The 72,089-nt window shown below is 38.8% G+C and overlaps 1 protein-coding gene across 3 annotated transcripts; it reads right to left on the bottom strand.

The window, feature by feature from the left end:
- Nucleotides 1–17,905: 17,905 nt before the first annotated feature.
- Nucleotides 17,906–70,095, bottom strand: LOC134360264 (casein kinase I). 3 transcript variants are annotated; one of them, XM_063074412.1, is made up of 10 exons: nucleotides 69,711–70,095; nucleotides 48,840–48,950; nucleotides 43,498–43,646; nucleotides 42,092–42,320; nucleotides 41,451–41,621; nucleotides 39,491–39,639; nucleotides 34,912–35,080; nucleotides 32,130–32,269; nucleotides 28,725–28,770; nucleotides 17,906–19,738 (listed from the first exon to the last, which is right to left on the bottom strand). In XM_063074412.1, the coding sequence occupies exons 1-9, from the start codon at nucleotides 69,784–69,786 to the stop codon at nucleotides 28,738–28,740; spliced, it is 1,227 nt and encodes a 408-aa protein (XP_062930482.1). In that variant the 5' UTR covers nucleotides 69,787–70,095; the 3' UTR covers nucleotides 17,906–19,738; nucleotides 28,725–28,737. The 3 variants fall into 3 exon arrangements, with proteins under 3 accessions (XP_062930482.1, XP_062930481.1, XP_062930480.1); XM_063074411.1 differs by lacking the exon at nucleotides 28,725–28,770 and adding an exon at nucleotides 23,200–23,262; XM_063074410.1 differs by lacking the exon at nucleotides 28,725–28,770 and having other exon boundaries at nucleotides 17,907–19,738.
- Nucleotides 70,096–72,089: the final 1,994 nt, after the last annotated feature.

Genomic DNA, 72,089 nt, shown 5'->3' with positions numbered 1-72,089 from the left:
AGGAAGAGGTATCTCACTATGCCCCTTGCCCATCCTCTGGGCTTCCCCCCTCCCACTTTCTTTCTCCATGTCCCATGATCTTCTCATATCCCTTTTGCCAATCAGCTGTCCAGCTCTTGGCTCCATCCCTCCCCCTCCTGTCTTCTCCTATCATTTCAGATCTCCCACTCCCCCTCCCACTTTCAAATCTCTTACTAGCTCTTCTTTCAGTTAATCCTGATGAAGGGTCTCGGCCGGAAACGTCAACTGTACCTCTTCCTATAGATGCTGCCTGGCCTGCTGGGTTCACCAGCAACTTTGATGTGTGTTGCTTGAAATTCCAGCATCTGCAGATTCCCTCATGTTTGCGTTTTTAAATCTACTACCACTGTCTAGCTTCTCCTGTGAAGCCAATGTTGAACCCAATTTGCTACCTCATCTTGAATGCCAAGTGGCTGAACCTTCTTGACCAGCCTCCCATGTGATACCTTGTCAAAAGTCTTGCAAAAGTCTACGTAGACTTTATTTTTTTAGGTCAAATGTTAATGTTTTAGGTCAAAGACTGTTTCCCTTTCAACTGTTTGTGTGAGACTTGCCAAGTGCTTCCATTTGAGTCTCAAGTTTGCTCTTTATTGGTCCAAACAGACCCAGTACGCTTACAACTTTACCCCAGAAAAAGAAAGTAAAAAGGAAATTAGACATTTTATTATTTCAAACAGTTGTTCGTCCATCGTTGACGTCGATGAAGACCTCGACACCATAATGATGGTGTCAAGACTAGCGCGTGATTTGGATTTAAGTGAGGGAGAGTTGCGTGGCGTCAGCCTCACTCTCTTCCCAATTCCCATCTGGATCCAGTGGCAAGACAGTCTAGACGGCTGGAGATGGGACTAGGCGCAGTGGATGACCAGGACGTCTTCTGTGTCTTGTCCTGCTCTACACGTTCCACGATGCTTGCAGAGACCGCCTTCTCGACTGTTGGACCTTCCATTGGTCTCATCTGCTCAATCCGCCGGAGTCTGTCTTCACATGCTGGGATAGACAACTCCCCTATCTCACCGAGAGTTTGAGACCCGTTGGCTACCCTCACCTGGTTTAGCCGGCTTATCGAAGCCGTTGCCCGGGGTGTGGCCGCTGTCGCATGCAAACAGCTACGGGGAGCCACAGGTGAGAGCTGAGTGCCAGGTAGGGACCAAAGGTGGACTAACCACCTTGAAAAGGACACGACATGCTCCCCCACCAGAGGTGCTACCCCTCCCTGACACCCCATATACCCCATTTCAAACAGTATGAAATAATGCATTATTAACAAATTAAAACTCATTCGTAAGGCCAGTGATGTTGTGGGGATGGAACTGGACTCTCTGACGGTGGTGTCTGAAAAGAGGATGCTGTCCAAGTTGCATGCCATCTTGGACAATGTCTCCCATCCACTACATAATGTACTGGTTGGGCACAGGAGTACATTCAGCCAGAGACTCATTCCACCGAGATGCAACACAGAGCGTCATAGGAAGTCATTCCTGCCTGTGGCCATCAAACTTTACAACTCCTCCCTTGGAGGGTCAGACACCCTGAGCCAATATGCTGGTCCTGGACTTATTTCCTGGCATAATTTATATATTACTATTTAATTATTTATGGTTTTATTAGTATTTAATTATTTATGGTGCAACTGTAACAAAAACTAATTTCCTCCGAGATCAATAAAGTATGACTATGACTATGAGTGGAGATAATGGTGTAGTTCTATGAAGCAATGACTGGTTTAGATATGGGAAATAAAGAGCAGCATTGTCATTCTGTCTGTGTCCTTGAACCACCTATGAATGTTTCAGAGAAAAGATCTTAAATTTTTTTTTACTCTGAAAGTAGTTATGATCAGGATCTCAGTGCTCAAAATGAGGAAGGAACAGTTAAATCAGGGCTTTCAAAAGGTAAGTGAATAGGTATTTAAGAGAAGATAATTTGCAGAGTTGAACGGACCAACCCAGATTCAATGGAGTTGAATCCGTAACAGTTCTGTTCCCTTTCAAATATCAGATAAATTCTTACATGAGCCTAGAGTTTTGGCCTGCGGTGTGAATGGGTACTAATTTTGATCTCAGTCATCCAGTTTGTTTCAACCCTGATTGTCGAATGGTGCTTGTGATGAGCTAAACAACTAAAGATTAAATACTGTTTTCAGAAATAGAGGATCAATAATTTAAAAGTTCATGAACACTGAGAACTGAAAAGACTGCTGTTGACTTCTTGCACATTTTTAATCCTAAATTGCTTTGAAAATTTGAAAGAAACATGATTGAACTAGGTGTACGAGATCCATGTAACAATGTCATCTCTTATTTTACAGAAAATACAGGTGGACTGCAAAATTTCCAGCACTGCTAATTGCTGCTATTTGTTAGTTCCTTCTTCCTAAGTAAAAAGCATTTACTCTTTATTTTCACAACACAAGAATTGTGAACTGGGCACTTTTAAATTTTGAAACCCTGGTGAAACTCCATCAATCTCTAGGGGCAGTGACAGCTGCTGAAAGTGGTTTGTATTAAATTCAGTTTTCTCTGGGACCACAGCTTTAATTGTCCCTAACTTGTTGCTCTGATGAGCCTGATGTGTGGTGATGGATATTCACTCCTGGCTAGTAAGCCTCTTGGTTGTTTGCTCATCTTGCCTTTCTGAACATTCTGTAAGATCACAAACAGATGTAAGTAAACTTCCAAGTAACAGTTTCTGATTGTAAATGGAAATCAGTCTTCAATTCTTAAAATGTGGAAAGCGGTAATCAGTTTGACGTTAAAAACACAGCTATGTAAACAAGCTGTGTTTATGGCACAGACATGCTGTCTGTGAGAAGTAATTACTGCTAAGAGTAAAGTATAAACAATAGGTTGTTTATTTTGGGTTGTTTCAAACAGACAAGCTGACTCTTAAGTTGCTTAGTTCAAGAAAGCTAACAGATAGATGGATAATATAATTTAGCATATCAGTAACTGGTGTGTTTATAGTTGGAAAGCTCAAGTGGGAAGCTAGCTTTACAGTATTAATTATGAACTGTGAATTTTAAGCTAAGATCTAGGTCTCCAGAAGATGCTTTAAGACAATATGTGTTCAAAGGATATCTAAAGAAATATGATATGCTTGTGAAGTCACCCATGGAAGAGAAAGGGTATACATGTAGTAGTAGTAGTAAATTATGAAGACATGCAGTCCTCTTATATTGTCATAGTCATACTTTATTGATCCCGGGGGAAATGGTTTTTGTTACAGTTGCACCATAAATAATAAATAGTAATAAAACCATAAATAGTTAAATAGTAATATGTAAATTATGCCAGTAAATTATGAAATAAGTCCAGGACCAGCCTATTGCCTCAGGGTGTCTGATCCTCCAAGGGAGGAGTTGTAAAGTTTGATGGCCACAGGCAGGAATGACTTCCTATGACGCTCTGTGTTGCATCTCGGTGGAATGAGTCTCTGGCTGAATGTATTCCTGTGCCCACCCAGTACATTATGCAGTGGACGGGAGACATTGTCCAAGATGGCATGCAATGCCATGCATTTTAGTAATGCATGCATTAAGAAATGATACAATATTAAAATGTATGAGAGCATGTCAGGTCTATCAGTGTTGGTGTAAGGAACATCAAGAAGAAACATGGGATGAACTGGAATTCATTCCACCGGCTTCAGTTTCTGCAATGGATGACTTCTTTGTTTGCATTATGTCCTTTGAGTTTATAGGAATTGTACTTGTGTTTTGGAAATCCCTTGTGCTTTATGCTTTAGTTAGGAAACACGTGTTTTAGAAATGGTTTGAAATCTGTAAATGTTTGAGGTAGAAATCCTCTGAGAATTTTAAAGGTATTTAAAAAATGTTGTTTGGATTTAAAATAAATGAGCTGTGTTTTAAACTACATTGTTACCTGGAATTATCTTCTCCTTGATGCTTACTGCTCAGAGAGTGGCTATAGGACACTAAACTGACTATGCAGAATAAACAAGGACATAAACTAGTCTTTGAAGATTGGGTAGTTACAGATAATCTACATTTAGTGAGAATACTCTTGACTGTTTATATCCGATAGGCTTACGGTCTTTATTTGGTTCTGAACGCAGTCATCAAACTCAATGCCATCACAATGGATCATGAGAGATAGTAACTACATTAATGCTGTAGGCTATGTAGAACGGAGGTTCATAGTGTTTAAAGAGACATCAATCCTGCCTTCACCTTAACTTGACATTAATCCTCAAGGTAGAAAATGGCCCCTGAATAACATTGCACTTCCCCCTTTGATGACCACTTTGAATTTTCCTTCATCCTTAAGGTCACAACTAAATCTTGAATCCTAATCCTCATTCAGGGTGAAAATGGCTAATAAGGTGATTGGAGAAAGGGTATGGGGGCAGTGGGGTAAGTCAGAGGTAATTTTTTTTTTACTGAGTGGTGAGTGGCGATGGTAGCAGGAGACATATTAGGATCATTTAAAAGACTTTTAGACACATGGATGATAGAGAAATGGAGGGCTGAGTGGGAGGGAAAGGTTAGATTGATCTTAGAGTTGGGTTAAAAGGTCGACACGTCATGGGGTTAAAGGCCCTGTACTGTCATATTTATGTTCTATGAATGCCCAAGATTCAATCCTCAGTGAATGAAATCTCTCTTTTTTAAAAAATAAAAGCAAGTGATTATTTATTAGATTGCAGGCTTCTTTGCACTGGGTCTTGCTAATAGGAGGACTCCAGGCTTTGATCAGGTCTGTGATGAACATGTTCAAAGGCACCATTGCCTTTTTCTGGTACATTCTCCAGAATGTTGTGCACAGCTTCTGCGAGGTGGAAGTCATATTGCAAATGCATTTGGCCAGGCAATTCCAGTCAGAGGTACCAAACCAATACGATCTGGTAGCACTTCTGAGTATGAAGTTGCTGTTGATTCATTGGGCGAGGCTGAACATTGCTGATAAGTTGCCCAGCCAGAGGAAACCGCAGCTAACACTCAGTTCTTAAAATCTTACACTAGAAGTTAAATCGTCAAAACAAAAAACATCTGCTAATAAAACACAGTATATTTTACATTGAACCTATTATATTAATGGATTCATAAATTTAATCATCCTATATTGAGGAACCATGTATAGAATCACACAGAGAATACAAACATTAATCTGTATTAGCACAATGAATAAATTAACATGAAATTCAGTTGCTTAGAACTAAACTAGAAGATACCTTTGCAGGGAAATTTCATCATCAGTACTGTCTTCTTTGATTTAACACAGAGTATATATACAATGCAAAAACATTGTTTCCTGTTTCATTTTATTTTACTTCTGTGCTTGATACAAAGACCTTTCTTCTAATCTACAGTATGTCTAGTTGGAATTCAAGTTTTAAAAAGCCAAAGTTAAAGCAAATTTAATCCACTGTTTGTGCCGACATCCAGAATGTTGTTTCAATAATTGATTGCTGATCCAGCCAACCAATCTACAGTTTGAACTCCTGTTCCCTATTAAAGTTGACAACATCTTAGCTTTTTTCTTCGTTATCAGTTTCACACAGCCATTCCCATATGTTGATAGTATTTTCTGAATGTCATTCAGTGTGGCGAAATAATGCAGAATATAAATTTCTTTGTATGTAATAACAAACCTCTGCCATTGTTAATAAGGGATTATTCATATCCTCAAATTTCAAAAGCAAAATGTTAGCCTAGAAGCAAAATGCCAATGTGAATAAATTCAATTGATGTTATAAAGAAAAATCATACACAAATACATGTATATATAATTACATACATACACACATAAAACAAACATCTTGAAATAGATTGAAAAGCTTTGTGTAAATAAAATCTTTTTTTTAAATTGGTTAGCGATTTAACCAGCTGTAATACATGACAAAGTTAGACAGACGTAATAACTATTTCCTCTTTTTTGAAAAAGCAAGTTTAAATGTCAAATGCAAAGTCAATGGCACATGGATAATATGGTACATGCTTAAATGAATTTAGATCAAAAAAGCTTTTACAAATTTTTGGGCCTTATACTCCATTAGATAATTTCAACAATGTTCAACCAGCTGGTACTCCGCAGTTTCCCCAGCAAATTGCAGTCAGCAGAGGTGAACATAACGGCTAAATAAAACCTGACAATGTCACCACTTAAGCTTTACGGAAATGTGCCATCTCACACAAGGATCTGTAGTCTAAAATTTTAAAGAAATCATTTTGCAGAGTCAAACCACAGGGCTCACCATTACTTAGCTATTAGTGCAGCAAATTCCAACTATGGTAATTAAGCCATCGGTTTTCAGAACAGCTGCTCATTTAGGACTCTACGTCACTTAATTGGAGCATGAGACTCGCCAAACAGGTTCCAACTAGCATCAGTCGTGTGCACTTGTGTGGTCATGAGACATGTTTAAAACCACCATTTTTTAAGTAGCATCAGTTGCATGTGTTTGTGTTCAAACAGAAGCAACTTTCGTCTCTGATGGTTGGCAAGAAATAAGCAGCAAGACAATTTGCTCACTGTGTCTCAAGCATTCATGCTTGGCGTTGCCAGAAACAGCAGGAGTGAGAATGAAATGATATCAATACTTTAACAAATTAGGATCTACGAAGAATTTGAAGGTATCTATTCACAATTACGATGAAAATGAAGATTTGGAGGGTGCAATCATCGCTAGCATCGTATGAAGGCATTATCTGCACTAGGTGTCTGTGGTGATTTTATTCATTGCATATATCAGATAAATTCTTCCATTGGTAACTATTAGGAACTAAAACTCAATATTATAGTACTGCAGTACTATTGATAGTGTTCTAATTTGTTCTGCATTTCATTTAAATAATTAATTTGTTACTCTGTCTTTTTTTAAAAAAAACACCTTTTTGACTATTTCCATGAAACTCCAGCTAATTGGGTAGCCACTTAATCAGAAAGGTGGTATTCCAGGCTTTTTGGGGTGTCTGGAACACACCTCAATGATTAGCCATTTGATCCATGAGGCCAAGCAGAAAAAAGGCGACCTAACAGTTGTCTGGTTAGACCTCGCGAACGCCTACGGGTCTATTCCACATGACCTCATCCTAGAAGGACTCGACCACTACTACATCCCAGTGGCTATTTGAGACATGATCACCAGCTACCTAGGAAAACTCAAACTCAGATTTACAAACGTACATCAGCCCATTTCACAACTGGTTGGCAGGACCTCCAGAAGGGGATTCCAACAGGGTGCACCATCTCCCCCATCCTATTTATTATGGGAATGAGCCTCCTATTATCAACAGCAGAAGATGTAACCCGCAGCCCAACACTGGAGTCGGGCATTGTTCAGCTGGCCCTACGAGGGTTCATGAACGACATCACTATAACAACTGTGTCACATGTCCAAGCAAGATGGGTATTGGAAACCCTGGACAATGTAGCCACTTGGGTGAGGATGTCCTTCAACGCCAGGAAGTCCAGGTGCATGGTGATCAGAAAGGGCAAATTTAGCCTCCAGGTTCAGAGTGAGGTCATCCCTTCCATCGAAGATAACCCGATAAAATGCTTGGGGAAGCGGTTTAATGTGTCACTGACAGATGGGGCCAATGTCACCAATGCTGTGAAGCAGACAGACGAATGGCTGAAGAAGATCGACAAATCCCGACTTCCGGGTAAATTCAAGACCTGGCTGTACCAATACGGCATTCTGCCCAGGCTTCTCTGGCTCTTCACACTTTATGAGTTCCCCATGACTGCCATAGAGGGCGTCGAGAGGAAAACCAACAAGCACCTGCGGAGATGGTTGGGAGTTCCCCCAAGCTTCTCTTCAGTGGGCCTCTACATTCGTTCTGAGCAACTGCAGCTTCCCCTGTCATCTGTTGTGGAGGAATTCAAGGTGGCAAAATGCAGAGCCTTGTTAAGCTTGAGAGATTCCAATGATGTCTTGGTAAAGCAAGCAGGTGTTACAACCAGATCTGGGCGCAAGTGGGCAGCCAACGCAGCTGTGGAGGAGGCAGTGTGTTCTCTGAAGCTGCGAGATATCATCAGCAACCCCTGCGTTGGGCGGCAAGGCCTCGGCTCAGTTCACTTCCAGAAGTGGGGAGATGAAAGCATAAGGAACAGGCGAGACATGATACAGGCAGAAGTATGGATCTGTGAGGAAAAGAAGCAGATTTCAAAGGCAGTGGAACAAGCGTCCCAGGGTGCCTGGACAAAATGGGATCTGCCTAAGCGCAAGATCTCATGGGCAGAGTTATGGAGACTGGAGTCCTTCCGTATTTCCTTCCTCTTGCGATCCGTGTATGACACCCTTCCTTCACCATTACATCTGTACGCATGGGGGATGAGAGAGGACCTGAACTGTAAGCTCTGTGGTCAAAAGGGGTCACTGGCTTATATACTGTCTGGGTGTAAAACAGCTCTAACTCAAGGATGGTATAGTTGGCACCATGATAAGGTGCTTCTGGCTCTTGCTGACACACGAGAGCGGGAGAGATGCAAGAAGAGGACGGCTGGCAGAGATATGAGGAAGGCCGTCACCTTCATCAAAGAGGGAGCTAGACCTTTTGTAACCAAACAACCAAAGCCCAATCTGCTGCTAACGGCCAGGTCCTGGGAGATGAGGGTCGATGTGGGAAGGAGGTTGCAGTTCCCGGATGTGGTGCACACAACCCTACGCCCAGACATTGTACTGTGGTCAACCGAAGATAAGAAAATAATTCTGGTTGAGCTGACTGTGCCGTGGGAGGAGGGATGGGAAGAGGCCCATGAGAGAAAGGCCTTGAAGTACCAGTCCTTACTGCAGGAGTGTAAAGACAAGGGATGGCAGGCATGGTTGTTCCCTGTGGAGATCGGCTGCAGAGGTACCCAGCCAAATCAGCATGGCGGTAGTTGTCAGATCTGGGCCTGGACAAAAGGTGCAAAAAACAAGCAGCTCGTAGGATGGGGGAAGAGGCAGAATGAGCCTCTTGTTGGATTTGGAGTAGGCGAGAGGAGGGGAGCTGGAAGCCAGGAGCAGATGGGCAGTGATTTGGCCACCACTGCCAGCCCACCAACTGGAGAGTGTCATGGTTCAGGGTTGAAACACTCGGTGAAGGTTGGGAACCACCTGATGACATCTGCTCCTGGCTGAAGGCTATGGTTACCTTATAAGGTAACTGAAGAATGCACCCTAACAGGTGTATGTAACAAGTAATCTCTGGTTTGTACCAGTGACTTACAGGAAAGACTGGATGGCAACCGAGGAAGGTCGGTGACGCTGGAGAGACAGCTGACCTCCAGGAAAAACTGGCACGGGCTCACAAGGCTAGCAACCTTGTGGGCAGCACTCGCAAGAGGGCACCACTCAAGCTACAACTGAACATGAAGAGCAATACCCCCAGAGTCTCCCGAGAGCAGGGGAGGATGAGAGACTCAACAGGACGGTCATACCAGCAACGGCCAGGACAGGAAACACGACTATGAGGAAGCTAAAGCAAACAGCACTGACCGGAGAGGAATTCACAGTAAGGTGTCATTGCGGGAAAGTCTGCAAAAACATCAGAGGGCTCAAGATACACCAGAGCAAGTCTAGATGTGGATCAATGGTGACCCAAGTGCAGTGCACAGACTTAGTGTCCGGTGAGATGAAGGAGAATTCCAGCGAGGAAGCACCCCACAGAGCTGAAGATCTCTCCGCACTTGAGTCGCCTTAGTACCGAACAACAGACCAAGTGATTTCCTCTTCAGCTACCCCAATCCATTCATCAAGGAAAGACAGGATCAAATGGCCTAGATCATCAGACAGCGTCGCCTGGATCAGTTCGATGATGATCTAAATGGCATTCTGGAAGTTGCCTTAGCAGGTCCAGTACACAAAAAGATCGACTGACTCACAGCCATAGCGTACAATCTAGCTAAGGAACGATTTGGCCCAATGGAGTGGAAAGGCCAGCTGGAGTTACCGCGGCAACCAAATAGGAGGGAAACGGAGATTCGTTGCATGAGAGGCGAATTAAAGGCGCTCAACAACAGGTTTAAAACCAGCTCACCGGCTGAAAAAGAAGGTATCAAGGACTTAACCAGTATGCTGTGGGAAAAGCTGTGCAAACTCAGGAGGGTGGAAAATCTACGACAGCAAAGAAGGAAGAAAGAGAGAAGGAAGAAAGAGAAAAGGCGAGCACAGTTTGTGAGAGATCCATTCAGCTTCACCAGGACTCTTCTCGGCCAACAAAAATCTGGTATACTATCCAGCTGGAAGCCAGAGGTAGAGGAGTTCCTGCGGGAGGCACACAGCGACCCATGGAGGGGTCAGGGACTAGGAACCATTCGGGCTGTGCGTAGACCGGAAAATCCATCAATTGAACTGAATTTGAAGGAGCCTACATGGCAGGAAATCCAGGACATCATCCGGAAAGCTAAACCATCAGCTGCCCCAGGCCCAAGCAGCATACCTTATAAGGTGTATAAGAAATGCCTAAAGCTTCTTTGGAGGTTGTGGAAGGTCATGAGAAAGATCTGGGCCAAAGGTACTATTCCATCGAGTTGGAAATTGGCAGTGGGATGCTTTATTCTAAAGGAAGAGGTTTCTTCCACAATTGCCCAGTTTAGGACAATTTCTCTCCTGGATGTGGAATGTAAGATTTTCTTTTCTGTGCTCGCAAGAAGGCTGACTTCTTACATGACGCAGACCACTATATCAACACATCCATTCAGAAAGGCGGTATTCCAGGCTTTTCGGGGTGTCTGGAACACACCTCAATGATTAGCCATTTGATCCGTGAGGCCAAGCAGAAAAAAGGCACTTAATCAGGCCAAAATGTACTTGTCCCAATTGACCGGAATCCACTGTAGATCTAAAGTTGAAGAACTGAAGGAGCTCACTTGACATCCTTGGGCAAGGAGAGAGGAAACTGCTACTTAAGCTTTTACTCCATTGTTACACAGCGACCCCTACAGGAAAATAAAATACAATGCAATTCATGAGAAAAGGGAAGCATCTTCATGAACAGATAAAATGTCACAGCTTATCATCAAAGCAAACAAATCTGCACAGGAATTCTCTTAATTAAAATTTATTTAATGTAGGTACCAATGATTATTCTAAGAGTAAACTTTCTATATTTGTTCATAATGATGATTGCTGCTTCAATAAGTGATGCCATATTGGGCATATCAAGATGAAAATATTGACCCATTGCTAATAACTATCTCTCAGTAAGCTTTGTACATCTGATTTCCACAATCAAATTAATGCATCTATTCTTCATTGACTGAACTAGTGTTCAATATATTGTGCCAAACAACTTGGAAGATATTTTCCTTCGATAATTCAATAAAACATTCACTGAATTGGATATGAAGAGCTCTGATACCATTAGTGCCAGATCTCCCAATTATGTCCTTCAATTTTGATATATTTTTTCAGCATTTTCCACAGCTTTTAAAGAATAATTAAATTTGCAAAGCCTTATTTCAGATAATTGTAGCATGTACAAATGTTCATGTTAATTAACAGTAACAGCTGCAAATAATGTACAGACACCTACTGCCATGAATAGATTTAATCAATGGAAAACACCACCTTGAACGGTAAATCTTGACTTGGTGATCATTGTTCAATAAGATATAATTCTAAAATCAACCATGTTTTAAAATTGTTATTCTTACAATTTTATACAAACTAAAATAGGATTATGTACCCAACTTATATGGATAAATATTTAAAAACCACCAAATTTTCATAAATTTTGTAAGAAATGGAATATACTTTGCAAAAAGGGAGTAGGAGGCAATTAAGAAGGATGTTGGACTGCTTCATAGCAATAAAAAGCAGCAAAAGCTGTTAACAATTTAGCTGCTGCTAAAGGCCCTGCTTTTCATGTGTACAAGGACCCACCAACTTGCATCAAGTGAAAAGAAATTCCGTGGTTTATGTCTCAACCCAGAATAACCAATCAATCCTCCCCCCACCCCCACTCGGTCATAAAACAAAAATGCTTGGAATACTAGTCAGTTCAAACATAACTGCAGAGAAACAGATATTCTGAGGCAATAGTTGTCCATCATCTTATCTAATAATTTATTTCATTCCTGTTATGGGACCTTGAAATATGCAAATTAACTTGCACATTCCATTACAACTAGAGGCCAGAACAATTTAACCTACTAAATGGTCTATCTTTGGACTGCAGGAGGAAACCAGAGGATGGAGAGGATGGCCACGTAGTTCACAGGAAGAACGCAGAAACTCCTTACAGACAGCGCTGAATTGAACTCCAAATCCCAGAATGCCCCGAGCTCTAAACCAGCAGTCACTAATGGCGTCCCACTAACCACTCCAAAGAAGCACATTCACAATCTCTCCATCCATCCCAATGAAACATCACTTAAAGGAAGAAAGGAGATTGTTGAGAGGAAGCGCTAGCCATGTAGAAGATGGGCAACTGTATGAACATCAATTTGTGGACATTTTGAGGTTATTTCCTTCTTCCAAGCAGTGCATTAAACCAGTCACCATGTCAGGATTGTAATCTAGTTTTACAAATAGAAAGACTAAAACAAGGCTTGCTTCAACAATGTATTAGACTCTACATAACCCAGTCTCACTTCCATATGGGTAGCACGGTGGTGCAGTGGTTAGCACAATGCTTTACAGCGCCAACGACAAGGGTTCGATTCCCGCCACTGCCTGTGAGGACGTTGGACATTCTGCCTGCGTTTCCTCCCACGATCCAGAAGACGTATTAGTTGGTAAGTTAATTGCTCATTGTAAATTGTCTCATGATTAGGCAGGGATTAAATTGGGGGATTGCTGAGTGGCCTTGAAGGTGTCCATGTTGTATCTCAAAAAATAAATAAGTTCATTGGATTTTATATAAAATTTTCAAAGGAAAATGCTCCCATTTCCCAGTCTGGATGAACTTTGAGATTCAGGTGGACCCCTGATTTTAAAAAAAAGGCACTTTTGACATTTTTGCCGGAAATGAAAAGCAAGGCCTAACTGTCAACAAACACAGAAAAACTGAATAACTTCCACAACATGCCTGGCCTTCCTTACAAAATTATCAATAAAAAAAAACACAATATTAGTGTAGGGAGCATCTTCTGGTGCTCTCAGGCCACCCAGGCAATGAAATTTCAATGCATTTAAAAATTTAGACATTTAAATATCTCTGCTAAATGTGGATTAGCAATCAGGTGTATGATTATACTGATCAAATTAAAGGTGTTAAATTTTAATATATCAAGAGCAGTGTGCCCTCGGAGATGCATACAGTGGCATGCAGAAGTTTGGGAACCCCTGGTCAAAATTTCTGTTACTGTGAATAGTTGAGTAGAAGATGAACTGATCTCCAAAAGTCAAAAAGTTAAAGATGAAACATTCTTTTCAACATTTTAAGCAAGATAAGTGTATTATTTTAGTTTTGTACAATTCTACAGTGGAAAAAAAAGGGAAGGAGCACCAGGCAAAAGTTTGGGCACCCCAAGAGATTTGAGCTCTCAGATAACTTTTACCAAGGTCTCAGATCTCAATTAGCTTGTTAGGGCTATGGCTTGTTCCCAATCATCGTTAGGAAAGGCCAGGTGATGCAAATTTCAAAGCTTTATAAATACCCTGACCCCTCAAACCTTGTCCCAACAATCAGCAGCCATGGGCTCCTCTAAGCTGCTGCCTAGCACTCTGAAAATTAAAATAAATGATGCCCACAAAGCAGGAGAAGGCTATAAGAAGATAGCAAAGCATTTTCAGGTAGCCGTTTCCTCAGTTCCTAATGTAATTAAGAAATGGCAGTTAACAGGAACGGTGGAGGTCAAGTTGAGGTCAGAAATACCAAGAAAACTTTCCAAGAGAACTGCTCGTGGGATTGCTACAAAGGCAAATCAAAACCCCCGTTTGACTGCAAAACACCTTCAGGAAGATTTAGCAGACTCTGAAGTGGTGGTGCACTGTTCTACTGTGCAGCGACACCTGCACAAATATGACCTTCATGAAAGAGTCATCAGAAGAAAACCTTTCCTCCGTCCTCACCACAAAATTCAGTGTCAGAAGTTTGCAAAGGAACATCTAAACAAGCCTAATGCATGTTGGAAACAAGTCCTGTGGAGTGATGAAGTTAAAATAAAACTTTTTGGCTGCAATGAGCAAAGGTATGTTTGGAGCAAAAAGGGTGCAGAATTTCATGAAAAGAACACCTCTCCAACTGTTAAGCACACGGGTGGATTGATCATGCTTTGGGCTTGGGTTGCAGCCAGTGGCACAGGGAACATTTCACTGGTAGATGGAAGAATGAATTCAATTAAATACCAACAAATTCTGGAAGCAAACATCACACCATCTGTGAAAAAGCTGAAGATGAAAAAGAGCATGGCTTTTACAACAGGATAATGATCCTAAACACACCTCAAAATCCATAATGGACTACCTCAAGAGGCGCAAGTTGAAGGTTTTGCCATGGCCCTCACAGTCCCCTGACATAAACATCATCGAAAATCTGTGTGATAGACCTCAAAAGAGAAGTGCATGCAAGATAGCCCAAGAATCTCACAGAACTAGAAGCCATTTGCAAGGAAGAATGGACGAAAATCCACCAAACAAGAATTGAAAGACTCTTAGCTGGCTACAGAAAAGCTGTGATATTTGCCAAAGGGGGTGTTACTAAGTACTGACCATGCAAGGTGCCCAAACTTTTGCTTGTGGCCCTTTTCCTTTTTTGTTATTTTGAAACTGTAAAAGATAGAAATAAAAAAGTAATCTTGCTTAAAATATTAAAGAAATGTGTCATCTTTAACTTTATGCCTTTTGGAAATCAGGTCATCTTTTACTCGCTTAGCTATTCACTGTAACAGAAATTTTGACCAGGGGTGCCCAAACTTTTGCATGCCACTGTATCTCAGGTATACAGCAGATGCTGTTCATTGGGACCAGCACTTTTAGGTCCAATTAGCCAGTTTTACGGAAATAGTTTAAAAAGGTATAAAAAAAAGACAAACTACTGTTTAACTGAGTAACAAATTAGGTATTTGAATAAAATACAGAACAAATTTGAACACTACTTGTAGTTGTCTGTCATATCTGGCGATGACAAGAAACCTGTTTTTAAAAACAGGAAAAGTCATTGCACTGGGGCAGCTCCACTCTCTTGGCCTTGGAAGTCCAGGTCCAGTGGGATGGGTAGACGTCACAACTGGGGTCTTCCATGGTTGCAGTGGATGACCATGACTATTTCTGTGCCTTGTAATGCCTTTCACTCTCCTGCAATGTTGCAGAACTGCCTTCCAGGGCCATTGGATCTTCCTGAAGAGGTTATTCCTCCAGTCCACCAGAGCTGACTTTACATGCTAGGGCAGGCACGTGAAGGATCTTGGCCCGAAACATCCACTGTTTACTCTTTTCCAATAGATGCTACCTGGCAGGCTGAGTTCCTCCAGCATTTTATGTGTGTTGCTTGGATTTCCAGCATTTGCAGATTTTCTCATGTTTATATCCCTATCTCACTGGGATATGAGATCCACTGCCTTCCCTCACCTGATTTAGCCGGCCTGTCAAAGCACTGTACTGGGGTGTGGCCGCTGTTACATGCAGTTACTTGGAACCACAGGTAAGGGCTGAGTGTCCAAAGGGGGACCAAAGGTAACATTCTAGATGATTATTGATACCTTCAAAGTTTCTAACTTGTTAAAGTAGTGAAACTGTTTCATTTTCACTCCTGGCTGTTTCAGGCATTTCCAAACCACATTGAGCAAAACAGTTCTGCTTATTTCTCACCAGTTATCAGTGACCAAAATCACTGCTTTTTGAGCTCATGCAACTGGCATCATTTAAAAGCTGTTTGGTCTTAGCATGGTGTAATGTCTAACGGCCAGACAATCACATGCAACTGAGACACAAGATAGAAACTGCTCAGCGAGTCTTCTGTCCCAAATCAGCAGCATAGGGTCCCCAAATAAAGTAAGGGAATCCCAGCTATATTCTCGATTTGTTTTGTTAAGTGTTGTCACAAATAAGCAGCTGCCCTTATTAAACGATGGCCCGATTAACCAGACTCCACTGTACTTAGCTTTAAGCAGTGTATATTTGCGCCTATAGTTAATTATTAGATGTGAAGGTATCCAAATTTCACCACGCCAAAATTCACCATGAATTTTTAAAGTCATAGGAACAAATTAACAAAAAGTGATTCAAAACATTTTTTTGTGGTCAGCCTATATCTACAATTCACCGTTTTTTTAAAGAAAAATCAATGAAACTAACCAGTACTCTAAATGCATGGTAGAAACAGTTGGTAGAAACTTAGGACAGGTTTTTAGACTTTTCAAAAATCTGTCTATGTCAATGCAATAATTAAAATATTTAATTACTGGGCATTGCTTCAATACTTACTATAAGAGCTGCTCTAAATGTAGATTAATAATATATGATTATCAGATGTCCATATTATTAAACAAGAAGTTTTAAATCAATACAAATGGCTGTCATTACACAAAGTGTATTGCTGTGTATGAGTAATTAAAGTGCACTAAAATTGCTTTTCAAAGAAAAAGTCCATTTATCAGTAATACTTAAATTTTATAAAATAGAAACATTTATCATCATTCTTGTAGCAATGTTGCAGGATAATATAACCCAGTAGCATCATGATATATACTGGCCAAGGGAAATGCACCAATAACCAGATGGCTATTAACCATAAAAAGCTATTCCACCCCAAACACCCCATACCTAAGGAAAGTGGAAATTTGTTAAAAATTGTGGCTCAGTAACAATCATTTGGTAACCCAAGAGAAATTCTTCATCAATCTGTATTCTCCTGAAGATGAAGTGTTAATTTGTTAAAGCACTCAAGTCTTGATGTTGAATGTAACTGAACAACCCTCTTTCTTTGACGTGATGGAACAAAGCTTCTATTTCAAATATAAATGTATCCATGGTTCCAATAAAAAAATATTTACCACATAACTGAGGCTACGTCCACACTAGACCAGATAATTTTGAAAACGCCGGTTTCGAGTAAAAATGAACGGCCTCCACACTACGTGTTTTTCACAATATCTCTGTCCACACTAAAACAGATACTTAGGCAAATCTACTACTGGGCATATGCAGACACATCTACAGAAAATAAGCGAAGAGGAAACAGTATAATATTTACGTTTCCGCGGCGCCGTTGTGCTATTTCCATTGGTTAAAAACTAGAGTACCAACAACAGCGAAAGAAAATTTTCAACAATGTCTTCGAGGAATATAAAGAAAACCTCCGCTGGAAAAATCAGACTGGACTTCTTCATTCAGACAGACAATGGAGTCGAGCTGTTTCTGCGAGTTACAAACGACTACAAAGTCAGCAAAGCAATGGAGAACGTGGAGATATTTAATTCCAAACAAACTATTAACGTAGACATAAAGTAAACAACACATGCACGAAGCTGTCCTCTACCCAAGATCAACAAGAGATTGGAATCTTCTGCCACCAGACCTGCGCAGTATTTCTGACATTAATATTTTTAAAGATAGACTCAATCAAATGAATTTAGGGGATCTAGTCAAAAAAGCTCACTTTACAATTTAACTCTCACGCCATTCACACCGACTGCGCATTATAATCGGCAGAAGCAGAAAAAGCATTGTTGTTGTGGTGTTGTCATGACAACATTTTCAGATATCTCCATTTACCCCGTCCACACTGCAACGCGGAAGAATAGTTTTCAAATCTACACACTCTGGAGAGTGTTTTAGAAAAGCTCCGTTTTCGGGGGAAGAAAACGCTGTTTCAATGTGGACGGAGGGCCAAAACGAAGAGAAAAGGCTTTGTTTTCAAAATTATCCGGCGTTGTGTGGATGTACTCTTAGAGAAGGGAAGATTGGTGTTTAGCTCATTGTTGAAGAAAATATGAAAATACTCAAATCTGTAGGTTAAGAAGATTTCCAAACCCCAAATTTTAGAACAAATCAGAGAACCCATTACAAGTTATTATGAATTTATTTACATTTTTAAAGTACACAAATACAGCTGCAATACAAATAGGTTACCAGTATTTTGTTACCATTACACATTATACACAGACATTCTACAGAGGGGAAGCCAGCCACCTGAGATAACGATGGTCCATCCACACAAAAGAAAAATTGGAAGAGCCCGTTGTCTTGGAGGCACCACCAGTTAGGAAGAAAACATTGATTCTCATGGGAAACATTAATTTAACCACACACATTTACAAAATTAAATGATGGGACTGCTGAAATGAAGGGAAGAATCTTAATGCAGCAATGCCAGCTTAGCTGTGCTCCTGTTTTAACACGTCAGTGCGCATGCATAAATGGTAAGGCATTTCTTACTGTTCACCAGATACCCTTTCATGCCGCCTCCCAAGAGGCTGGTGAAATACAAACGTGACTGTTATAAACAAAAAAAAAGAACCGAACAAAGAAACCAAGCTGTGCATTTGATGAAGCACACACCCATTCATGAGTTAGGCTCTACTTCCTCCATTCCTTCAATGTGCCATCTGGAAGCTACACCAATGGCAAGAATGTTATAAAATTTCATTTTAGGCTGAAACCCAGTTAGCTTAATAAAAAAAAACTGAGCTGGATTCACTTTTGTCACGTATAAACATTAAAACAAAATCAAGATACAAGTTTTGAAGCATGCGCACTGGAATGTAAAATTTCATCAGCCCCCTTTTAAGCTAATGGCAGAATTCACATTTTTAACTGTACAAATCCTTCACAGCTTTTTAAAATACTTCTCTATGCCTAAATGATTAATGGAGATGCTATTAAGTCCTTAGGACAAGTATTCCCGAGAACAAACTATGTACCAACACTAATCAGAAATTTAAAAAATAATTCACCAAAACACAGCTTTACCTTTACTTTTTTAAAAAAAAAATCTTTATTCTTCCACATTTTCATTTTTAAGGTCACATTTTTTGATAAGCCTTGGCACTGCCTTTTTATTCCACACTGCTTTTGCCAGTTAAGTTGTCAGCCTCTTCCACAAGACACTAAATGGCCACTGGCACCAATGATCATTCAGCTTTTTATGACAAAAATAAAATGTGGAAGTTAAAAGTGTGCAAACAAATCTAGATACTAAACCAAAAAACATTAATTGTTACAGTGTACTACCAAAAACATTTTAAACTCAAGTTTAATACAAAAGACTGGAAAAAGCTTTAAATAAAATCAGCTGCTTTTTAAATTCACAAACACTCACTGCCAACCCTATGTATTACAGGATTTTTCAAGTCAGTCAATTCCATTTCAGATTCTCAAACCTATAGAGCACCACAGACATAAAAGCAGGACAACATTCTACTTATCTACATAGATGCTGCTTTCAATTTTAGCAGGGTGATACAAAATATTTAAACCAGGTATAGGTCTACAGTTGTACAGTAGAGTAATAAAAGGCTACATAACGCCAATCATGGAAGGAGAAGGGATGGCGATATCTATTCTATTTGCGGTAAATTCTGTAAACCGTCTTTAGAGCCCCTGCTGTTGACAGTGAGAACAATCTTTTAATTTGTATTTTATACTGCAGTCAGGCAAAAGGTCTCCTTGCGAAGATGTTCCTAAAAAAAACTTTTTAAAGTTTCCTTCCTGCACTTTAGTTAAAGGTATCAAGAGCTTTTCTTTGTCGGTTGGCTTTGTAGGGGGTCATGAATTTCAAGATTATAATGGGACATCAGCCATGCATTGTCCACCCTCCATGGTTGAGTCACTTTCATCGAGGAACAGCGGAATGGATGCCGCTGGAAGTCACCCGGGCTGGGATCTATCCAAAGAAACAAACAGAAACTAAATTAATTTTTTATAAGCATTAAGGTCCAATAGGTTTCCCCACAGTGGTACTGAGTAACTATCAATATATATTGATTGGGAAATATAGAAAACAATATGTGAAACAAAATGCATAAAAAGCAGGATTTGAACCAAATATCTACTTTCCTTAACACTTTCTCCATGAAGCGATTAGAGCCCAGCAGACATCCAAATTTTAAAAACACATTAAACAAATCATCAACTTCAAAAATATTTGGTACATATTAAAGAGCTGGCAACTTCTGCGGGAGAATACAGGCTAGTTGATATACTAGATGGTTTATGAAACAAAAGGGTCAAGCCATCGTAACCCGATTTTTTTGTGGACATAGCAAGAAAAAATTCTAATAATTCTGCAAATATTTGTACAAAAATTGTGAACAAATTCAGAGACCATAAAAATACAATTAAGGAATAAATTCACAGAAATGCCAGACAGTTGAATGGAAGACAAATCTCTGGACCTGTAAACTCCTATCTGTATTTCACTGTATAATCAGAAGCAGCAAAGAGTGAAAGTCAAAAATGCCAAGTCCATTAGGGTTAATCTTAAAATGCAACAGTTGAACTCCCAAGTAATGATTCTGCAGAATTTCCGTAAGATCCCCATGAATAGACATGAACAATAAATGTTGGCCTCGCCAGTGACATCTTGAACTCAAAAAAAAGTATTGATATTGTAAGTTTACGGGAAGCATGCATTTGCTGATCCTGGACCAGCACACATGGGCCTTGCCTATTAGGGCAGCTCAAAACAATACCAGACAGCTGCTCAAAAGCCTGGGTAATTGACAAAGCAGCTCTACTTTATTTAAAACAACACAAATTTAAATAAAAAATACTCATCCTAACTCCCTATTGATAAAGAAATCTTCCTAACCTACTTCAAAAACTTGACTGACAGATGAAATGCCATTTTTGGGTATTTTGTATGGCAATATGCATCTCCCTGTGTGGGTCTATAGTACACATAGGAGGTCTGTTTGTCGCAAGTACGGATTAAGTACCATTCAGATACAGAATATGGAATTCAGCTGAAATACCATCAATATTTTGACATTGAAAGTACAAAATAAAATCTTGCTTCTTAAACTTCCATTGGAATTTGTCAAAATATACTTTAAATATAAAGTTGACAATGGTAACACAGAGAAAGGTGTTTCAATACAGTACTAATCATTTCTTAGTTGTAAAAGCATGGGATTTCCAAATGAATTAAAAATATATACAATTAAAATAAATTTGTTTACAACTTTGTAATAATCACTTTGAAATTAACTTTCGGGATTTGCAGGCTTCACACACATGCAGCTAAAATATTCTCTAGCAAAATCATTAACAGACTTAAAATATTCTTCAGCCTTGAAGCATGATGAACATGTAAATGCAGATTTGCAGGAAAATGAATTGACATTTACCCCTTTACCTTGGATGAGAAGGTATTTCAGCCTTTAATGAATATTAACCATCTTCTGTAAGGTAATTTGTGAGAACCATAACAATATAATGATCAGAAAATTTGAATCATTTTAATGAAAACTATACAAAACTGTGTAAAAATGATAGTTTACTGCAGGGGACAAACAATTGACTAATTTGCATCACTCCAAAGGGTTAAAGATTCAAGACTATTCATTAATGTTCATTTTATAATGATTAAGTGATAAAGTCATGGTTTAAATTTTCTCCAGTATTTAAACTTCAGATGTACATTAACATTTAAATATATTTTAGCAATGATTACACAAAATTCCAAATAGTCAAAATTTCACCATCCTAAATGGGGATGTCAAATTAGAGTAATTTACAGATTTATGCAAATCACTTGGTAGCTTGCAACTCAGTGTGTAACTGAACAGCTAATATTCATCTCAATACACTTCCAATACTGCAATGTTAGTTATAAGCATTTATAAAAGTGAAAAAGAGCAATGTTTGTTTCGTGACAGCTGCTTCTGTAGTATTGGTGAAGAGTTTACAAGGAAGAACTAAAGACAAGTTAAAATTAAAAATTAATACATTCAAGAAACAGCTTTAGCTATTTCTTCTGAAAGTCTGTATCAATACTCATAGCTACCACTTTTTTCTTTAATAAAAAAGTAGTTGCTTTAAACTTTATGCAATCATTGATAATTAAAGAATGCTACCTTTAAAGATCCATTCACTTATGAGCCAATGTAAATTAACACACAACCAGTGTAAATGTACAAAGAAATTTTAGAATAACATTTCTCTCCCATCAAATTTGTTTTGAACACAAAAGTATAGTAACACTTGCAACATTCTCTCATGCAGAAAGTTCAGTGTTGAACTACGCAATGGATCAGAGCAGGACATTGTGCAACAAGACTTCACAAGCAGATCAAACCGGTCAAGCCAAAACTTTCAAAAGATCAAGTATCACTGCAGAAGTGGTCTACATCAACGCAAACTGGATAATGCAAACGCCAAAATATTTGAGAAGCCACAGTGCAATTTGAGGGAAGGTTGCAAGATTACAAGCAGGTTAAAGATCTGCAGTGGTTAGGGTAAAGCACCAAGCAATATAGTCAAAAAAATCCACCTGATCTTCCATTTTTAGCATGGAGATGTTGAAATACTTTCAATGTCCATGCTTGAAGCTTTTTCATAAACAGACCTGCAATGTAAAAATGAAGCAAAAAATGCCCTACACCCTAACCCTCAAAATATTATCACTACTAATGTTGCTTCAAAAGTGCATGCATATTATAAACCCAGATGTCCATCAAATATAAATTTAGTTCTCAGCTTTGTTCATACTGGCAAACATTTAGAAAGATTGAAGCCACTGTCTGACATCCTTCGCAAAAATCTGAATTCAGCTCAACTCCACCTCCTCCAACTGAACCAGACATAAAGACATGCTAAACAACTTGCTGGATAGTCTATGCTCATCGATATCCCGTCAATTGTTTAAAAAGGCCAAGTTTGACCAGCCTTGCCATCTCACTGTATTATCACATGGAAGCAGCATAGAATGGATAGTTACACATCTATCAACATCCAGTTGCCCAGAGCTAGTTTTGAAATCTTCTGAAATTGTTGGAAATTCTGAAACCATATTTAATATATAGCTTTACTGTAATAAGAGCTGAAGACTCCCAAGATAGTCAGTGTCTTCTTCCTTCATGGATCAAATACAAATTTGTATTGATCCACTGTTTAGTTGAGTGTGAACAAAGCACATACTCTACATATTTTTCCTGCAAACCTTTACATAAAGAGGAACTCATCAATAATTACCTGAAATAACTGAGGAAGCATCTTGGATGCAGAATGTAATTAGTGGAAAGCTCATGGCACTTTGAAGTATTTATATTTGATCCTTAGGAAAATTTGCCTTCCATCCTCAATCTCTTCTACTTTAAAGAGATGGGATTGAGATAAACTCACCCAGTGCTGCCTTCAATGCGTGTGGACCAGTTACATGCCATGATGCTCGAAGGTTAGGCTATTCTGATGTGGGGGAAAAGACAACCAATTGTAATCTTTGCCATACCCAGACAAAACCAACGTAAACAATGAGCTGTAATACTCCAGTAATCATGTATTCATTTAAATTAGCATGTTGGACATATTGCAGAGCTTGGAAATGGGGACCATGCTGAATTTATTGTAAGAACATAGGTCCCATTCTACACCAATAAACTAATTGTTTCATAACAGCCAGGACAGTATCACCAATGGACAAATTAGGGTACACGCAATGGCAGCATTTTAACTAATACAGACAGAAAACTGATAATTGTTCTCTTTAAATTAATTAAGGTTATCCAACTTTGGACATCTCTTGGTAAAGTAGCATGATAAACTAATGTTGGGTAATTTCTAGTTATATATTGTGACGAGAATACACATAAATTAAGATGTTAGCTGGCCTGGGCTGGCACCAGTGGGATCAGCAGTTGGTCTGCCACCTGTCTTCAGGAGAAAGAGAGATAAGGAAAACAATGGAGCAGCATTTGGAGATGTTAATGAAGGGACGGGAGAGGGTAACAGAAGGGGAGCTGTCAAGATCGGCTCCCCCTTTGAACCCTGAACTGTTTGAAGTGATGGACAGGCGATACCCCAGCAGGTGGATAAAAAGGGACAGGTTCGCTAAGGCAATACACACGACACCTGAGGTAACGAGACCCTGGAAGCGGTGCGTCTCCCACAAGTCGGTGGGAAGTTTTGGAAGGCCGGTTGCGGGACCAGGCCATAGACGCACAGGGTGGAAAGGCACGATCGGCGGGAACCTGGTGTGTGTCCACCTTTGCCTGGGTGCCGGGTTCACCGCAGAGAAACGATCGTATCTGGAAACGGAGGGGGTTACGGTCGGTGACCTCAGATGACATCACAAAAGGGCTCGCCCGAAAGCTGACTGCGAAGGTCTGTGTGGAAGCCGTTTGAATATTCATTCGTTTTGCTCTCTCTCTCCTTCCCCCACACTGTCCATCTCCCACGGCAGCGATTACTGCGAACTGAACTGAACTTTGCGTCACTTTGAAACTGGTCATTTACCCCTAGACAACGATAGAGCTTGATTGATCCTGTTATCTTAATTCTCTGTACATGTGTGTTTATCATTGCTGAACTGTTGCATTTATTATCCTTTTGATTAGAGTACTGTGTTGCTTGTTTCTTTAATAAAACTTTCTTAGTTCTAGTAATCCAGACTCCAACTGAGTGATCCATTTCTGCTGGTTTGGCAACCCAGTTACGGGGTACGTAACAATATGCTAGGCACTAAAAATCAACACTAAAGCACAAACCCAAGCAACATCTTACAAATGGTTTTCCAAAGCAGTTTATAAACTTCTGTACACTTATAAACCAACTGAACAAGACAATAACCTGGTGTGAATCCTTTAATTTCCACAAGTTGAAAACAATACACTCCTCATACTGCAGTGTAACAAAGTTATAACAAAGTTCAGATGAAGACATATTGATTGTCAAACCAGAGAGATGAGAGTTTTGAAAGTTTATTCACCCTTATTCCATTTCTCAGCTGCACATTGACAACATCATGTGGAACACTGCAGGCTCCACTCTCACATCATCACTTATCTCCCACTACTCCCAAAATATCCTTAGAGCTGAAATTTCCCCCAGTTAATATAGGGAAAGAGTAAAGCTGTTGCCCAAATTCTTTAATATTAGCCAAACCCAATCACATCTGATTGAATCAGTTAATACACAAGATTGGCATCTCTGTCTAAGATTAACATTAACAAAATATCCACACTATCATCCACTGCATATTACTATTGGTCATCCACTTCTACGTCTATGATCTTCTTGTCACCTAAACCATCATGCACAGGAGTACCAAAAAAAAAGACAACAATTGCTTCCGCTATTGTTTGCTTTCATAAGCCACCAATAATTTATGATACAAAAATGTGAATAACCAAATTTTTGCAGCTTGTAATCAGTTTCACCATATTTGTCAAATCAATGACATTAGCTAAAATTTAAGTTACTTGATTTATTTATTTTATTTTAGTGATACAGCAAGGAGTAGGCCCTTCGAGCTACACTGCCCAACATCCCTGATTAACCCTAACCTAATTACAGGACAATTTACAATGACTAATTAATCTATCTTTGGACCGTGGGAGGAAACTGTAGTACCTGGGGAAAACCCACACATTCCACAGGGAGGATGTACTCTTGAAATAAAGCTTCTCCACGGCCTCTATCTCCCTAATTGCCCTCATAACCACCTTCAACTACAGTTGTAAGTAAAATCTTGTGAACCCTTTGCAATTACCTGGCTTTCTGCATTAAATACTCATAAAATGTAGTCTGATCTTCATTTAAGTCACAAAAAGACAAACACAATTTGCCTAAACTAATAACACACTAACAATTGTACTCCTCGTTAGTACTGAATACACCATTTAAACAATCACAGACTTTAAGTTCAAAAAGGTTCACTGGGGTAATGCCTTCTACAAAAGCTATCTGGAGTCAGGTGTTCCAATCAATGAGATGAGATTGCAGGTGTGGGTTGTAGAGGTGCCCTGCTCTACAGAAAAGACACACAAAGTCAGGTTACTGACAGAGCCTGCTCTTCAAGAAAGATCTGTTTACGTGCGCCATGCCTTGATCAAAACAACTTTCAGAGGGCATTAGAAGAATTGTAGAGACGTATGAAGCTGTAAAAGGCTACAAAAGCATTTCTAAAGGCTTGAGTGTTCATCAGTCCACAGTAAGAAATTGTTTACAAATGGAGGAAATTCAGTACTGTTGCTACTTTCCCTAGCAATGGGCATCCTGCAAAGATCACACCAAGAGCACAACGTGCAGCACTGAAGGAGGTAAAAGAAAATGAATCCAACGGTAACAGCTAAAGATCTTAAGAAATTTCTAGAACTTGCTAAAGACTCTGTTCATACGTCCACTGTAAGAAAAACACTGAACAAGAACGGTGTTCATGGAAGGACACCACGGAGGAAACCACTGCGCTCCAAAACAAACATTGCTGCAAGCCTCAAGCTTGCAAAAGACCACCTGGATGTTCCACAACGCTTCTGGGACAATGTCCTGTGAACAGATGAGACAACAGTTGAACTTTTTGGAAGAGATGCACACTACTATGCAACACCAAAACCTCATCACAATTGTGAAGCATGGCAGAAGGAGCATCACGGTTTGGGGCTGCTTTCCTTCCTCAGGGCCTGGACAACTTGCAATTATTAAGGGAACAATGAATTCAAAATTATCAAGACATTTTAAAGGAGAATGTCAGGGTAGCAGTCTGTCACCTGAAGCTTAATAGGAGTTGGATGATGCAACAAGACAATGATCTAAAACATGAGTAAATCAACAATAGAATGGTTTAAAAAAGAAGAAAATTCTAGTTTTAGAATAGCCAAGTCAGAATCCAGACCTTAACCCAATTGAGATCCTGTGGCATGACCTGAAAAGTGCTGTTTATGCAAGGTATTGCAGAAATGTTGACAAATTGCAGCAGTTTTGTTTGGAGGAATGGTCTAAAGTAAACAGCATCTACAGGAAATGTTTGGTGGAAGTTATTGCTGCTAAAGGCGGTTCTATCTGTTATTAAGTATAAGAGTTCACATACTTTTTCCAGCCTGGATGGTGAAAGATGAAATAATGTGTTCACTGAAGACATGAAAAGTACAACTATTTGAGTGTTATTAGTTTAGGCAGATTGTGTTTGTCTATTATTGTGACTTAAATGGAGATCAGACCACATTTTATGAGTAATTAATGCAGAAAATCATGTAATTGCAAAATGTTAACTTTTTCTTGCAACTGTACTTTAATATGTATCTACAGAATAACTTCCTTGATTGTGTTTTTTTTTGATCACTCATAATGTGTTCTGGTCTTAATTCTATTTATTTGATAACATTGCCATGAAGGTTTTTAAGATATTTTACATTCTGAATGTTACAACAACGACCTAAGCAATCCCAAGACGATTTGAATAGGTGCTCCATTTTATTTTAAAACGTTGAAAGCTTGTTGTTAAATGGAAAATTAAAGGAAGTTAAAAGGCATTACTTATAATTTGGTAACACCAAATAGAAAAATTTGGAGACATAGCAAGATTACAATTTGCTGTAATAAACATCGTTAATTATCCCCAGCTTCAATGGGGGCTCTACAGGATAGATACTGCAATGGGGGAAAAAAACTATTGCGATCACAACTACAAGATATGCCTTTATCATAGAATCATCTATTTATTGTTATTCTATGACCACATTGCATTTAGAAGTCTGTGAATATATTCTAAAAAAAGTTCATCCTTAGATCCGTACAGCAAAGTTGATATTCTTCACGGGAAATGCGATTTTTTTTTCACGGCACTGTGGAGAACATATTCCCAGGTACTATAACAGCAATATCTAACCCAGTTAATACTTCTGTTATGATGCTCTCATGACCGTCTTAAAAATACCGTAGCACTCAAGGCAATTTGACCTACTCTCCACTATAACCTGTCTCATTTAAAACTACCTTCCAATCCTTGGTCCTTTATGTTACAACATTTGAAACATCATATAGGATGTGAATATTTTAACTTTTGAGCTCTGATGTGCTCAAATTCAAAAAGTTGGGAATAAGAGAAAATAGAATACTTTAAATTAGTGAAATTATGACAATTAGTAACTAATATCCAAACTGTTAAGTATTTTTAATACAAAAATCCCTGGAAAACAAAAAATATCCCTATACATGCAAGCAAATGATTTAGGACAACAAATGAATCCCACTTTATCCTAAACTGTTACTATTGCCCAAATCCTGAGTTTGCACACCTGTGATATAGATAATGCACATTCTTCTTGTGCTTTGAGTTATGTACAAAAACACTCAGAAATCATTCCAGTATTGCATAATATGCAAGCAGACTTCACTCTGATTGAAGCACAAATCACCAGCAGAGAAGCACAGATCACCAGCCTACACACAGATAGAGCACACTAGTTCACCACAAGCCAAACCAGCATGGCTGCTGCAAACCCAAAAATTGTTGCAATGCACTTTTCCATTTTTATGAAAATAATCCAGACACTGATAGCTAAGAGATGATTATCACCTCCATATTAGTGGTCTGTACACAAGTGAAAAGGGAAATGAGGAAGATGTACAATTTTCAAGGAAGCTTTAAAAGTGTAAAATTACTTCATAAATATCTCATTAAAAAGTTGGTGACTTTCAAGTTTTTAATGTTTTTTTTACAGAACTTTTTTGGGCCTGTTTGATAAATAAGCACTCATGAAAAAGATGCTATCTACATAAAAATCAAGTAATAATTTGAAAATTTAAATTATTTGGAAGTGTAACATATCACACTGGACATAAAACTTTCATTGAATGAATGGATTATTTTTTTTAAAATAAGGATTCCTGTTTTTGGCACCAATGGGCTGCGAGTTCTCTTTTACAATTACCAGAAATGCATCCTCACAACCTCCAACGTAACTCATCCAGAAACATCTGTAAAGGAAAAATCAGATAATACAATGTCTATTTATTTCACTACGTGTAACGATAAGTAATATTTGAGATGTTTTGAGGTGGGTGGGAAACGGAGAGAACACAGATGATGTAAATAATTTTTGGCTCTCAATCAGGACACTGTGCAACTTCCTCTAATGTGTGTAACTAAATATGCAATTTCATCAATATCCGCTGACAACTACTCACTTGCTGTGTATAAATGTCAAAACTGACGACTTTTAAGTTTCATCCACGCACATAGTAACTAACAAAGAAAAGGCTGCACGGTTCAGTTCAACAATACTCAAAGTCACTCATTCCTTTTTTGAAAAGTGTTGCTACAGAGTGCAGAAACAGGGTTAATCTATTTCTGATGCACCACAGTGAATTCATTTGAGGCAGCAATTCCCCTCTCAAGCAAATGTTACACAAAATGAACTTTCAACATGTTCATTTTTATCATTAACAGAGCTCCCAAATTACACCCATGATTGAAACATGAGATGAGGGCTTTTGCAGAAATGCAAATTTTACTCTAGAGGTCCATCTGATAAGAGTACAGATTTTTCTTGTGACCCACTTCCTACTTTGTTTTAAAAACTTGAATAAGGTTGGCTGCAAATGGAATATAGAAAAGGGAACTGAACAAATATGCCTTAAACTTAGAACAAGAATAGTCCAACTCATCTGGAGCCATTATTCTATATTAAAAATCAGCCTATTTTCCTATTAAGGCCTGAAACTGCTTTTTGTCTCATAATTGCATTTAAAAATATTATCAATTTAATACAAAGGCTTAGTAAAAAAATATAAATTAAGGTCATAAACTGCACCACACCAGATATGCTCTTGAATTCATAGGAATTCTTCAAAATATTGTTTTTGAATGTACATCAATAGATGTTGAACGCAAATATTGGACTCCCAAAGTCTCATTCTTTCAGCCACAAAATGCAATAGACTACTTTGGCCAACGATTACAGGTATTTGTCACTACCCTCCACTTTGTACGAGTTTGTAAAATCATGCTCAGAGGTACAGTTGTCTTCTTGTGTGCACACTCATACTTCTATGCAAGTGTGACTGTGCACATGCGGAGGTAAATTATGATTATTCGTTGAGGGCCATGAGCACAACAGAATTGTAAAAAATCTGTGTACTTATGAGAGTCTATAGGGAAACCAAATAATACTGAATGCAGAAAGCATGTAAATGGAACTTTCTCATAAAATATATGTAAACTGCCCGAGTGAGTAACATATACCTGATGCGCAAGCAAAGCAAAGATCTTCCAATCAGTCACTTTTTCCCAAAGTTTTCCCAAAACATTGTGCTATTATGAGATTCTCTTTCACTTTTAGTACAGTTAATTTGGTTAATTTGGCCATTGGTTAATTGGGCCAGCCACTTATTTGGACACCTCTGTCATTGAGAAAATAGCCGGAAATCCCATTATTTGGGACACTGTATCACTTAATTGGGACGGCAGAATGTTGCCAAACAGGTTCTAATTAGTGTCAGTCACGTGCACTTGCATGGCCGTTAAGGACACTACACCGTGTGTATAGCAGTTTTTAAATAGTGTCGCTTGCATGTGTTTGTGTTTAAAAAGCAGTGATTTATTTTGTCACTGATAGTTGGTGAGAAGTATGTAGCAAGACAATTCAGAACTGTATTGCTCGCTGCAGTTTCAAGCATTCAGGCTTGGAAATGCCAGAAATGGCTGGGAGTGAAAATGAAACAATTTCACTACTTCAACAAGTTATTACCTACGAAGCATTTGAAGGTACCCACAATTATCTTGAATATTAGAATGAAAATGAAGATTTGGAAGATGCAATTGCCGAAAGCCTTGCAAGAAGGCAGTCTATTATCTGCACTAGCTGTCTGCACCAATTTTGTTCATTAACAGTCAACCAAAAGACATACATACAATGGAACAATTCCTCTGTCAATAACTATTAGGAACTAATACTGTTTTATAGTACTGTAGATGTATTGGTAGCATTCTGATTTTTTAATATTTCATTGAAATACATAATTTGTTACTCAGTTAAACAGTAATTTATCTTATTTATAACTGTTTCCATGAAACTGGATAATTGGGGCAGCAGCTTAATTGGGCCAAATATACTAGTCCCAATGTGCCCCAATTAACAGGAACCCACTGTATATGATGCAACAATTCATGTTCAATGATCTTCATAAATGTGAATAATGAGAATGATTCATGGTTCAGAAGTCAACCAGATTTTTCTATGCAGGGCAACTAGATTTCATTTTTGTAAATTTATAACGAACTGCAGCCTCCTTAAGATCCAATATTTTATTCATTAACTTAAGTTATTCAGGCACCGTGACAATGCTAATAAATGACAGAGCCTAACAAATGCACCTGGCATGTTAGTAGCTGATTTCACTATCTTTTGTTGCATTGACAATGCACTTCTGCGACATCGAGGTATTCTTGAGAATAATTCAGGGGGCAAAATAAATTGCTGCAATTGATTTAATCATGGGAGATCAATATTTGGAATGAGAGGGCAAGATCACCTTCATATACATATTTCAACAAAATCTACATTTGAGCTAAATGTCTTGCGGAAGAATAATGGCAGAATATAGAAGTGCACGCATTTTATTGATGGTCAGAGAAACCTATGAACAGCAGAGAATATCCTGTTTCAGGACAGATGTGATTCAAGTATCAGTCCCATATTAAGTTGCTGGCAAGAATTGCAAAAGTATGACTTTAGTTCCACAATGTGAGAACATGTAAACAAAAATATGAATCTTAATATTTTATGAATGGGATAGATCAAAACATAGCTATATTTTATTTAGTATTCTTAGCCCAATCTCAGCTAACATTTTTCGAAGTTCTAAATGGATTCCAAAGCTTATCATGCCCTAAACATAACAATAACCTGAAGGAATCGTGCTCTTTAGTTGACATCCAAATTAAGTTTCTGATATTGGAACATTCAATGCCATGCCATCTTAAACACTCTAAATTTGCAGAGAATTTTCTTCAATTTAAAATGTTGCGATTACAACATTTTATTGTCCATCCAGGTTGCCCTGTACAATTAAGTGGCTTATTAAAAGTAACTTTTCTGCTGTGAGAGGCACATGTAGACCAGCATGTTTCTTTCTCCAAAAGACAGAGGTGAAGTAACTGGGTATTTACGAATATCTTTACATATCCTTGATCATCTTTATTGACAACTGCTGGTCTTCTAATTTCTTCTACACTGTTGGCCAAAGCATCATCTAAAGCCAACAGAATTTCAAAAATCCCTTAAAGCAACGAGAAAATGCATCATATTCAAGTTAAAGCTTTGCAAGGAATATACCTGTGATGTTGACATTCGTGATGTGTCCTGACGTCCAGTCAAATCTGTTGAGGAAACATTAACAGCTGCGCCACGATGCAACCTCATGCTCACTTTCCGCTCCCGTTCCATGCCAGAGACAGGGCGTGGAGATGTATTAGCTGAAGGAATAAACAGCAAGACATCAATTACAACCTACTTCAGAGGCAAGAGTTTGTCTGGTGTAAGTGTCCAAGTTTGTTAACTATTTACAGTTGAGACCCAGTAATATTTCTAAGGAACGAGGTATCTTAAAGATCAATTTCAAGCACATTCTCTAGTTGTGCAGAAAATGGTAGATGATACTATTTCAAAAACCCATTTCTAAATGCTTAATTTACAAATTTATGGCTTCACATGAATGATTTTCAAACCTCCAGTTTTCCACAGGAATCAAATTTCAATTAAAACATTCAATTAAAAAATGGTCAAAAGTTCAGTTATAAACCATGTATTTAATTACATATTATTTTAGACACCAGTATTTCAAAATCCAGTGTTGGATTTAACCTGGTTTGGCAAACTAAGCCCATATCAGTAATTAGTCCATATGAGTGAATTAACAATATAGGCACAAAACATTCAAAAGATTAACATTTTAGTCTCTTGTATAGATGGAGCATTTTGAAAATGGAGATCTGCAAATTGACGGATCATAATTTAAATGTGCAACTGAAATATGAGAGATCTTCTTACTTAAAAAGATCACTTAAGTTCACTTTGAACTTAAAATTTTAAAAAAATCAAAAGTTGCCGTATCTTAGGCAGCTGCAGTAAGCTCTCTTCATAGAGCAGTGAATTAACTACACAATGGCAATTCCCTTTCTCAATCATAAATGACTAGCTGCTATCTTGCAAAGCCATAATCATCTATACATTTATATAATCTGGGCAGCTATTAGATACAAATTTCATTAGACTTTTTATCTTCTTGGCAATATACAACCTGTCTTAAAAAGCATCACAATTAGGAGCAAAGATTCCATTGTAATCTTGGGGTTGAAACAAGATGGTGGAGAAGCAGAACTAGTGTTTGAAATCCCATGCCAGGTCCTTGCTGGTTTTTCCCACACAGGTAGAAAGCTTAACTTCAGGATGGCAAACAGTAGACAGCGTATGAATTCTAGAACATGGTGGCTAGCAAGGAATCCAAATGTGTGTGAGTGTAGGAAGGAAAAAACTTAAGTGGAAGGAAGCATTCAGGAGGAGAAGCTACTGAAAGCAATGTAATATAAACAGTATTGTAACGATACAAAATGGAACTGAGCAAGAGCAGTCACAAATGTGGGTTATAAAGGAGATGTCCAAGGAGATTGAGTTGGTAAATGCCGTCAAATGCTCAAGAATTACAGACAATGAGAAACACATTAAGTGCAAAGATAAATCATGTCTATAAGTCGTACAAGGTTTCAACTGTGATTTTTGTTAAACGAAGTGAGGTAAATACTGATTCCAAATCCACAAAGAACAGAAGGCAAGACAAGAGCAAGGCAATGCATCCACTTGAAAAAATGCAAGCTCTTCACAATGATTTTTGAGGTGCAAAAATTGTGAAAAATAACATCCTAATAATCTCTATCAAAAAATAATCTGAGTTTCTCCGAATCTTTCTCAGTTAGAATTCACAATTTCCATCTATGGCACAAAATCTCCTACTTTCATAATAATTATATTTTCCTGCCAATTGTGAATACACAATGCTGGACTTCTTGCTCCAAATGTAAATAATTATTTGGCATCAAGCAGATGAAAGGACTTCAGTGCAGTTCTCCACTTTGGTAATACTGGGGGTGTGTTCTGGAGTCTGATGCAACAAAAGGATACTAAAGAACTACCATAGGTCTAAAGATTGACAATATGACTGCCCTTTTATCATGCATTCCTATAATCAGGAAAAAACTGTGGATTCATAAGACTGTAAAAGGGAGGCGTAAAGCTCGTTTCAAGTTGGGGGGGGTGAGAGGGAGAGCAAGTCAGTGCAAGATGTGATTCACTGGTAGACCTCTGCTATATCTGCAGTGAAGTGCAAGATAGAATTCCCAAAATAGAAGTGTTTTTAAGCAGTGATTCCCAACCTTGTCTTCAAAAAGTCTAACAGGTAATGCAATGTGAAAATTCATTTTACAAAGGGTCAGACTAAGTAAGAGGTTGGAAAGCTAAATTCTAACAATTTCTCCAGCACATTTTACTTAAAACTTGTAGATAATTCCTGAATATTCTTGTCTTACCTTTCTTTTGGCTGCATGTCAATATTCACTAATCAACAAAACACAAGTGCTTATTAGTTTTCAAAACTGAAGTTCTTAGCAATTATTCATATAACCATAAATACAAGCAGAGATAATCTGTTTTAGCTACAGAAATAAGATTATACATTATTAGATGCTATCTGAAAAGCAAATACTTGCATTTATATAGCACTCACAATCTCAGCACATCTCAAAGTGCTTTGTGTCCAATTAAGTATTCGCTTCAATTACAACTTCCTGATTTATTCATTTATATATTGCACACAATTAATCATTTCCAATTCGTGTCAGTCTTCCATTCTGTACCACTCCAGTTTCCCTAAAGCTGAATTTGTTCTTCTGATTTATTTTTTGACAATGGAACCTTTAAGAATGAACATGTACTGAAAGATGCAAGGCTTCCTTGCTTTTAGAACAATCCACACTAAGATTTCAACATTATGATCGACGTAATAAAGCAGGTGACTCAGACATTCTTGCAGCTGCTTCTGAAGTAAATTCAGTTAATGATTTACCAGTATGAGACGTGGGTGTAAGCGGTGTCTGTGGTGCCACTTCCTGATTTCCTCTCAGTCTTCCAGAGGCAGTTGAGGGTAATCCACGAGCTGCTGGATTTCGACTGTGTCTCATTCTTTCCTCACGCTCCCTGCGTTCCCGATCTTCATCTGCTGCTCTGTTGGCTCCCTGAAATGATCAGGAAAGAAACCTTATGCAACAACGTGTCAATCAATTTCCCATCTTTAAGAACCAGTGGCTAATTAAATTTCCAAAATTACAGGTGTCCCCCGCTTTATGAAAGTTCGCTTTACGCCACTTCACTTTTACAAAAGACCTACATTAGTACCTGTTTTCGCTAACCAAAAGAAACCCAATGTGGATTTTCGCTTTTACGAAAAAAGACGCCTGCTTTAAACTCGTAAACAACAGGAATTCTGCAGATGCTGGAAATTCAAGCAACACACATAAAGGTTGCTGGTGAACGCAGCAGGCCAGGCAGCATCTCTAGGAAGAGGTGCGGTCGACGTTTCACGCCGCTTCGGGTCTCGGCGTGAAACGTCGACCGCACCTCTTCCTAGAGAGGCTGCCTGGCCTGCTGCGTTCACCAGCAACTTTTGTGTGTGTTGCCCACTTTAAACTTGTGTTTATGCCAAGAAAGACTACCATGACCGTGAAGCCTTGCGCGGGCAGGTGTGTGCGCATGTGCCGATTTTTTTCTACAAATTGGTTTTGGCTAAATCTTCCCAATTCTGATAAGTGAAGCTACACTACACATACATTATTTCTACTTTATGTAGGCTGTGTACTTATCACATCATTCCTGCTTTTACTATATGTTAGTGTTATTTTAGGTTTTATGTGTTATTTGGTATGATTTGGTAGGTTCTTTTTTGGGTTTGGGAATGCTCAAAAATTTTTCTCATATAAATTAATGGTTCTTCACTTTATGCCATTTCAGCATATGAAAGGTTTCATAGGAACGCTCTACTTTTGGATAGCAGGGGAAACCTGTATCTATATAACACACTGCTTTTATAGGACTAATAATAGAAGGGACTCCTAAGAAAAGAACACTTGTTAGTTAAACATCAACCATGCTAAAAGTTCCTTAATAGGCAAGTAGATACTCATTAACTGAAGCCCTGTGCCTTCAGTAGGAAAACTGATTGTTATAAATGCTTCAGGGTGGACTTGTAGTTTAAATTACATTCTCAGGAGAGGGGAAATTAAACACAGCTGAAGTTAATGCAGATTTTAATTTCTTAAAATGGAAAAGTGACTCACAAATAATTCAAAATAAATGCAACAAAAATCTGCATAATGGTTTTGAGAAGCTACACGTGGTTTCCAAAGATTGTTGAAGGTGTAACAAGAGAGACATAAATAAAGAATTAAGATGAAAAGTAACAGAAGTTCAAATCCCCTTCTCGACCACCACTTCAGGCTATAACAGGCAGGAACAACTTACCAAAAAAAAAATCGCAGATGTAAGCTAATATTACAAAATTGAACAGAAGGAAAGCTGATTGCAGTAGATAGTTATATAGTTAGCAAAAACAAGAGTGGGCTAATGGCCTTCTACACTATAAGCTTAACAATTTTATGATTTTAGTTAAAAGTCCATTTATCCAAACTAAGAAACCATTTGTATTCCTGTGTTAGCAAAGGATCTTTAATCAAAAGTAAAAAAAATAGCTTGAGGGGTTCAGATGAATATTATTTTTCCCAAGTTTGCATTCCCTTTAGCATTCCAAGTGGCAGTGGAGATCACACTCTTAAACTCTGTAGTGAGAGTCAATCTAGACACTTAATGGGAGATTGAAAAGCGTTGACGCAATAGAGACAACCAGATGGTATGTTGCCTCCTGGTGCCAGGATCAGGGATCTTTCAGATTGGGTCCATAGCATTCTCAAGGGAAAGGATGAGCAGCCATATGTCCTGGTGTATATTGGCACCAATAATAAGGTGAGGAGGTTTTAAGGAGCTAGGTAAAAAGCTGAGAAATGGGACCACCAGGGTAGTAATCTCTGGATTGCTGCCTGTGCCACATGCTAGTTAGGCAAGAATAGAATTATTTTGCAGGTAAATGTTTGGCTGGTGCAGGGGGCAGGGTTCAGATTTATGGTTCATTGGGGTCTCTTCTGGGGAAGATATGACTTGTACAAGAGGGATGGATTCCACATGAACCTGAGAGGGTCCAATATCCTTGCAGGCAAGTTGGCTAGAGTTGTTCAGGTGGGTTTAAACTAATTTGGCAGGGGGATGGGAACTGGAGTGATAGTGCTGAGGATGAGGTGGTTGTAGTTGGTTTACAAACAGAGGCAATGTGTACTGAGACTCCAAGGAAGGAGAGGCTGATGACTGGGCAAAACTGCAGTCAACAGGAAGGTAGAGGGGATGGTGTTGCTCTGTTGGTAAAAATTGAAATTAAATCATTAGAAAGAGGTGACATAGGGTCGGAGGTGTTGAATCATTATGGATACAGGTAAGGAACTGCAAGGGTAAAATGACCTTGATGGGAATTACAAAGAGGCTCCCAAACAGTAGTAACAAAGTGGTCTACAAATTACATCAGGAGATAGAAAATGCATACCAAAAGGGCAATGTTTCAATAGTCATGGGGGATTTTAATATGCAGAAAGATTGGGAAAATCAGATTAGTGCAGGATTTCAAGAGGTGGAATTTCTAGAATGGTATGAGATGGCTTTTTACAGCAGCTTGTGGTTGAGCCCACCAGAGGATCAGCTGTTCTAGATTGGGTGTTGTGAAATGAACCAGAATTGATTAGAGCGCTTATGGTAAAAGAACCCTTAAGATCAAAGTGATCATAATTTGTCCAAAATTCACCCTGAAAAAGAGGAGTTGGCTGGAAGGGGACACTGGCAGAGATGACGGCAGAGCAGTAATGGCTGGAATTTCTGGAAGCAATTTGGAAGGCCCAGGATATATACATCTCAAAGAGGAGGAAGTATTCTAAATGCAAGATGACACAACAAGAGAAGTCAAAGCTAACATAAAAGCCAAAGAGAGGGCATATTGTATAACAGAAAGGAAATTATAGGCCCATTAGTCTGACCTCAATGGTTGGGAAGATATGAGAGTTGATTGTTAAGTATGTGGCTTCAGGGTACTGGGAGGCACATGATAAAATAGGCCGTAGTCAGCAGGGTTTCCTCAAGGGAAAATCTTGCCTGACAAATCTGTTGAAATACTTTGGAGAAATAACAAACAGAATAGACAAAGGAGAATCAGTTGATGTTTTGTATATGGATTTTCAGAAGGCCTTTTGACAAATTGCCACACGAGGCTGCTTAACAAGCTATGAGCCCATGGTATTACAGGAAAGATTCTAGCAAAGATAAAGCGGTGACTGAATGGCAGGAATAAAGCAAGCCTTTTTCTCCTTGGCTGCTGGTGACTAATGTTCCCACAGGAGTCTGTGTTGGGACTGATTCTTTTTATATGTCAATGACTTGGATGATGGAATTAATGGTTTTGTTGCAAGGTTTGCTGACAATATGAAGATAGGGGGAGGGGCAGGTAGTTTTGAGGAAGTAGAGAAGTTACAGAAGGACTAAGACAGATTAGGAGAACAGGCAAAGAAGTGGCAGATGGAATAGTGTCAGGAAGTGTATGGTCATGCACTTTGGCAGAAGAAATGAAAGAGTTGACTATTTTCTAAATGGAAAGAAAATACAAAAACAGGCACAAAGGGACTCGCAGACCTCGTGCAGGATTCCGTAAAAGTTCATTTGCAGGTTTGAGCCTGTGGTGAGGAAGGCAATAGTAATGTCAGCATTCATTTCAAGAGGATTAGAATATAAAAGCAAGGATGTAATGTTCAAAATTCATAAAGCAGTGGTGAGGCCTCACTTAGGAGTATTGTGAACAGATTTGGGCCCCTTAGAAAGAATGTTTTGAAACTGGAGAGGGTTCAAAGCAGGTTCATGAAAATGATTCTAGTTTGAACGGCTTGTCATATGAAGAGCGTTTGATGGCTCTGGGTCTGTATTCACTGGAATTCAGAAGAATGAGGGGTGACTTCATTGAAATCTATTGAATGGTGAAAGACCTTGACAGAATGGATGTGGAAAAATGTTTCATATGGTACGAGAGTCTAAGACCAGAGGACAGTCTCAAAATAGAGGGGCATTCTTTCAGAATGCAGATGAGGAGGAATTTCTTTAGCCCTAGAGTGGTGAATCTGTGGAATTTATTGCCACAAGTAGCTGTGGAAGCCAAGTCTGCGTGTATATTTAAGGCAGAGGCTGATACGACTCTTGATCGGTCAGGGCATGAAGTGATATGGGGAGAAGGCAGGAGATTGGAGCTGAGAGGAAAAATGGATCAGCCATGATGAAATGATGGAGCAGACTCGTGGGCCAAATGGCCTAATTCTGCTCCCATGTATTACCGTCAATTACGAAACCACCTTGATCAAAATAATTAAAGGACTCAAGACCAAGAAGGATTATGTTATTTAATAAACAGGTTATCAACCAATATGAAGTAAATTTCTAATACCAAATCAGAACTAAACTTTGAATTTTTATGTAATATATTGAACAGTTACCCAAAACAGAATTACACATACAAACTTAAGCATATTCCAGTCAAAGACATAGTCATACGAAAAGCCTTGTCGGTGGAAGAGGTTTCGAAATAACTGCCTTAAGTAAGAGTAGTCCGGTTTGTCATCAAAACGCAGGGAGCGGCAGAAGTTCAAGTATGTGGCAAACTCAGCTGTGTGGAAATGAGAAAAAACACACAGTAAATTAATTCGTTACTTTCCTAAATTTCATTCTACATTCATTTACTATCTTGCTGATGGAATAGGTTCATAATTAACTGACTAAATATTATCTGACAAGAGGAAGACAACAAATATGGTCAAATTTACAATGGATGGTTACTGTCATATCTGAAACATGAGCTACACTTCATGTTTAAAATTGATTAGTAGAAATATTTTAATTTTACCTATTTACAAAACCAACAACATTCAAGAATCAGACCCTCTCCCTAAACAAAGGAACGACAATATGATGGGGGGGGGAGGGAATGGGAAAAGGAGAAAAGGGGGTTGGGGTTGGCAAAGAAAGTAATTTCAAATAAAAGACAATAATTTCAAATAAAATACAGGTTCTCTAATTAAAAATCCAGTGAAAATCTGGCTTCAATGTAACACCTATTCTACACATTTTTGCTGTTAACTCCTTCAAAAGGTGTTGAATTAGGTCAATTTTCTAAAACCCTTTGTGTTATATAGAGGATAGCAATAGAGGGGTGTTATTCTGACTGGAGCTCTGTAACCAATGGCGTTCCACAATTTTTATTGATAGGATTTATATTGCTCATGATTCATCAAAAACCCAAAAGTCAATCTGTTCAGGTTTTGCCAGGACCTTAACTCCAGACCTCACCCCAGGATATAACTGAGTGTGATATCAGAGACCTGGTAAAGCTGACACGAAAATAAAGGGGAACACACTTCAAAGGTTAACAATTGTGGTTGCTGGAGATCTATCCACAGGCACTCCTTGCAACCATTTCCCAAATCCAACTTTCTTCAGCTGCTTTAGTAGAAAGGTAAGAAAATGTGGGTGTTCACTGGCTGATGCACAATGTTCAATTTAACTTGCCTTCAACAAAATAAGCATCTACACTTGCTTTTGTCAAGATAGAGACAGTAAGCAATACACGGAAATACTTTAAGTACCACCAAAATTTCAGGCAATGAGCATCTTTGACACAAGATAGCACAATCATCTACCTTTGATAATCAAAAGCAAGTAATTCATCGTCAGTCACCCCATAGCTTTTCCACTAAGAGTGTGATGGAATATTTTCTCTTTGCCTTCAAAACCGAAGTTCCAACAACATGGGCTCAACAGAAAAACTAAACAATTTTGATCAATTCTCCATTTATCCTCTAAACATTTGTGTCATTGATAACTGGTACTTTGTGGCTGTAGTTACACGTAACCTACACCACTTTCAAGTCCCCAGGTTGCACAACAATAGTTGGGAAATAAATTACTGTTCCTTCATCACTAGATCTAAATCCTGGAAATTACCGCACATCTAAGCAGTGGGAGTACCTTTATCAAAAGCATTGTAGAGGATCGAGGGAGTGGTTCGCAACCCCCTTCTTCAAGGGCAATTAGGAATGAGCAATAAATGTTGGTTTTATAGGAGTCTAAATAATGGTTAAATACAGAAAAATTAGCATTACCTCACAGGATTTGGCCGAGCACAGATAGAAATTCAGCTCACAATTAAAATGGGTAATGTTTAATAGGTATTCTGAGGGCTTCTTTCACAACCATTGATTTTGGGAACCATCAAATTTGAACCAGTTACTATGTTGTAATTATGAATTATGGCTTGCTTTCCAGAAACTATTATGACAAATCAGAATCATATGACAAAAAGAAAAAATATTTCAACTGTCCATTTCAACATGGCCTTTACATCATAGATCTCTATGCACATCACTATTACACTATGCTTTTACAGTGACACATTTTTATGACCCCAATATTTATACTTACATGAGTAACCTTTGCACAGAACTTCAATGGGTGTTGACATTTTCTTTTCACTGATGCGTTCATACTTCTGTCTTTTTGTTGCTGCCTTTAGGCCTTGCCAAGGTAACGACCCCAAGTTGAAGTACATCAAAACATAGCCCAAAGACTCCAGATCATCACGTCGGCTTTGCTCTAGAAAAAAAAATGCGAACATCAGTTTGGTACACTATTAAATGACAATTAGAATGTACATCAAACTAATAATTCATGTATTTACAAACTGGATTTTGTTGGAAAAGGTTACAGTGCAAAATTTTAAGTTCAGTACATCTTAAAGTTCAGTAAATACATATTTTGTCAGGCAGAAAACAATGTTAAATATCATGCTGTAACATGTTTCAGGACATTTTCAAAATGATTCGTACAAATTAATTGCTCAGAACCACAACATCTTGGCAACAACAAAAAACAGCATGTCATGCTTCATAATGCCATAACATCTTGCATCGTGGAGCAGTGAGATAAATCAATTCTCTGCTGACTGGAAAAAAAATCTGAGATCTTGTTACCATTCAAACATGCGCATGACATGCAGAGAATAATAACCAAAAATTCAAGCATTTCTAACGCACAAGATAACAGAGGAACACTGGTTTACATACCTATTCCCAGATGTGTATTTATTGAGGCATATCGAGCTGTTCCTGTGAGGTTCTTATTTTCACGATATGGTATATGTTGATGTGTTCGAGCATCTCGGTATTTTTTTGCTAGCCCAAAGTCAATAATGTAGACTAGGTTGCCTTTCTTTCCCAATCCCATTAGAAAGTTGTCTGGTTTCACGTCACGATGGATGAAATTTTTTGAATGAATGTACTCAATTCTGCTGATCTAAATACAAGGAGACAAAGGAGATTTTAACAGAGATGTCAAACAGCACCTTTAAAAAAAATTAAATCAACCCTTGCATCCGAACCCCCCCCTCATAGCTGGCAAAATGGGGAAAGTCATTCTTCAAGCTTCTGCTTTGGCAGTACAGGAAGACTCATTGAATGGCATAGGACTAGTCATCTCTTCCATTCACTTTCCCCCAATCCCTATCAACCTATCCTATAAAAGGCAAGGTAGGGATTTAAAATAAAAATTAACTCTGGATTCTAGCTGGGAGACAAAACTCCAACTATGTAGCTGTTAAAAGGAGCCATTGTTACAAAATTCCTAATCCAACGCTGTTATTAATATGAACAGGAATGGTGTTAAATTGAAGTTATTCACTTGAAAACCCATTTATTAAGACTCATACTTCCTTCACCTCATCCATCACTTACAACAGTAATTTCCCTCTTAATCACATTATACCTTCCCCAAACATGCTTCCTCAGTCATTTGGCTTGTTCATTGGTAAATAATGTTGCAATTATGTTGGCTTACCAGTAGACTACAACAATGAAATGAAATGCAAAAGGAGAAAACGCAAATAGTATGGCCCCTCTGAATTTTGAAAGTAACCAAAGTTCTTGCATTGTTAATTTTCAATGTTTGGGGAGCACAGCTGGAAGTGCCTGCTTTCTCATGATAATGGACCTCAAACTGCACATCTTAAATTTACATGGGAATCAGACTGGTGTTGGACTCCCCAAATATCCTGGCACTTCTGCATCAATGTTTACCCAAAACAATTTGCATTGATGCAAAAAGTGGTAACATAACTACACCTGTGCAGTCAATCAAGAGCCAGATGGGGTTCTTGGAGAGGGGTTCTTCCATCCTTGCTCCTTTTCTGGTCGAGAAGCAACCTAGTTTCCACTTAGCACTTTTCCACAGCTGAAACCAGGAACACAGATGGGAAACAGCAATCACAAACCCATCTTTTACTACTTGAAGCCCTACAACACTACATTGTTTTTCCACAATCTTTTCACTCAATTTATAATGCAGTTGCTGGAAAGAAAAAAAATCATGTATTATATTGAAAATGGGTGCAAATTGGAAAGGAAAAATATTGCTTTTAGTCTTTTGTTGTCAATTCCACAATCACAAAAAAGCTACACGTAGAATTATTTCTTACCATCTGATCAGCAAGAAGGAGGACTGTCTTAAGGCTGAATTTACGAGAACAGAAGTTAAAGAGATCCTCAAGACTTGGTCCAAGCAGTTCCATCACCATCACATTGTAATCTCCCTCAGCACCACACCACTTGATGGTTGGAATCCCAACTGTACAAGAAATAAGTTGAGTATAAAGAAAGCACAAAGTAATTATCATCTTGCATTATTGTTAACTGTGAAACCTTACTTTATTGAGCAAGATTTATAAGTTGGTTGAATTTTCAGGTAGTTGATAGACAAGATTATTCAGATCGGTTCAAAAATATGTTTTCTTAGTTATTTCACTCTATTGGTTTCCTTGATTTCTGTTAACTAAATGATCCAAGTTAGGATGTTTTAAAAAAAAGAGAAATGGCTTAAGATTCAAACTACTCATTCTACTTGATTTGATAATTTAGCAAAGGGAAAAGTTAAGACACCAAACACCAAAAAGAACTAAAGGTTTGCGGCAATTAATTAGTTAACAACTCATTACAATAATTTCTGATGCCAGCCAACGGTCACAGCTTTGCTCAGGAGTTGCGCTTGAGACATGATCCCACTCAGAGGCAAGAGCATTTCCAGTTGAGCCAGTTGATGCTGATGGCATGCAAATTAACATTCTAGAATAGACCATGAGGTTTGTTGACAGTGCTGCCTATTGTCAGATAAAACCAATCAAATGTCAAGGGAAATGGCAACCACACATTCTGCAAGAATTGGCTAGAAAATAAATGTAACTGCAGCATTTCAAAATAACAAAGCAGAGCAATTAATTACATTCATTTTTATGAAAATTTGGCTTGTTTTGTTTTTAAACCATCGATTGATCACTTCAGACAAGATCTGCTCTGCCATTTTCTAGTTACATAATCAACTTACAAGAAAGAAAATAGTCTGTTCAATATAAAATCATGATTTAACAATTAACCTCCTCAAAATGCAACTTAACCTTTAGCATAAGACTCAAATTGATACTATGGTTTTAAAAAAAAGGCAGTATTAACTCAATTTCTAAAATCCACAAACATTTACCATTTTCTCAGCCGAGACTGCATTTTCCCAAGAAACATTATTTTTAAAAATAGTTCTTAACTTTGCTGGACAAAATAGTAAAATATTTTGAGCATATACGCTATTAAGGTCTAACAAAATTTTTTATCAAGGGCAAACACGAGAAAATCTGCAGATGCTGGAAATTCAAGCAACACACACAAAATGCTGGTGGAACGCAACAGGCCAGGCAGCATAGTGCCACTGTTTTGACCCAGTTCAATTTTTAACAATGGGCAGAAGAACAGGAAAGCTTTCAGATAAATTTATCATTGTGTATGAACAAAGTAAACATATAGATGGACTTGTGAAAACATGAACATTTTAAATTTTAACCACATGAAATTTGTATTAATTCAACTTTTGATGAATCCATCTGCACAGCGATCCACAGTACAGTCTGAGTAGTAAAATTAAAAGGCTTCATTCTTAAAAAGTTTTTATATTGTATGAAGACACGTTAGTTGTGTCAACTTCTAGCATTGAGATCTTGTATATTAAGGCTGCATTCAGATAGTCAGCTTGTGGAAAGTGAGAAGAACAGTTGAAAAGAAATGAACCTAGTAAATGATCTTCCACAATATGAAGTTCAAAGTTCAAAGTAAAACTTATTATCAGAGTACATACACATTACCACATATCGTCCTGAGATTCTGAGTGGTTAAAGCATTGAAATAACAAAGGTGTTTTAGTTAAAAATCAATCCATGGTTTGCTTTAATTCACCAGAGAAAACTACTTGCCAACAAAAAGCAAGGTCGCACTCATTTATTTGTATCTTGTCTAATTGCAGTCCTCATCCTAAACTCAGCCCTTATCATAACCCAGTCTTTTAAGTCATGAGTTTCAAGTTTTTGTTAAATTTTGTTAAATTTAACAAAATTTTGTTAAATTTCTGTGTGTATGCATGAATAGGCTGCTGAAATTTTGTCAATTTTCAAGTCATAAGATTCACACTAAATAGACAAGCACATCAGATTTTTCTAACAACCTGTTCTATTTAAAAAGAGCAATGCCTAACAATAACAGTTGGAGCTGATGATGCAAAGTTTATACTCAGAGATGTTAATTGCTCCATATTATACTTGGTTACCTTGTTCACAACCTGTTCAAACACTAGTGTGTTTGGGGAAGGTTCCCTGAAGAAAGAACATAATTCTAACAGAGGAAACATGAATTCTCCACTTCCAATGCAAGTGTTACATCACTTCTTTTTCACAATTGCAGGCTGCAAGGCTGGTTTATTAAATAGCAACAAAAACAATTAAATAGATTAACAGCCCTAATCAGAATTTGGCATGATTCTCAAACTCACTACTGAAATTTATCTGCGACTGATAGCCAATGAACAATACACAAAAAACAGTGGGTTACCAAGCAACAATACCTCAGAAAAGATTTCCCTATGGTAGAAGAATACAAGAGAATTATCAGTGATAAATACTTAGTGTGAACTATTTCTGAAATAACTACAACGCAATAAAAATTAGCTACTCAAGACATATTTGCTCCCTTACAAAAATGTAAGACTTCTTTTTGAATTCAAGATGTCAATATCAAACAATAAACAGATGATGCCCCATTTATTCTTTAACAGAGCAAACAATCTGGGTAAGCTGTTTCCTCCTCTGAAATATAACTCGTTGTTGATTAATGTAGTCAAAAATAAATGATCAATCTTAGATTACAGGCAAAGCATTCAAATGGGACAGGAGGATACGAATATGGAAGAGGATCCTTTGTAAGTACCTCAGTCTTGGAACTTGACCAGCATATTTTTATAACATATGGACCAAAGACATTGCAGTGTGGATATGCATTAAGGCTGGGAATGGAAGGAATGTAATGGCAGCTGTTGTCTACAGCTGTGACCTTAGGTGCACTGAAATACATTTGCAACTCTGTGTGTAGCATCTTTCTAGATTCAAAGTTCAAAGTAAAATTTATTATCAGAGTACATATGTGTCAACAACATACAACACTGAAATTCTTTTTCCTACAGGCATACTTAGCAAATCTATAGAATTATAACTGTGAACAGGATCAGTGAACAATAAGCTCTGCAAATGCGAATATAAGTAAATAGCAATAAATATGAAGCATGAAATTTTAAGACAAAGAGTCCTTAAAATGAGACCATTGATTATGAGAACACCAGAAATTGAATGAGTGTCCCCTTTTGTTCAAGGGTCTGATGGTTGAGGGGTAGTAACTGTTCTTGAACCTGGTGGTGCAAGTCCTGAGGTACCTGTACCTGAGGGCAGCACCAAGCAAAGGGCATGACCTGGGTGGTAAGGATCTTTGATGATGGGTGCTGCTTTTCCATGGCAACGTTTCATGCAGATGTGCTTAATGGTTGGGAAGGATTTACATCTTTTCTGCTCAAAAGGCATTGGTGTTCCCATACCAGGCCGTAATGCAGCCAGTCAGCTCACTTTCCATCACACGTCTATAGAAGGTTGCCAAGTTTTTAGTAACGTGCTGAATCTCCAGACTCCTGAGGAAGTAGAGGCGCTGTCATGCTCTCTTTGCAATTACATTTATATGATTGGTCCAGGACAGATCCTCTGAGATAATGACACCCAGGAATTTAAAGTTACTCCACCTCAGATCCTCCGATGAGCACTGGCTCATGGACCTCTGGTTTCCCTCTACTGAAGTTTACAAATCAGTTCCTTTGTCTTAATGACATTGAGAGGTGGTTGTTGTTATATCACTCAGCCAAATTTTCAATCTCCCTCCTGTATGCTGATTCATCACGACCTTTGATACAGCCCTGAACAGTGGTGTCATCAGTAAACTTGTACATGATGTTGCAACTGTACAGCCACACAGTCATAGGTGTACAGCAAGTAGAACAAGGGGCCAAGCACACATCCCTGTGGTGCTCCTGTGCTGACAGAGATTGTGGAGATGTTTTTGCCAATCCCAACTGACTGGGGTCTGCAAGTGAGGAAACCCAGGATTCAACTGCACAAGGGGTTATTGAGGCCCAGGTCTTGGAGTTTATTGGATTAGTTTTGAAGAGATGATGGTATTAAATGCTGAGCTGTAATCAGTAAAGAGCATCTTGATGTATGCATCTTTGCTGTCCAGATGTTCCAGGGTTGTGTCAGAAGGCAATGAGATGCTATCCACTGTAGACCTGTTGCTTTGGTAGGAAAATTGGAAAGCATCAGAGTTGCCACTCAGACAGGAGCTGATGTGCTTCAACACCAGACTCTCAGGAACACTTCAGCACTGTGGATAAGTGCCACTGGGCAATAGTCATTGAGGCAGGTTATCACACTCTCCTTGGCACTGATATGATCGAAGCCTGCCTGAAGCAGGTGGGCACCACATACTGCTGGAGCGAGAGGCTGAAGATACCTGTGAACACACCAGCCAGTTGGTCAGCACAGGTCTTCAGTGTTCAGCCAGATATTCCATCTGGGCGGATGCTTTCCTTGGATTCACTCACTGGATGGCAGCCCGCATGTCTCCTGAGACCATATGATCAGGACACACGGGGGTGCACGATAGTTCCTCCATATTCTGGTGGTCAAAGCAAGCATAGAAGGCATTGAGCTCATCTGGAAGCAAAGCTCTACCATCCCCTATGTCACAAGATTCAACTTTGTAGGAGGTTATGGCATTCAAACCCTGCCATAGATGTCCAGAATCCTTTGCTGATTCCAGTCTAGTCTGGAATCTCCACTTCACCCTCGAGTTGGCTTTCTGAAGATCATACCGGCACCTCTTGTAGCATTCTTGATCTCCAGACTTGACTTAAGGCAACCCTGTAACCATTTCTCTGCCTCCTGCGACCACCTCTTAGCTGTCTTGATCTTTGGAGCCTTGCTTTTTAGATTCTGTTCGCAGGCAAGTAGTAGGAGTATGCCCAAATGGTCAAATTTGCCAAAATACGGTCTTGGAAAGGAATATTAGAATACATTGTGATAGTAAATCTAACGTTCTTTCTCATTTGTTTGATCAAACTTAGTACCACAAAGTCCTAAACAATCTGGAGGCAAGGATCAAAATCCCATATGCAGTTAACTGAGTCACTGCAACAAAGCAGTTCTACTGTATAGGCAGACAAATGGTAAGGAAGTGAGTTGGAGATGAAAAAAGAAAAATGCAAAATAATCACTTTTCAGCAGGAAAGTTTATCATCAGTTTGGTACTTTACCTTGTACTGCCACCATTAAAACCACATAAGCAAATTTTAATACAACCACTTAACTGAATGTAGTCAAGATAGATGGAAAGGGCAAGAAAAAAAAATTACCTCCTCCTTGCATCATCTTGTAGATCTTGCTCTCAATGTGCAACTGTGGGTGTTTGGTTTTCACACATTCCAGCTTGATGGCTACCTCCTCTCCTGCAGCAATGTCGGTTCCTGTGAGAAACAAACAAAGCCTTAATACATCAGTGAAAGCTCAGCAAGGAACACCACATGAAGTCACAGTTACTGCTTTGAAGACAAAAGCATGTCCTTGATATACCAGTGTGAAGCAACTGGCTAATGCAACACACATGTCTTGAAGGGCTAGCCAACCAAAGAACTGAAACTATCACAGACTTGCAAAAAGTGCTGTGTCCAAATAGAATCAGAGGCATCAAAATTCATAGCTCCGATGTCAGCTGGCTACAGAGACATTGTTTGTCAGTGATCAACTTGGGCAGCCAATATGATCAACTACAGACAGTGGTTTGCTATGGTTTTCTGTTGAGGGACTGTAGTGCTTTCACTATTCAAATTCAGATTCTTTTATCTCATAAACATCGAAACATACAATGAAATGTGTTGTTTGAGTTGACGACGCAACTCAAGGATGTGCTGGGGCAGAAAGACCGCAAGTAACATGTCTACCATATTCACAGAACACAAACAACATCACTAGACAAAGCTTATCTTATCTCAAGTCAAATTAGAAGGCAAGAAGGCATTTTCTAAAAACAAAAACTACTTGTGAAACAATGAACTACAAAGAGGGGAACTACTTCAATTTTCTCAGAATGAGTAATACACCAATATTTCACATTTTAGTTGCTTAGCTATTCCTGAATAAGTTCAGAAAAATTCTACTCTTAGACTATGGGACATAGGCCATTTGGCCCATCGAGCCTGCTCTGCCATTTCATCACGGCTGATCCCAGATGTCATTCAACCCCATACACCTGCCCTCTCACCATATCCTTGACGTCCTGACCAATCAAGAATCTATCAACTTCCACTTTAAATATATCAATGGACCTGGCCTCTACCACAGTGTTTGGCAGAGAATTCCACAGATTCACTATTCTCTAGCTAAAAAAAAATTCCTTCTTACCTGTGTTCTAGAAGGTTGCCCACCATCTTCCCCCCCCCCACCCTGCCAAATTTGAGGCTGTGCCCTCTAGTTCTGGATATCCCCACCAGAGGAAACATCCTCTTCATATCTACCTCATCTAGTCCTTTCAACATTCAGTAGGTTTCAATGAGATCTCCACACATTGTTCTAAAGTTCCAGTGAGTACAGGCCCGAAGCTGCCAAACGCTCCTCATATGTTAACTGCTTCATTCCTGGATTCATCCTCGTGAATCTCCTCTGGACTTTCTCCAATGACATCCTTTCTGAGATAAGGGGATCAAAACTGTTGACAATACTCCAAGTTCAGCCTGACTAGTGTCTTATAAAGCTTCAGCATTATTTCCTTGAAATAAATGCCCACACTGCGTTTGCCTTCTTTACCACAGACTCAACCTGTGAATTAACCTCCTGAGAGTCTTGCACGAGGACTCCTAAGGCCCTTTGCATTTCTGATGTTTGAATTTTCTCCCCATTTAAATAAGAGTCTGCACTATTGATCCTTTTATTAAAATGCATGATCATACATTTCCCAATACTGTATTCTGACACTTTTTTGCCCATTTTTCCAATTTGTCTTGCTGCAATAGCATTGCCTCCTCAGCACTACCTATCCCTCTGCCTATCTTCATATCATCCGCAAACTTTGCCACAAAGCTATCAATTCCACTCTCTAAATCACTGACAAACAATGTAAAAAGTAGTGGTCTCAACACTGATCCGAGGAACACCACTAGTCACTGACAGCCAACCAGAAGAGGCCCCCTTTTATTCCCACTCACTGCCTCCGGCCTGTCAGCCATTCAACCATGCCAGTATATCTCCTATAACACCATAAGATTTTATCTTGTTAAACAGCATCATGTGAGGAACCTTATCAAATGCCTTCTGAAAATCTAAGTAAATGACATCCACTGCCTCTCCTTTCTCCACCCTGCTCATTACTTCCTCGAAGAACTTTAACAGATCGGTCAGGCAAAAGTTCCCTTCACAGAAACCATGCTGACTTTGACTTATTTTACCATTAGTCTCTAAGTATCCCAAAACCTCATTCTTAATAATGAACTCCAACACTTTCCCAACCACTGAGGTTAAGGTTAACTGGCCTATAATTTTCTCTCTCGTCTTCCTCTCCTCTTAAAGAGTGGAGTGACATTTGGAATTTTCCAGTCCTCCAGAACCATGCCAGAATCAAGTGATTCTGTCAAGATCGTGACGCATCTGTTATCTCTTCAGCAACCTCTTTCAGGACTCTGGGATGTAGTCCATCTGGTCCAGTGACTTATCCCCTTAAGACCTTTCAGCTTGCCTAGCACTTTTTCCTTTGTAACAGCAATGGCATTCACTCCTATTCCCTGACACAAACGGACCTCTGGCTAGTGTCTTCCACAGTAAAGACGAAGCAAAATACTTATCAAGTTCATCTGCCATTTCTTTGTTCCCCATTACTAACTCACCAGCATTGTTTTCCAGTAGTCCAATATCAACTCTCACCTCGCTCTGACTCTTTAGTTGCCTTTTGTTGAATTTTAAAAGCTTCCCAATCACTCAACTTCCCACTCACTTTTGCTACCTTATATGCCTTTTCCTAGGCTTTCATGCAGTCTTAACTTCCCTTGTCAGCCACAGTTGCCTATCCCTGCCATTTGAGAAGTGCTTCTTCTGTGGCTTGTGAACTAATCCCAGAAACCTCAGCCACCTCTGTTCTGCCGTCATCCCTACCAGTATCTCCCTCCAATTCAGCTGGGCAAGCTCCTCTCTCATTCCTCTATAATTCCCGTTATTCCAGTGTGATACTGATACATGTGACTAATGCTTCTCCCTCTCAATTTGTAGTATAAATTCAATGTTATGATCACTGCCTCCTAAAAGTTCCTTTACGTTGAGCTAATCAAATCTGGCTTATTACACAACACCCAATCTCAGACAGCTTTTCCCCGAGTAGGTTCAAGCACAAGCTGCTCTAAAAAGCCATCTCATAGTCATTCAACAAATGCTCTCTATTGTGATCCGCCACCAACCTGATATTCCCCAGTCACCTTGCATACTGAAGACCCTGACTACAATTGTAACATTATCCTTTTTACATGTCCTTTCTGGTTCCCTTTGCAATCTCAGCCCCTATCTTAGCTACTATTTGGAGGCTTATATATGATTCTCATAATGGTTTTTTCTTTACTGTTGCCTCTTTTGAATGGTCTTCCATGATGTGAGCTTTGGAAGATCGTTCATCACTGGGTTAGAAATGCCTGAGTTATGGACAAGCCTACATCTGAATGAGCTTCCATAATATTTTGTGCAGACCCCAGTAAATTCAGATTAGCAACATTTCCTCCACAACATCCATCAGCACATGTGCACCATATGTTTGTGTGCTTGGCCCTCTGCTCTACTTGCTTTGTACTTATGACTGTGAGACTAAGCACAGTTCCAGTGCTGTATTCAAGTTTGCTGATAGCGCTATTGTCATAGGCCAAATCAAAGGTGGTGATTAATCAGCATATAGGAGGGAGATTGAAAATTTGGCTGAATGGTGTTATAACAACAATCTCTCACTCAATAAAGGCAAGACTTCAGAAGGAAACCAGAGGTCATGAGCCAGTAATCACTGATGGATCAGGGGTGGAAAGGGTTAGCAACTTTAAATTCCTAAGAGTTATTACTTCAGAGGACCTGCTTTGGGCCCCACACGCAAGTCCACTACAAAGAAAGCACAGAGGTGTCTCTAATTCCTTGGGGTTTTGCGGAGATTTGACAAAGACATCTAAAACTTTGACGAATTTCTACAGATGTTTAGCAAAGAGTATACTAACTGGCTGCATCTGAGCCTGGAATGGAAACACCAAAGCCCTTGAATGGAAAATTGTACAAAGCGTAGTGGATACAGTCCAGCCCATCAAGGGTAAAGAACTCCCAATCACTGAGCACATCTATTTGAAAAGCTGTCACACGAAAGCAGCATCCATCATCAGGGACCCCCACTACCCAGGACATGCTCTCTTCTCGCTGTTGTCATCAAGAAAAAGGTACAGGAGCCTCGGGATTCACACCACCAGGTTGAGGAACAGTTACTACCCCTTGACCATCAGGGATAACTTTACTCAAATTCACTTACTCCAACATTGAAATGATCCCAAGACCAATGGACACAGTTTAAAGGACTGTTTATCTCATGTTCTAGAAATTTATTGCTTATTTATTTATATAGTTATTTCTTTTTGCACTTGCATAGTTTGTTGTCTTCTGCACTGTAGCTGAATGCCTTAGCTGGGTGGTCTTTCATTAATTCTGTTAAGAGTTCGATATTAGTTATTATTCTATAGATTTGATGAGCATGTCAATAAGAAAATTAACCTTAGGGTTGTATGGGTGACATATATGTACTTGGATAATAAAATTTACTTTGAACTTTAAATTCTTGTGTACGGCAGAACAAGTGCTATCCCTCTCCCCACCACACTTTTCAGCAATTATTTTTCTTATCAGTCTCACTTGTTTTTGATATAACTCATTACAATACTGTGGAGGCATGATTACCATATCAAATGACGTTCCTGAGTTTTCCAACACAAGTGAAAATTGACTTATAGATTTCTGTGATGATGGAGGCGGAATGAAGATGGCGTTAAACGGCGACTCCTTTACCTGCATCTTTGGAAACAGCTCTATTTCCATCTTTAATATCTTTATTTTTCCCTTTTCAGGGCTCTTTTGAAGGCCCTGACCTCGAGTTACATGCAGACTTCGGTTCTTTGCCGGAATGGGACCCGTTCCAGTTTCAGGACTGGCCGTTGTTCAGCACACTAAGGGTTTGGCCTGACAGTCTGGCTTGTATTTGGAAGCCAAAGATCTCAGGGCTCTGGAGATGGGTGGATCGAGGGTTGGTGTCACGCCAGAAGACCCGTGTGTCATCGGGGGAGTCGGAAAATCTACTGCTGTGGGCCCGAAGACCCAAGATCTTTGCAATCTTCAGACACAGAGCTTGAAAAAAGCGAAGCAACATACTTTTAACATTGTAAACCAGCGAGTTGTTGTTATGTCTCCCTGCTTGCTGGGAAAATGAAGACATTTCCCTCTCTCTTATTAAGGAGAGAGAGAACCTGTGGTATGTCGAATGCCAGATGAAACGTGAAGTCTTTGGGGCAACTGCAAGTCTGTGTATTTGCTATTGCCTTGCTTACACTTGAGCACTTGGTGGCAGTGCTGATGCTCGCTTTTTTTGCCAGTGGGGGGGGGGGAGAGAGTGGGGGATTGCTGCTTGCTGCCGCTTACATGAGGGAGGGGGGAGTTGGGGGGGGACTGTGGGGTTCTCACGTTTAACTGTCATTCATTCTTCGGGGCACTTCTGTTTTCGTAGAGGTTTGCGAAGAAAAAGCATTTCACGATGTATATTGTATACGTTTCTCTGACATTAAATTGGACCTTTGAATCCTTGAAAATAGACCCTATCCATTACCTGGGGATGGTCTATAAATGTTCAACAAAAGCATAAATTATTCCTGTGGACAATCCCCAGAAGTATCTCCAATCTAATCATCATTTGTTTCTACTAATTAACAGGCTTGACAATTCAAGTGGCAAGAGCTCCATTCCAATTTCTTCAATGATATTGCAAACCTTGTAAGCTACAGTACACAATGTTAATTAGTGACATTTTCACAAACTCTCAAGCACTTTATTTGAGCTTCAAGAGCTTGACTACGAAGTTACTTACCATCAAAATCCCCAAAGGTGCTACTGATCAGAAGTTCTACAAACGGCTCAACTCCCTGCTCCATATTTATAACTCTGAAGTCAATATTGAGATGGGAATAATGACCATGTCTGAGCAGTGCAATTGAAACTATACTCAAAGCTCAACTGCTCACTGTTTCACCCATTAGACAATTTCAATTTTGCTGCAGCCACCATTTCCAAAGTCAACTGCTGGTATTCAACTGTTTCCAGTTATGCAAAGGTGGAAGCAGATGCAAGCTTGGGGGTGCCAAATGACAAGTAGCAGTATCATAGAAGTCCACGTAATCCAAAAGTAAGCTTAATTTCAAACTATACTGGAACACATCTTTCCCCATCCCCCCAAAAGTCTGTAATTTACTAATTATTTAAAGTAAATTATTTAATCCTCCACCCTGTCTCCAATATCAAAGCCGTTTGCAAATCAAGGTGTAAAACACCCAACTTTGTCTGCTGCCAGAGACCACATGGGTGTGTTCCAGTAAAGGCATAGCAGTGGGAGAAAAGGGGAAATGGGTAGGGTCTCAGTAGTACACAGCCTGAGGATATGCTGTTCCCAAAGCTTCATTACGCTTGGCTGGAGGGTCAGGTAGCTACTCCAACTACACATTGCCACATTACATATCTCCTGCAGGTTCACCACACCAACTCACCAAACAAAAATGTGACCATCTCTAATTTTAGGTCTTAGGTCAAAATTCTAATTTTGTGATGGTAATCAGAGGTGAATGGAAAACTGTGCAGATGGGTGCAACTAGGGGCCAATCTTCTGAGACTAGAAGAGCTTAACTTGTTACCTAAATGTCAGGGGTACTTTGGTTTCTTAATAAATAAATTCCTTCTATGGGATTTATGTCATAAATATCTTTATTAAATAAAAAAAATTAGAAAAAATCATATTCATATGCTCCATTGAACATACAATATTTTATGAAAATCTAAAATAAAACTGTAAACAGCTTAAGTGGAGTTAGCAGAAAAGGATATTGTGTTTGTTTAAATAAGCAACACCAAACATGACTGACATTCATGATGTGACCTTTATAAGAATTATTTAAATATAACAGGTTGAATCTTTATATATGTATACACACACACACACTCACTCACACACAGTGCCTATAAAAAGTATTCACCTCCTTGGAAGCTTTTATGTCTTATTGTTTTACAATACTGAATCACAGCGGATTTAATTTGCTTATTTTGACATTGATAAACAGAAAGACTCTTTCACGTCGAAGTGAAAACATCTACAAAATTATCTAAATTAGTTACAAATATAAAACACAAAATAATTGATTGCACAGAATTCCCCACTTCAAGTCAATATTTAGTAGATGCACCTTTGGCAGCACTTACAGCCTTGAGTTTGGGTGGCTAGGTCTCTTTCAGCTTTGCACATCTAGACACTACAATTTTTCCTCATTCTTCTTCACAAAATTGAAGTCCTGTCAGCCCTTTTCAAGTCCAGCCACAAATTCTCAATTGGACTGAGGTCTGAACTCTGAATTGCCACGCCTAGATATTAACTTTGATGTTTTTAACCCATTCTGGTATAGCTTTAGTTTTATGCTTGGGGTCATTGTCTTGCTGGAAAAACAAATCTTCTCCCAAGTAACATACATCAAAGTTGCTGGTGAACGCAGCAGGCCAAGCAGCATCTATAGGAAGAGGTGCAGTCGACGTTTCAGGCCGAGACCCTTCGTCAGGACTAACTGAAGGAAGAGTGAATAAGGGATTCTTCTCCCAAGTTGCAGTTTTCTTTCAGACTGTACCAGGTTTTCCTCCAGGATTTTCTTGTATTTTGCTGTATTCATTTCACCCTCTGCCTTCACAAGCCTTCCAGGGCCTGCTGCAGGTAAAGCATCCACACAGCATGATGCAGCCACCACCATGTTTAACAGTAGAAATGGTGTGGTTTTGGTGATGTGTTGTTTGGCTTATGCCAAACACAGCATTTAGTCTGATGGCCAAAAAGCTTAAATTTGCTTTCATCAGACCATCTTCCAGCTAACTTCAGAGTCTCCCACATGCCTTCCGGCAAACTTTAGCCGAAATCTTTTGCCAACTATCTCTTTGCCACTATCCCATAAAGTTGCGACTGGTGAAACCACCGGGCAACAGTTGTTGTATGCGCAGTCTCTCCCATCTCAGCCACTGAAGCTTCTAACTCCAGAGTTGTCATAGGTTTCTTGATGCCCTCCCTCACTAATCCCCTTCTTGCAGTTACTCAGTTCAGCCAGCTCTAGGCAGATTCACAGCTGTGCCATATTCATTCCATTTTGTACTCTAAGGGATATTCAGTAACTTGGAAATTTTCTTGTATGCATCTCCCGACCTGTGTTTTTCAATAACCTTTTTGTGGAGTTGTTTGGAGTGTTCTTTTGTCTTCATGATATAGTTTTTGCCGAGACACTGACTCACCAGCAGTTGGGCCTTTCAGATACAGGTGTATTTTTACTACAATCAATTGAAACACCTTGACAGCACACAGGTCTCCAAAAGCAGATCTTCATTTAACTAATCACATGACTTCTAAAACCATTTGGCTGCACCAATGATGATTCAGTGTGTCATAGTAAAGGGGGTGGTGGTGAATACAATCAATCAATTATTTTGTGATGAATACATACAATCATTTTGTATTTTTATATATTTGTAATTAATTCAGATCACTTTGTAAAGATCTGTTTTCGCTTTGACTCGAAAGAGTCTTTTTCTGTTGTTCAGTGTCAAAAAAGCCAAATTATATCCACTGTAATTCAATGTTGTAAAACATTTAAATATGAACACTTCCAAAGGGAGGGGTGGGTGAATGCTTTTTATAGGGTGGGTGTAGGTGTGCGCGCACACTTGTGTGCGTGTATACACACATATTTAAACACACAAACACACGCATGCAGGTATGCACGTGCAGAAAGAGCTATAAACACAAGTACAAATATACACATACATATACACACACATTTACGTGATTAAACAACACAAACAGAGAGTTTGAACATAGAACATTTAGAAATGGAATAGAACTGCTCTGTAACTAATAGCAGATGTAATGTGTTACATTATATTCACATGAACTGCTGAGAACTCATAAATTGCATTAATGAGCAACTTTCCAGAGCACTGCAGACTCCAGAGAGCATTTAGAGTCCGTAACATTTAGAACAAATAATGGCAAACCACAAAGAATTCAAACAAAAGGAACCAATTTTTTTTTATCATCATCACATAATTCCGCATTTAAACAATTATATAGGGAGTCTCCGAATTATGCAATGGCTCCATTCCCCTCAAGTGCTTATAGACTGCATTTTCCTAACTGGAAACAAATTTCTCCCAAAACTGTAATAAGAGATCTTTAACTTTAACCGTTCTTGGGGACTGATTTGCAAAGGGTAGAGGCGGGTCAGCACAAAAAACCGTTGTTATTTGTCCAAATGCAGTCCAGGTGGAATGAGCAACACACATCAAAGTTGCTGGTGAACGCAGCAGGCCAAACAGCATCTGTAGGAAGAGGTGCAGTCAACGTTTCAGGCCGAGACCCTTCGTCAGGACTAACTGAAGGAAGAGTGAGTAAGGGATTTGAAAGTTGGAGGGGGAGGGGGAGATGCAAAATGATAGGAGAAGACAGGAGGGGGAGGGATAGAGCCAAGAGCTGGACAGGTGATAGGCAAAAGGGGATACGAGAGGATCATGGGACAGGAGGTCCGGGAAGAAAGACGGGGGGGTGACCCAGAGGATGGGCAAAAGGTATATCCAGAGGGACAGTGGGAGAAAAAGGAGAGTGAGAGAAAGAATGTGTGCATAAAGATAGGTAACAGATGGGGTACAAGGGGGAGGTGGGGCCTAGCCGAAGTTAGAGAAGTCGATGTTCATGCCATCAGGTTGGAGGCTACCCAGACGGAATACAAGGTGTTGTTCCTCCAACCTGAGTGTGGCTTCATCTCCACAGTAGAGGAGGCCGTGGATAGACATGTCAGAATGGGAATGGGATGTGGAATTAAAATGTGTGGCCACTGGGAGATCCTGCTTTCTCTGGCGGACAGAGCGTAGATGTTCAGCAAAGCGGTCTCCCAGTCTGCGTCGGGTCTCGCCAATATATAAAAGGCCACATCGGGAGCACCGGACGCAGTATATCACCCCAGTCGACTCACAGGTGAAGTGTTGCCTCACCTGGAAGGACTGTTTGGGGCCCTGAATGGTGGTAAGGGAGGAAGTGTAAGGGCATGTGTAGCACTTGTTCCGCTTACACGGATAAGTGCCAGGAGGGAGATCAGTGGGGAGGGATGGGGGGGACGAATGGACAAAGGAGTTGTGTAGGGAGCGATCCCTGCAGAATGCGGGGGGGGGGGGGAGGGAAAGATGTGCTTAGTGGTGGGATCCCGTTGGAGGTGGTGGAAGTTACGGAGAATAATATGTTGGACCCGGAGGCTGGTGGGGTGGTAGGTGAGGACCAGGGGAACCCTATTCCTAGTGGGTTGGCGGGAGGATGGAGTGAGAGCAGATGTACGTGAAATGGGGGAGATTCGTTTAAGAGCAGAGTTGATAGTGGAGGAAGGGAAGCCCCTTTCTTTAAAAAAGGAAGACATCTCCCTCGTCCTAGAATGAAAAGCCTCATCCTGAGAGCAGATGCGGCGGAGACGGAGGAATTGCGAGAAGGGGATGGCGTTTTTGCAAGAGACAGGGTGAGAAGAGGAATAGTCCAGATAGCTGTGAGAGTCAGTAGGCTTATAGTAGACATCAGTGGATAAGCTGTCTCCAGAGACAGAAAGATCTGGAAAGGGGAGGGAGGTGTCAGAAATGGACCAGGTAAACTTGAGGGCAGGGTGAAAGTTGGAGGCAAAGTTAATAAAGTCAACGAGTTCTGCATGCATGCAGGAAGCAGCGCCAATGCAGTCGTCGATGTAGCGAAGGAAAAGTGGGGGGCAGATACCAGAAAAGGCACGGAACATAGATTGTTCCACAAACCCAACAAAAAGGCAGGCATAGCTAGGACCCATACGGGTGCCCATAGCTACACCTTTAGTTTGGAGGAAGTGGGAGGAGCCAAAGGAGAAATTATTAAGAGTAAGGACTAATTCCGCTAGACGGAGCAGAGTGGTGGTAGAAGGGAACTGATTAGGTCTGGAATCCAAAAAGAAGCGTAGAGCTTTGAGACCTTCCTGATGGGGGATGGAAGTATATAAGGACTGGACATCCATGGTGAAAATAAAGCGGTGGGGGCCAGGGAACTTAAAATCATCGAAAAGTTTAAGAGCGTGAGAAGTGTCACGAACATAGGTCGGAAGGGATTGAACAAGGGGTGATAAAACAGTGTCGAGGTATGCAGAAATGAGTTCGGTGGGGCAGGAGCAAGTTGAGACAATAGGTCGGCCAGGACAGGCAGGTTTGTGGATCTTGGGTAGGAGGTAGAAACAGGAAGTGCGGGGTGTGGTCCAGGTGGAATGAGGAGGGTGAAGGAAGGGGAAGGAGGAAGGGGGAATGGGGGAAACTGATCTACTAACTGTTGAGAAAACTATGAGCACCTCAATAAAAGAGATTTCCTGGGGATCATAATGTTTTATCTCACCTAGAGGAAAGTTTGGGGAAGACACTGGCTTTTATATGTCCCGGTGAAGTGATTCAAGGACTAAATTCGTGAACAGGGTCTGGGGTTATTTGCATAAAGCTGAGTTTTCTAAAATCCAATCTCCCATAAACCAGTAGAACACAGTAGAACATACAGATCTTTTATCTTACCTCGTCAAAGTTACCAAATCATTTGCAATTAAGTATTTGTAAATAAATAGTCTTACTACTTTACTTGATTCCAGTTAATTGGGCCATCGGTTAATCAGGGCAGCCGCTTAATTGAGACAACTCTTAAAGAACAAAAAACCAATTGAGAAATTGCCAAGATTCCCTTCGTTTACTTGGGACACTGCCGCTTAATTGGGGCAAGCGACCAGCATTAATCGTGCATACGTGTGCGGTCATTAAGCAAACAGTTGTGTTTGTCTTCAAAAGAAAGTGATTTTTGTCACACAGTTTGTAAAAAAAATATGTAGGAGACGACTCCAAACTATTCTGCTCAATACACTTTCAAGCATTCAGGCCTAGAGATGCTAGAAACGATTAGGAGTGAAAATGTAAAGATTTCGCTACTTGACAAGTTAGGCACTACAAAGAATCTATTGACAATCATCTTCAATGTTACAATGAAACAGAAGATTTGGAGGATGCAATCATTGATCGTGCTGTAATAAAGGCATTCAATTAACTGCACTAGGTGCCGGTGATGATTTTGTTAGTTTACACTGGATGAATTCCTCCATAGATAACTATTAGGAATTAACAGAGTTTTCTGGTGTTCCAATTTGATTGGTATCTCAGTTTGTTACTCAGTTCATCTTTTTTATACCTTTTTAACTATTTCCATGAAACTTCAGCTAATTGGGGCAGCTGATTAATTAGGCAAAAATTGATTATTCCTGATGTGCCCCAATTAACCCAAATTCACTGTAATTCAACATTTTGCACACCTTTCCTAAATTATGCACCAGAAAGCATTTCTAAAGGTAATGAACAATTTAACTATAATTTTGTATTAAAACTATGGCTTGTTAAACCCAATCCAATGTTTCTAATGTGCTCCATAACTAGTCATTGCGTTATAAAACCTCATGTTTCTTGAGAAATAACTACGCACTTTTATGGATTTCATGACCTAGTCTCCAGTTAGCCTGTAATTATCAAAAAATTATTCTTGGAATTAATTCTATGCTGAATGTAATTCGGTGCAAATGATAAGGCAGACAAAAGTCAAGAGGATCATCAAAAGGTTTAAGTTGCTTCAATATCTTCAGGCCCTCTGTGACTTACTTTATCAAAACACAACTTATCTTATAGACTAGAATATTCAAACAGATACACTGGAAACATCCAAACAGAAATCATACAGGAAATATGGCTCAATAATGACTAATTAGCCTGTAGAGTAAAAAGACACTTGAAAACTGCTGATGGTAACAAAATTAACACCAGTACAGCAGCCTTACAAATTGGGATGAAAACTGGAAGCAATGTATGAGAAGATAAAAACAGGAAGAAAGATTGTATTTGCTGCTCAAGAAAAAAAGAGCAGAACGTCTGGGGATAAATAAAAGGAAATAATACTCAATATGCATAACTGAGCTGGAATACCAGATGCAATTTTAGGCAAAAATTGCGAAGGAACAGCAAATGGGCAGCAATAATTCTCTAGGATTATTTTATTTCCATTTGGGCTAATGTATTGGCAGTTGAACTAAAGGGCTTCATAATGACAAAGAATTAGTTTCAATGAGATTTTTCTGGTCAACAAGGCAGTAATGAGAAGGTACTATACTGAAGAATTAAAAAGAGAAAGATAGAAATCAAAGTGGTTACAAAGAAGTAGAATTCTCCCAAAAAAATCATGGCTCAGAAACTTCCATTGAAAGGAGATTCCTGAAAAAGGCACAGGAAGTGAGAATGCAAGAAAACATGATGGGCAGAATTATCTGTTCCACTGCCAAGATACTTCAAGGGTCTGGTTGACATCAATTTGTCCGGATAACAAATTGTTAATTAGGCCCAAGCATAAATAACAGGTTATTTTGGATACATTAATGATAACAAAATGCCACATCCTCATACGTGACTTCTCTCTTGTGGTGTTGCAATTCTGTCCTCTGTCTGGACTCATTACAGCTAAAATAAAGTACCATCAGACATAAGATTAAATGACATTGCACCAAAAAAACTTTTGTAGCCTCCATAAAACCAATTTTAAATTATATGGGACTCATGGACAAAACGTACTTCCTAAATTAATATCAAACTATACATAAATGAACGAACCAAATGGTACATGACATGGTTTAGCATTATTCTATTTAGAAATACTTCATATGTTTACTTTTTAACATTTACTACTAATCAAAACTTTAGTTTAGCAATACTATTTCAATGCTAAGGCAAGAAAAATTAGGCTGAGGCATTGAAATACAGTGGCTTCCAATTAATTGGGCCATTGGTTAATTGAGGAGCTGCTTACTTGAGACAACTCTTAAAGAACAAAAACTAATCAAGAAAATAGCCAGGATGCCCTTTGTTAACTGGGACACTATGTCACTTAATTGGGACAGATGACTTGCCAAAAAGTTTCTAACTAGCGTCAGTCACGCACATTTGTGTAGCAGTTACACTGTGCTCAGAGTGAAGTTTTTAAATAGTGTCAGTTGTGTGTGTTTGTCACTGATAGTTGGCAAGTAAGAAGCACCAAGACAATTCAAAGTGTTTTGCTCACTGCGGTTTCAAACATTCAAGCTTGGTGATGCCAGAAACTGCTGGAAGTGAAAACGAAATTATTTCACTACTTCAACAAGTTAGGTACTATGAAGAATTAAAGTATTTCTCAACAATCATCTTGAATATCACAATGAAAATGAAGATTTGGAGGATACAATTGTCAAAACTATTACATGAAGGCATTCCATTATCTGCACCAGCTGTCTGCGATGAATTTGTTCATTTAGTCAATCTAAAGAACATGGTAGCATACACTGGATAAATTCGCCTGCTGATAATTATTAGGAACTAATCTACAGTTTTATAGTACTGTTGCAGCTATGGTAGTGTTCTAATTTGTTCTGTATTTCATTTAAATACATAATTTGTTACTCAGTTAAATGGTAGTTTATCTTTTTTTAAAATAATTTTCATTGAAGTAGTTAAAAATCAGCTAATTGGGGCAGCCGCTTAATTAGGCCAAAATGTACCGGTCCCAATGAACAAAATCCACTGTATTGTCTGATGTAGTGAACTACTTTAGCCCTTTAAGAGTAAAACTCTTAGAATTTCAAATAAAAATAATGATTCTGTGAAGACTGCAGGGCAGATTAAAAAATGTACTATTGTACAGAGAAGAGGTGGAGGCTGCAAGCCCAAGGGTAATGCAGTGGAAAATGAGGATCCATTAAGTATGTCGCATTGATTTTGTAAATCATGGCTTTAAAAGAAAACATTATGGAATTGTGGGCCCTTAACCTCTGAAAGCAGATGGACAGGTCCGGTTACATCTACAATTGGAAAAGATGTGGCATAATGCCATTGATTACTCAAAATAAATTACAAGCAGGGTGAGTTGTAATATAAAACTGAATATGAATGACATCAGCATATCTATATATCCATATGCTAAGTAACGAGAGCAAATGCTGAAATTTGCACACAGTGAGCTACCTTTACAAGAGGATAAATGTTTGACAAGAGGAACCAAATTTGTCAATTTTAATTGCTTCAATTGCTGGTGGAGCTCGAGTTATTTGGTGTCCTGGAAGGTTTATGAAGATATATTACTTTGTAAAAGTCACCAGTACTCTGAAACAAATGAAGTGATCAAAGTGCTGTCTATAATGGAGAGACCAAAAGACAAAAATGGTAAAGACAAATCTGTTGCTTGCCCTCATCTGCCTCACATCAGCCATATTAAAGTCATAGGGAAAAATCACATCTTCCCTTCTTTCTGACATTATTCAGCAAATATCTGTGCCAGATTATACAAATTCACAGAATCATGCATTGCCAAACACCTAAATGAAGTGTCTCATCTCTAGTTAGGCCTAATTTCACCAAAAAGTCCAGAATTATATTTACCTGTAAGTATTTTGGAGATAACAATCACTATAGCACAAAAATGCTGATTACCACACATTATTTTCAGTAACACATGCCAAGAATTTCTGCTTTCACACTTGTTCTATTGTCCACTTATTTAATCAAATTGGAAAAAAAACACTGGCTGCCAAGTGAAGGTTTTCAAATTACACTCAAACTCAGAAAATTACTGACAAAAATTAACAAAATAATTTTAAGTATTTCATAAATCAGCTTCTCTGTGCTTTATTAAAAGCATTGTGTGTACTTTAACTAGTAAAAATTCCTATTTCAAGTAGTAGATGAGAGAAATGCATGTCATAACTTCTCAAATTTTATCATTTTCAGGGAAAGAAAGGAAACCAGTCATTTTTCTTTCCTTAATAACAAAAGCAGTTATCTAGGGCCACTCACATATCAACCAACTAGCTAAGGATAGCAATATTGAACACCAGACAAAGTCACTATATTTGGTAGGAATGGCCCATGTGCCTATCCACTTCCCCTCCTCCCAATCATTGCAAGACATCTATTTGGTAATTAAACCATTTCCAAAAACAGACACTCCAATTGTTTCCTGAATTTTAACGCTGGTGCTAAAACAGAACTAATTTTAGTTTGTGTATCTCACAATTAATTCTAAAGCATATTAGTATTTAATTTTTGAGTAAACTCCACTCAACTACCTTACTGAAATACAACTAAATACAAACACATTCACATTATTCTTCCTCAATTGGTGCCCAAAGCAGTAATTTAAAGTTCATCATCAGTAAAGAGAATTAACATATTTCATTTCCTGTTCCCATAACGAAGTGTGTATTCGGCAAGAATACAGACATGAAACACATTCTCACTATCATTTCCTCTGCAAGGGAAAAACTAATCTAAAATTGTTAAAACTAACTTGCTATATCCCATAGGTGTACTGAAAGCGTATTATGAGAATAAATCATCCTATTCTTTAAAGCAATCAATTAAAAAACAATATGGAGAAAGTATTAAAACTCACTAAACTGGATTGTAGTCAATAAGCAATAGCTTAAAAGGAAATGCAGAATGTAAAGTTTGGCTCTACTGTTGTTTAAACCATGATTTTACCCAAGATTACAAAATGCTGGCATACACAAATCTGCCCATTCGAAATGTTAACTCCATTTCTCTTTGCACAGGTACTACCTGATGAGTATTTCCAGAAATTTCCATTTTTATTTCAGATTTACAGCACCTAGCATATCTTGTTGATGATTTATTTTACCGGGGATTCTAGACATTTTTTTTAATATACAAAATCAGCAGTAGTGGTTTTGGTTAGCACTCAGATGTCAAATTACAATCAGGAAGTTGCTTCAACATAATAATTCTGATCCCTTTGCAGCCTTAAAATCTCATATTTTATAGTTTATTTCTGAAGAGCATTGTGGTTACCTTTTAAACCACGTGTTAGTTTCTCAAATATTTGAAACTGCTGCCTTTAAGAAACAACTTTAATGCAAGATGCATCCTCTACTTTTCCAAAAAAAATCAGAGGTAAACAATGACACTTATCCCCTCAACTTTATTCCCAAGTTATAGTACAGCATTTATTTGAAATTGTTTTAATGTTGACCTCGTATTTGTTGTTTTGCCCACCTCTGTGACACATTCATAGAATTGTGTTCCTAATATTGAATCTCACTTTGGGTCCATGTCAAATGTCTTCAGCAAATAATTCCGCATAACTGTCCAAACGAGAAATTTAAGGGTGTCACATTAAAACACAACTCACTTGAGGGTAAACAACCACATCTGCCTAAAAGTAACCAAATGTAAACAGTTCACAGATTATCTTCATAGGGCATATAATCAAACAGACAAAAAAAAACTAGCCTTTTCTCCTAGAAGGAATCATTGCTTACACCAGATACCTATTTCTGACCTGAAGAATTAGAGAACTGGATGATCAGCAAATGGCAGGACCATGAAGGATTTTAAAGAAATGATATGAATTTTAGTTTTTGGATTCTAGTGAATTGAAATCCATAACCTCCAAAATTACAATTTCAGAGAAAATATCAATCTCAAAATGGAAATTCAAACACTGGTACAACTGCAAAATGAAAACTACCTCATTCAGTTTTGTACTACTGATGTTGCATCAAAGCAGACTGGTAAAGCTCCAAGTGACTGCAAGAAAATGTTGAGGATAATTACCAGAAACCAAAACCTTCCTAAATGAGGAAGCAAGACTCAAATTTATCCTGATTTCCAGATAAAACTAAGACTTGGGAAATCTCCCAACACCTAACACAAATCTGAACTTAGAGAAGTCACATAACACATAATTACAAACCACTAAACAAAAGTGGACAGATGTATTGAAACATCTTCATTCCCACGGCAGATCACAAACCTTGCAAAAGTCTAATTTGGAGGTTATTGGATTTCAGTTCAGCACTTAAAAATCAGTCAAGAAATTTTGGAACCATCAAGGTGGCCCTTTCCTGACCAGACTGAACCCTGCAGATGTTCATCAACCTCCATTTTCCAAGATGCTGCAACCAAATATGATGAAAGCTTTGCTTTTATTCTTTTGTGCTCTAGCTGCTTATTCCTTTTTTTGATGGACATAAAAGACACAGTTAATCTGAAGAACGCATAATATTTGTAAAAGGCAGGGAATGTCCAGCTGGTAGAGACTGATGGTATTAGAATACTCTGTGGCTTCAGCTAGGCTGGTATCAGTATTTAAATAAAACTTTCAGGATACTTCTGCTTTTGAGGTCAATTCACCAAATGCAACATCTTTTTGTTCTTGAAAACAATGGAAATAGAACAAATTACAATGATAATGGAATTCTCAATTATAAATCAAATAATAGAGAAATCAGGTTTTAATAAAAACTTTTCTGTCCAACACTGCTATATTCTTGTAAATCATCTGAAGCCATTTTGAATGTTTTATACAACAAATTACACAATACAGCTCCAGGACAAAGAAACAAAGGAATCAAGGCCTTGAGGGGGAGGGGAAATAGCAGGGAAAGCACAAGTCACAACAACAAAAAAACCCTGACAAACACACATTGAAAATTAATTCCTAAATCTGTACTTTAAAAAAAAAATACACTGGTTTTGATCAATTTCACCAAACAATTTTGAAAAAGACTTGAAATGAGTTTTTTTTCCTGCTATTTGAAGGGAGGGATAATATTTCCCTATTGCAGTGCAGTCTCTTTGCCAGCACCCAGCCTGCCACACAGAAATAGAGGAAAAGTTTCCAAGATTAGCTCTGTAAAGAAAATGGACAAGAATTGGCTAAACCCAATTTCCAGAGATGTCATAATTAGACCACAAATGACTAAACAAAAACCAGAATTAAATCCTTAACATTTTAAAAAGGTTATAAGGTATATCAAATATCCCTACTTACAACTGTAATAAAATGTTGGGGCCACCTTGATGGTTAAGAAACAAATGGCTTCTGCAACATAATTTAGTCTGTCCACTAAACACATTTTGACCTGAACCACGTGTGACTCATTTCCTGAAACAATGTACACCTTAACATTTCTACTGTTCATAAATGCAAACCAGTCAATACTTAGAAGCTTCCAATGATTAAGCCAAAAGTGATAGACAGTAAAATATCAAATGCAGTAACAATTTTGGTGTTTTCGAACTAGCCCTCCTTGATTTACATAGCAAATTTTAGGTGAAGCAATAGGTAAATCTGACAGCATTCAAAAATCACACGAACAAAAATACAAAGACATTCACAGTCTATTCAGAGATCTGAAAAGGTTCTGCATTTGAGGCTGTTCTTGAGGCAAGGCAAGTCAGTTGGATACATTCACACATCAGCACTAGTCATTGGGAATGGCATGTGGGAGGAGATACTTCTATCAACAAGTTTCTCCATTTTAGGATAACAATTTGAGATGTCCCTCCCCATTCAAAGTTTAATATAAATTCTGCCAATTATGAATTGCACTAAAACACTTCAAACTTAAGAGCTGACATCCATTATTGATTCCACACCAAGGAGATCCCAAACACATGCTTTAATTACAACTGAAGGCCCACTAAAGACAGGAGATTGTGCTGATGCTGGAAATCTTGAGCAACACACAAAATGTTGGAGGAACTCAGCAATTCCGGCGCATCTATGGAGAGGAATAAACAGTTGACAATCCGGATTCAGGAATGATGAAGGATCTTGTCCTAAAATGTTGGCTCTTTATTCCCCTCCATAGATGCTGCATAAGAGTTTCTTCAGCATTTTGTGTGTGAAGGTCTACTGGTTACAATTTAGTTTATGGCAGATACAGCTGATCAAATCAACACAAAAAGCTTGGTCGTTTATACTGTATGAAGTTACTATTTTAAACGAAATAAAAATACTATAAACTGTTACTATCTTCCACTTCTCTTGCTCTTACACACTCCTTTCTCTGTACTCTAGTCCAGTGCTATAACATGCTCACTCAGTGGTCATCCAGATCTTAGCAGGAATAAGCCATCCTTGCAACAAAAAATGTATTTGCTTCAATGCTTCCAGGCTTTACTGTTCAGTAACACTCAACCAATACCTGGGTTGGTCCATGTTTTATGCTGTGAAGGCAAGATTCTGTAAAAATTTATACATGACATTGGCAGCAATGCACTAGCATCAAGCAATTGGAGAAGTTTTCTGGCTCGTGCCCAGATAACGCCTATTACAGGCTCAGTATTTAAATGATACACCATTCATTAAGTGTTTTTGGATAAATAATATGCCTAGACCTGAAACAATATGTGATCATTATACCAATTACCAATGCAAAATAAAACAACCGATGTTCCTGGCTCACGGTGTTATGTTGTTGCTGCACCAGGAAACAAATTTTATTATTTACTGAGCTCCCATAATCCATTTCTTCTACACAAACAATTACTTTGAAACACTTCTTTAGAAAACAGCAAAGCCTTGATCGCGACTTCTGCAATTTGCGAAAGATTAGTTCCAACCCCATCCTCTCAAATTCACACAGCTTCTATCCCCAGCAGTGTTACTTCAGAGATCAGCTGAGCTTTTTTAAAAAAAAATAAAGCAGTTATTTTCGTTACACTCCCATAAGGAATTTGTTGTTCCAGCAACATCTATCTGATATTCTATTCTTTGACGGGTCGATTAGTGAAACAGGTTATCTGATGTGGACTCAATCAGTTCTTTTTATATGTGATCCCCGGCATTCAATCTTCCCAGATGCACATTTACTGATATGGAGATTGACTGTGGGAATGACAGTTCATCTTTCTAAATTGTTGCCATATACATTCCACTCTGGGCCAGTGACACATGTCGAGATATAATACACATTGTTTTTTAACTGGGTTATTATGAGCACTATTCTCTCTCTTGTCTTCCTTCCAATATTCCACTCAGTTCTTACCCAGGTAAATGTCTCCGAAGGACCCGCTGCCGATTTTCCTGCCGAGCCGGTACCTGTTTCCCACTCTCAGCTCCATGGTTGGGGTTTCTCCTGGTACCCAATGAATGTTTTTGATTTTAACCCGGTTACTGTGGGAAACTCTATTTCTCTCCCTGCCTTTCTCAAAGAACGATTTTCACCATCACTTTTCTCGCTCCTTTTCCAATACACCCCGACAATATCTGTACCAAACGACACGTTAGAAACTGCAGATTATGCTCCACCAACTTTTAATGTCATTCTGTCCACCTGCGCGCAGGATTGCATCGGATTCTAATCACTAGCTCTCCCTCTCCCTCTCAAGATCTACTTCGCCATTACTGTACTGAGACAACCGACTGACGTCATATCCGCCGTCTGACGCCACTGGGTAGGGCGAAGCGAACGGCGGTGACGTCACAGGTCCTGTGATTGTTACTTCGGAAGAGAAGCTGTTTACTGTGGGAACTGTTTGTGCAATATTCCCCATTGACTAACCTTAACAGATTACAGTTTCCTGGACGTGATTAAACCCCAGTATGACACAGACAACTGGCCTGTATGTTATCATGAACCGTTTGTCCTAGCAAAGCAGATGTATAGATTTCTCAGTATATTAGATGCGTTTTTGGCCCATTGTGCTAGTACAAGAACTGTAGATGCAGATTTTGTCAATTAAAATTTTATTCTCTCCTCAGCTGATCTCACACCTTGCCTTACCAATAAAGGAAGAAATATCATAAACCATACGAAAAAATTATCAGTATAAATATATTTAAAAGACTGACATATGAGCTAGCAATTCATTCCTACTTTATCAGAGACCCTAACCATAATTTCAGGTTCTGCAAGGGTGCTTTCTCGCCAAAGGTTAAGTTTTTTTTTCTTGTTTAGCTTCTATAGAGAAATCAAGCAAATTTAATAATATCTTACCATTCAATTCATCTTATTCATCTTTGAACGGTTGCCTTCTCAGCATTGGACTATACCTACCGATTATTAAAATCCTGCCTTCCATTTTCAAAGTTAATCATTCAGCTTTTATAGATATTAAATAGCACTGCCTTCAGTACTTCAGTTGGTCAGTTGACTCAATCTGCAAACTGGCTGTTCCATAATTTTCTTCTTCTGAAGTTTTATTAGTGTTATATCCATACTTTTGTTTGCATTCAAATTTCACCCTGCTCATAATTTTAACCATTTGTCCAAGTTCATTACATTTATATGGATTTTATTCGGTTTGGGATTTGATTTATTTGTAGCTTTTTTTTAGAAAAAAATAGATGATATTAGAACATTATTGTTTTCAAAAAACTTGTACAGATATTACGTTATTAGAGCTGAAAATTCCAGGGTCATTTATATTATTATTCCCAGAATTTAAAATCTTTTGCAAATGATGAAATGTGTAGAGGAATCCTATAATTGTAAGGCTACAGTTTATTGATTTTTTATTATTAAGAAGAAAACCACAAGAGATATACTTCCTTTGTGTTACAATCTCGTTTATGTATTTGAACACAAGACAGACCAAGAAAATCTTGGAAGAGAGAAGGAAGTAAGAACCAAATTACAAAAGTTGAACATTCATTATAATGTATTACAATCTTTTCTACTGGAAGACCTTTGATCTGAAACATTGATTGTTTGTCTCTCCATAGATATTGCTGACCTGCTGAGTATTTCGTGTTGTTTCTGTTTTATTACAGAATGCTTTAATATTGGATACAGACTTAGGTGCATTCAGGACCTTAATTTACTCCTTTCAAGTTCAGAGGTTGTATCCTTTTTCTTAATAGTGCAGACCCACAACTCTCAATTCACAAGATGCTTGCAGAACTCAGCAGGATCTATGGAGAAGAATACAGTTGATGTTTTGGTGCTGGGACCCTTCATACATTCTCCTGAACATGTTGATAAGAAGCCTAAAGATTTTGGGATGGTGGGGTGAAGATACATCTCTACCAAAGGGGGAGAAAGGCACTCCTCTCCTCCGCTAGTCTGCAGGTCACCTGCTTACCACCCTGATCAGGGTGACATGAAGCCATGGGGGCAAGTGGTGGACAGTTATATGAGCAGCTGGTGCATATCACAAGTCCTGGTTATGCGACCACTGACACCAGACAAACCATCTCTGAAGAGTATTGACAATAGCTGGGGTTACCCATCTGATAAAGACACTGCCCCGAATGAAGGCAATGGCAAATCACTTCTGTTGAAAAATTTGCCAAGAGCAATCGTGGTCACCAGGATCACCAAAGTCATATGGCATGACATGTAATAATGAAGAAAGATTGCTTTAGGAAATAGTGTAGAATTTGGCTACACTGATTATAATAGGCATTGGGTCTGCTGCTTTCT

The sequence above is a fragment of the Mobula hypostoma genome, chromosome 22 (assembly GCF_963921235.1).
Source record: "Mobula hypostoma chromosome 22, sMobHyp1.1, whole genome shotgun sequence".
Taxonomy (NCBI): Eukaryota; Metazoa; Chordata; class Chondrichthyes; order Myliobatiformes; family Myliobatidae; genus Mobula; species Mobula hypostoma.
This window is presented reverse-complemented; position numbering and strand designations above follow the sequence as displayed.

Bases quoted from the DNA above. Each gene is read 5' to 3' on its own strand.
- LOC134360264 (XM_063074410.1), bottom strand. From the start codon at position 69,786: ATGGAGCTGAGAGTGGGAAACAGGTACCGGCTCGGCAGGAAAATCGGC. The intron at 35,081-39,490 runs GTATGTGTAATT...TGATCATTTCAG, and splicing joins ACTGGAATATGCTTAAGTTT to GGAGCCAACAGAGCAGCAGA. The intron at 19,739-32,129 runs GTATATTCCTTG...TTCTTTGGATAG, and splicing joins CACGAATGTCAACATCACAG to ATCCCAGCCCGGGTGACTTC.